We start from the raw sequence: 70,483 nt of genomic DNA, 5'->3' as shown, positions 1-70,483 counted from the left end.
TCATTCCATATGCATTTTAGTTCACAAAAAATTGTTGAAAAACTTACCTGATCTCCTAAAACTTATTCGAAGTTCAATAGAAACACTGCCCAAATGGATACTTTTGGGTAATACTATGAAGAATTCTATGATTCTGACGACCATAAGTCTAGTTCGGTCTTATATTTTGTGTTCTGAATTTTTTTCAAGTGTCATCATAAGATTAGGTCGGTCAATTGAAGTAACTGCATAAATGTAAATGCAATATTTGAAGGCGAAATGGACACGGGGAATGCCCTTTTCTTTCACTTCTGCTTTATCAGAGATGCTTTCCACTATCAACTAGCAACCAACTGTAAGCATGAAATCTAAAAATGAATGATTCTCATTTCTCTAATTCCATTGTACCAAACATGTCATAGTAAAATTATCAGCATAATGATCAAGAATTTCATTTGTTTCTATTATCGCTGATCAAGCGTTTCATGTCTTCTTAAGTCGCACTCATGTTTTAGTTTTCCCATTGTGCAGAATCCGAAATGGAACCCATCCAGATTGGAGGAAGTTGACACTGCTGAAGTGGAATCAGTTTTTGCCCCATTACCTGATGAAAATGAATTAAATGTATGACAAGGAAGAGTTAATGAAGGTGAAGAAAAGGACCTGCTGCAAAACCTTGCTCTGGTATGCCCTCGGAAAACATTAAATGAGACAATTATGTGGTCTCAAATTGTAGGTATTTGTCTTCTCTGATAATGTAATTTTGATATATTCGACTTGAATAACATTTACATAAGGATTGCTGGAAGTGAAGACACATAAGTTTAATTTAAGGTTCCTTGCTGAACTACTCCGTTAAATGGTTTAACAATATCTTATTGATTTTATGATTATTTTCAGCAAGCTTTGTTGAACATGAAAGCTTCAAGGACGTCACGTCGATTTACTACATATTTGAGAATACTGTACCAGGTAAGAACTATTATTCAAATACATAAATGGAGTGGATTGCTGAAGGTCCATACATTAATCAGGACAAATTTAGGGAAAAAGACGAGGGATAAAAATCATTTTGATGTTTGTGTACATGTAAAAATAAATTTAAAAAACTCATTAGAAAATAATTACAAATTTTTTTGTTTAATTTTTATAAAGAGGAAAATTTTAATATTAATCTAAATTAGATTTGAAAAAAATAAAAATGAGGAAAATTTTAATATTAATCTAAATTAGATTTGAAAAAAAAAATAATAATTTTAAAACATTCTAAGTTAGGAATTGAGCTTTATTACACACTACAGTGAGTTTTGTTGTTGAAGTCTGACCGAAATATCATATAGATTTTTTTTTTAAAAAAAATATCTTTTCATTTTCTCAAAAGGGTGTAAGAATGCCATTTACAAAGTCTATCTTCTTTCTCAATCATCTTTTTTTAGTTTGTTTGACCTATTTGCCCCAATCCACTTGGCCACACAACCTGTTCAACTTAGTAACTAAATAGATTTACTTAGCTTCCTTCAATCTACTTGCCAATTCAACCTGTTCAATGTATCTCTAACTCATAAGACACTAATACGAACAAGTATTTCATGGTATGATGCATAAATAGATTTACTTAGCTTCCTTCAGTCTACTTGCCAATTCAACCTGTTCAATGTATCTCTAACTCATAAGACACTAATACGAACAAGTATTTCATGGTATGATGCATAGCAAGATACAAAATCAAAATCTAATCACACATCCAAGCAATTATGAAAGGATTTTGGTAGCTGACCCAACACAATGAACAAAAGACATTTGCATGAATATACTTGAGCCCTGAGTTGCAAGATTCAAACAGGCCAAGTAGTCACCAAGTTGGAACTCCAAGCAAGCTTGTCATCATTTAAATCTGAAATTGTTAGGAAACCACAGTATACTAGACAGAAAAATAAACTAGGCTTTGAGAACAGCTTTATGAACCATGGTCTCCTTGTGGATCTGGTGGCAGCTCTTCTCAACAAGATCAAGTAGCTTCTCCAAATTCGTTGCCCATGCATTGAGTGTGTCATTACTATCCTTGACAGTCTGAAAGCACACAATTCCCATGGGCCTGTCGATCTTCGCAACTAAGGCTCTTGATACTACCATATCTGACAGATGCTTCTCCGCCTCCTGAAACAGTTCGAGAAGATTCTTCGAATCAGGCACCAGATCTAGGACAGAATTATACTTCTCTTGAAGACCACAGAAGCAAATAAACCGCGAGAAAATTTACTGTTTAAAAATACTAAATAATATCTACCTGTGCACATTAACATTAACAAATACTATGTTCATGGGCCAAACCACAGGACTTTATATACTCCAGATGAATCTTATGTATCATTGATGATATGATTTGCAATTGTATTTGAACACCAAGAGCAGGCAATAGAGATTTTGCGAGTTTGCAACTGTGCAGGTGGCAGTCTGATCTGACCATTTGAGATGATTTTACATTAGCATGTTCCTTTCTAGAATTATACTTGTTCAACTTTCCCTGCTAAATCTTTTCTCATACCTCTAGGTCCATAAGCGAGAGTGCTTAGTTTTTTTTTTTTTTTTTACCGTGTTGGCCTAGGGACGGGTTGACGGGGGCGCTGGGGGCGAGCGAATCGCCTTTTGCCACATGAGAGTGCTTAGTTTTTACATCTGACTTGAGATTTGACCAGTGTGTAAGAACCTACTTTGAGGATACATCCTACATCTCAAGGATTTCTAGATAGTTGAGTTTGTTTCCCTTTCATTAATATTTAGATTTACACACTATACAGGTAATTTTGTACTCAGGGCAGTACTAAACTACCTAAAATATTGATCGTCTTTGAATATATTAATGTCTAATTTCTCTCATTTTAACATTTGACTGGAGTCTGGAGTTACAATTGATCGGTCATAAATAATAATATTTTTCAAGAATTTTTTTTCTCATTGTCCTATAAATATATATTTGTTTTCCTAAGTGTCCAAAAATCTGAACCCACGTGTTAAGGGAAAGATATTTCTATTAGTATGAGATCTTTTGAGTAGAGTTCAAAAACAAAACCATGAGGGTTTAGGCTCAAAGTGGACAATATCATGCTATTATAGAAATATATAAATTCCTTTTGGTCCTAACAATTGGTATCAGAACTCGAACTGTCAGAAGGTCTAACTGTCGACTGTGCACAAAAGCTATGGTCTAATTGAGCCATGTGAATAGAATATTAACCTCGAACAAAGGAAGTGGAGACTCTCATGTCTGAATCAAGAGGATCAAACATCAGACAAGAAGTCCTAGTTGCGGCTAAGCAAGAAAGTCTTAGTAGGTCGGGTGTACCGAGGGGTAGGAAGACCTGGTGGATCGAGGCTCGAATGTGAGAAGCTTGTGATCCTTCGTTTGAGGGAGGGATTTTTGGGTTGCAAGGTTGCAAATAAAATCCCACATTGAAAATACATAAAAAGATCATAGATTTATAAGGGAAAGATATCTCCATTGGTAAAAGACCTTTTGGGTAGAGCTCAAAAATAAAAATATGAGGACTTAGACCCAAAGTATACAATATCATGTCATTATGAAGATATTTAAATTCCTTTTAGTCCTACCACCCAAGCGCAAGTGAGATAAAGTAAAAAAATAAATACAAATAAAAAATCTAACAGTGTTGCCTAGTATCGGGATCAGGCATGACCGCGTGATGCATTAGGAAAAAAATAAAAGAGAGATCAGTGTAGAAAATGACTATTACTTTGCTTATCCAGTAGAATTTCCAGCAAACGAAGTTCAAATAAAAAGAAAATAGAGCAACTTTCGAAAAAATTAAAGCAATCAATAATGTTTAGGAAACGACAAAAAACCAAACCTGTAAACTGAGGCACAGTAAATCAGAGAGTCTCTTCAAGGTTATCCTCGAATAATACTTGGACACAACCAATATATTCTGAAAACAAAACAAAGTTGAATTTTTAACGCCAAAAGAATGTTGAAAATGCAATAGAAAAATATAGTTGGCTTTAGGAAGTAGGTACATGTTCAATGATCCTCAGCTTTAGATCATCAGCTGCCTTTGGAACCAAAGATCCACCAAGAAGATTCTTCTCAATTTCAAACTCATTCTTGTACATCTCCCAAAGATTAGCCCAATGAATAACCTCCATAGTCACTAGTTGCTTCAACAAAAAGCTAGCATGGTGGACGGCAAAAGAAATAAGAATATGACATTACACTAGAGAATAATCTAGCTAATAGAAGCCACTAACAGATAAACATCCAAATATATCCCTACCGAAAGTTAGGAAGTTCAGAAAGATTTTTATCTTCTAGTGTAGAGTTGAGAAGACTTGATTGCATAGGATCATGTGGCGACAACACCAAGTACCAACAAATTTTTCTTAGCACCTATAAGGAGATTATCCGTATGAATAAATCTAATACAGTGTCCAAGGAAAACCGAGAAAAAAACAAAATTTACCGGAGTCCATTTTGCTGGGTCCTCTTTTACAGATGGAATGTCATATATTGCCTTGTAACTCCGGCAAATCTCTAAATAATCATTGTTATGAGAATGGTATCTGCACCAGAATCAAGTTAAAAAATCAAATTGTTAGTTATTCATTAAATATGTATAATGTAAACACAAAATGACAAGTAATGCAATAAAAAGGACAGTCCGATGCACAAAGTTCCCGTCATGCGGATCCCGGGGAAGGATCCATACGCAGCCTTATCCTGCTTTTTGCAAGAGGTTGTTTCCAGAATTCGAACCCGTGATCTTTAGGTCACAAAGCAACAACTTTATCGTTGCGCCAAGACTCCCCTTCCATGACAAGTAATGCAATATACAAGCAAATTTGAGGGAGGGCCCACTAGCTTCCCTAGAAGCAATTTAAATAAAATTCAGGAAGCATAATTAGGGCAGAAAGGAGAATTTTAATATATATGCAAGAAAACTATCCTATTTTCCCTAGTACTGAAGGCCACAGAAAATTGAGAGGAATCTCCTTGATAGGTGTACAGAAGGAGAATTCCCTAGAAGCACTTTAAAATACACTTCAGGAAGCATAATTAGAGCAGAAAGGACAATTCCAATATATGTGAAGAAAAATATGCTATTTTCCCTAGTCATGAATGAAAGAGAAAATTTGGAGGAATATCCTTGATAGGCATACTCCTAGAAATAGCCTCTTGCGAAAAAAGCAAGTAGGCATACAGAAACCAATTCTCTAGCTGACCCCAAGTAGTTGGTGGCTGGCAATTGACGTACAAAACAATTCAAATGAAACTACAAGTCCAAGTATGGCATTAAGCTTGATGCAGAATATCAATTAAAATATTTGTGAATAATTTTAAATTGTAAAAAAAAAGCTAAGTTGCAGAGAATTTCTTATAGCTGATAAAAATTTTACTCTAAGGGTGCACCAGGTTTGAAACAAGTGTTGCAGTTCCAAAAAATGGAACAATACACAAACACACAGATATGATTTTCACCTAATAAATGCACGGTTGAACACCTTTAGTTGATGTGTGATGAACTTACAGGTGCCAGACTAAAACAAATTGAATGGTACTATATATAGTATTTTTTTTCTCAAAAAGTTAAACACCTTGAATGATCTTTTTACAGATTAAAACCAAATGAACATGTTTTAGAAGATCTCAAATCTCAATCTGGCATATTTGTTTACATCGGTTAAGTTAGTTGAATATTCACATATGTGAGAATACCATAGCATTCTGTTAAGTTTGAAACAAGATCTAGTGCATAGCAAAATAGTTTCCAACGCTAGGTCAGTGTAAAAAGCTTAAGTAACAAGCTATTAGAAATGCTTTGATGAATTGAAAAACATGGTTTGTTACAATGGATGAAAAAGAACAAAGCTATTGTATCAACTAGTTCTAAAGGCAAGTGGAATTACTGAATCATAAGCTCATAGTAGATGCGCTTCAGCTCCAATAGGGAAGGTATATCTGCAGGTGCCTCTTCGACAACACTGTCCCCTTCCTTTGGCTTCTTTTTTTCCTTTGAAGCATCTGCATCAAACACTCGAGGACTGATTTTTCTTGACAAAATTTGTGCACGCATATAATCTTGACGATCTAAGCACAGCCGAACCTGGAATTGTTTTTTTAATGCACTATAAGCAAGAAAGTTTATGGCAGTAATGGTATTTAGTTATTAACATGAATGCACATTTATAATACCATACTTGTTCAAGAATGAAAGCAATTTTCTCAGTTTTGGCCATTGCTCCAAAAGTCTCCACCTAAGAAAACCACCATGAAAATAAAATTAACCAATTCTGCAAGAAATAATTTACTTGAATAAGAAGAAAAGATAACGTGAAGCAACAAATTCTGGTTTGAGTTATGACTTAGGACTTCATATCATGCCTCAACTTACAGCAATTTCTTGCATCAAATCAGCTGCCTCAGCAATAAGGCCTTGCTCTTCTTTAATCTTTGCAAGTCTTTTAATTAACCGTGCTCTTTCTATCTCAACATATATCTATGAGTTAACGAAAGACATTCTCAGTACCAGTGAAGAACATTGCAAGTCTACCAAATAAGCATAGTGGCCTAGCTCATCAAGAATTGGATCATCTACCTTCCCGGCTGAGACATTGCTCAAAGTTTGGATTAACTCAATGCGAGAATCAATGTCAGGTGTTTCATCAATGTATTGCATAGCTTTTTGCACCATGGCAGTCACAGCCTGTAACAAAAAAGAAGTAAAAATGAATGTCTGACAAGTCGGTAACAGTTGTACACCAATTAGTAGCTATTTCCATTACAAGAATTCAACTACTACAACAACCAAACCTTTATCCCACTAAGTGGGGTTGGCTAATTTCCATTACAAGAATAGATATAAAATATTTATTTAACAAAAGACTCACTCATAATTGGGTTTGACAAATTGATAATCAAAAATAAGTTCAAAGGAAAATTTAGATACAAATACGAATGTGAACTTGAAAGTTGAAACAAATATAATTGCCAACATGAGGAACATAAGTTATTTCCTCAACAAGGTAAGGAGTAAACATAAGGTCAAGAAAAAGAAAGAACCAAAACAAATAGCAGGATGATCCATCACATAGCTTTCACATTTTTTACACCATAATAAAAATGTTGTATGACGTTCGAAGTAAGACTTCATGCTTTGCTATTTCAGAGCAATGAAGAAAATGATAAAAGTTGTTCCTATAGTCAATGTTTGTCTTCCTGATCGGCAGCTTGATTCAAGTGATCTTATGAAACATCATGGGACCTATTGTTGATAGGAGTAAATTATGTACCAAGTTGAATTACAACAACTATATCGAGTATCATGGCCATATAAGATTATTAATATGTTGTGCAGCTGCACAAGTTGAATTGGAATTTACAAAATAGGCATTTGTAATTCTATTGAGCATTTTGAGAACATATGATATTTTGCTACATGCTAGATTCTCTACCATCTACAAGGCTTCTCTCTTATAGGATAGCACATGATGATTTCCTAAGAGACAATTCTAGATAGAATAAAAGATGAAATGCTAATATATTGTTCAATCTTGGTAAACAAACAGATTTGAAAAAAAAAAAAAAGGAAGTATATTCTAGGTTGAACTGCGGTCTCAACTGATGTGGCCTTTGAATCTAGGTTGAACATTGTTTGTCACTCTCGGACATAGGTTCACGATACTTCCTAAGTATCATTTGCTAAAATAACATAAGTAATCTAAGAAACTGAAGAACATACCTGCTTAAGTTGCCCTCTTCTCTTTGACAGAAGAACAATCTGATCATTCAGTGTCTTCCATTGGCGTGCCTTATAGCAAAGCTCCACAATATCAATAACTGCTTTCTTCGTCCCAGCCACATCACCAGCAAGCCTCATTTGCTTCTCCACGTTCAACAAAGAATCTATTGCTGCATCTAGGTTCTCTTCCTGCATCGAGAAAGTATTAGCATAGAATACCTGCAGATACCTTTTTATCTTAGAGACATCGTAGACACGAATACCTCGGTAAATTTTATAAAAAAAAAAGTGTATATAAACCGAGATCCAAGGCGCCACGTTAACAAGATTAGATTTTTAACATATTTGAAGAAGTAAAAAAAAAACACAGATCTAGAACCGACGTCTCTTCAGTTTCTTCACGAGCAAGCAACTCTAGAAAAGATAAAACAACCAGCCGCGAGACAAAAGGCACAATTCATCATCATAGAAGAATCAAAGGGCGCTACAATGGGGGAAAAAACTAAGTAACAATTTGCAATTGAAGCAACCAACGATAACCATGGAGACGATTTGAAAACAACACGGAAACAAAAGATGAAAACCTCAATAAGAAGGATCGGATCTAGCGACCGAAGAGTAGCTCACCATGTTCGCGGCCATTCAAGAGTTGTCGTGCAGCGCAAAGTGAGAGAGGCAGGAAGGGAGCAGTCCGGGCTTTGCTTCTCCCCCACGCTCGCTGCGATGTACGCCCTCCGGCTCGTCGATCGCGTCGCAGTTGGCCTCGGGAGCATTATAGGCTCATGTGCTTCACGCAGAACCGTTGGATCAACTACGTGCGGCGAAAGGTGAGGATTACTGGCCCAGTAATTTGTATAGAATTTGATAATGCGAGAATTAATGTTATAAAATTCGATCCATAAAAAAAAATTGATATCATTATGCAAATCGAGAATTGTTTTCATATTCGATTAAATAATCAGATAATCAAGCACTAAGATTTTTAAATTCGGGAGATGTGTCAGGTAGAATTCAACCGGATCCTCTGGACCATAACCTCTAATTCATTTTTGGACAAGAATTACTAATAGGAGGATAAATCCTCTGGATCATTTTTACGGTCCAGGGGATGATCCTAAATATATATTAGTGGGGATGAATGTTACACATCTATTTTATAAGTGAGGACCATGTATTCCATTAATACATGTTTAGGGATCATCTCTTGGACTGCAAAAATCGATCCAGAGAATCCGGACTCTGCTAATAGGTGTGATCTTATGAACCTTACCTATATAACAGGTGATGTCCATGAGATCTCACCTATGAATGAAGTGATCCATCCTCTAGATTGTACTTTACAATCTAGAAGATCCGAGGTACAATTTAGAGTAGAGGATCCGACCTCGATAGAATTCTACTTACACTCAATTTAAATATTCAATTAAATTATTAATATATGGTTGATATTATTTTTATAGGATAATAATATTTATTATTTCTGTATGATGGATAGTTTGTTAATTTTTATTTTAAATTTTTTCATATTATTTTTTAAGAATTTGATATATATTTATGAAAATAATTCAAATTTAAAAAAAAAAAAACAAAATACAATGATAGATGTTAATAGAACATTCTATCCCCATAGTGACAAATATAAAAAATGGAGACGGAGATAGAAGAATTAGAATCTGATTAAAATCCTACCTATTATCATCAAACAGTAGACTATTAGATTAGGATTCATATGAACATAATAAACATATTGGAATAGAAAGAAAGAAATATATAATCTCAATTAGATTTCAATTGTTCCAATAAAAATGATTTGATGATGATCGTCTCTGAATTCACTGATACATATATATACAAAACTAGACCTGTTCAAAAGAGTTTGACACAGAATCAAGGCATCTGCTGCATTTCCTTCTTTCTGTTTTTTTCTTTTGCTCTACATGGGAAATCAATCCTTTGACATAAAGGAATCAGCGACTCATCATCGGGGATCATTCCGATTGCGATAAAGGCATCTGCTCATTGTTTGTTGTTAAACGCTGCTTCCTGCCATCCACCGGTTGCGGTTGTTGCCACCGCTCGTTGTGGAAGACGCGGTGTCTTCAATCTCCGTTTTGCAAAGGGGACAGAGAGCATTTATCTTGAGCCATTTATCCACACAACCCTTGTGGAAGAAATGGCGGCAGGGCAGTTCACGGAGCTCCTCGTTGTCCAGATATTTAGCCAGGCATATGCAGCAAACCTACAAAATTACATACACTTGAGGAGCCGTGATCACTGTCAATGGTGTTTCAAACTAAAACTCAGAAAGCATATGATCTTGTTTACAACTAATATACAAGTTTCGGTAGATAGAAACTCACAGCATCTTCGGCAGACATGATTCTCTCTTTATCTGTGCCAGGAGCAAATACCCCTCCACCTTGAGTATCTGAGTTGCTTCCGCCCTCTCCTCTGTTATGCCGCCGCTTAGATTTAAATTTGTATGTTGGGAGTGCGTTGATTGATTCAGGAGTGGCACCTCGATCGTGGTTTGTGTCTTCTCGAAAACCCATGACGGATATTATACACGGCAAGCAGCAACAGATGGTTGCACACAAAATGAAGGGCATTGCATACCCAACACAGCTGAATGCAAGGAAGACTATACATAACCTGTGATTTGAGAAAAAGTTGATAAAGAGAATGTTGATTGTTGGAAAATCAAGAATTAAGAAGTTTGTAGGCATACCGGAACAGATTGGGTGCATCCTCAGGGGAGGAACGATCACCAAATATCCGTACATTTCCGACAACAAACCATGCAGCAAAAAAGCAATCCAAGCCCATCTTGAAATGATCAAAAAGTGCATTAATCCTGAACATAGAGCAAAATTCACAATAAGGGGGTGTATTTGAAAGGTAGAAAAGCTACAATCAAGTAACATGTTGTTTAAAAAAAAATCTAATTATCATTCAATAAGGCTCACTAGCAAGGATGTGAAGCGAGCTAATATGTGAAACAACATGTGGGCAAGCAAGAAATGCATGAGGGGGAGCGACAATAACTGAGAACTTTAACAAATTTATTTCCCTGTAAAACCGGAACTTATTTAACATAAAAATAAAGAGGAAATGGAGAGGAAGAGAAGTGATGAGAAAAAAAAATGCCATTACTGCTGTCTTACTATACAAAAATTATTTTCAAACACTACAGTTTCACTTTAAACCAGTGTATGGAAACTTGAAAAGTACAGTGAAGTAGTTGATCACTGGAAAATTGAAATCAAATGTTGATTAATCTCGTTCCTCTCAATGATAAATTTATGATTTTATTTTAATTCTTTAATAATTTATTTAAGAATATTCAGATGGATATCTACTCTGAATATTAACTCCTTGACTCAGACCTTTGTTTGTACAGTTCAGATCTATGATCAGTTATGCCGTCCAACAAGTACAAGAGTTCTTGCTATTAAAATTACCACTTTTAGACCATATTCACAGAATAGGGATGACAATTCCAAGATCTAATATTTGGCATTTATTGTTGCGTAAGTATTAACTTCCATTATCTATTATTACTATGAAGATTTTATATTTGCGTCATCTTAATATCACAAAAAATATATGAACAATGTAATATAAATACTAGTGTTAAACATATATACAGCAAGTAGTAATTTTCATATCGGTAGACAATGAAGAAAATTAGAACAAAAGTGGATTTTCTATTTCAAGATCAAATAAGTTATCAGATCAAATAAGTTATCATACTATTAAAAAAAGTGATATAATGATGGTCTACTAATGAGCATCAAGTTAAAAATTATGTGAATGTAAATTTAACCTGTTATCAAGGTTATCCTGTTGTCAAGGTTATCCTGATCGAGATCCTATGTAGGAAGAATAATGAGAAAACAAAACATCAGACCATAGGAAAGTAAATATCTTTAGCCCATTTCAAATCCTACTTGGGATTGGATGTGAAACCCAACAATGGGTTGTAGGACCTACAATCTAATTGTAAGCTCAGACCACAATTTCAACAAGCATAGTTTATATCCCTAGTGTGACAAATTCTATAGAAATGTCACACACAAGCTATTTCGTTTTCTATTTTCCTGTATGTTTTGGACAATGTAGCTCTTATTATTTTCTATTCTATTAATTTTATCCTCTTCACTTTGACAATAGTTGATATTGCTACTAATAAGAATGGTTATAGTTATTTTCTAAGCAAGTCCACTCTGCTAGTGTGCTATTATTATTGTGTTTTTTTACTTTGACAAAAAAGTTCAAGAATGCACGTCTGATATTTATGCCTATGTTGCATAGGCGAGCCATCAGAAAGGCTGTAGGTATAAACTTCCCAATCTGTATTGTCTATTTGATCCTGTTGATCCATGGGACTAGGTCTTCTTTACCAATTCCAGTTACGTCCTTTGGTTCTATTTGTTATGTGTGATCGAACTCGAGCACATTTAGTTCTCTTACTTTGATGAAATAACTTTTCCGTGCACACTCAGAGACTTCATACTATGGTTGATGTTGCACTTACCAGTTTCAGTCGGTGCCTCTTCAACATCCATCCCGACAGATGAATGATCCACATACATCTTACTCGATCTATCAATTGCTCATCTTAAGACCACAAAACTACCACTTGATGATCTCTGTCTGTGTTGTATGGTTCTTCGACATCTTATATCTTAGTATATACATTCTTATGATAACAGAAGAGGCTTACCTTACCACACATATCTAGCAGCTATGCTGGAAATAACTTTATCAAATAATAATAGAACCTAAAATTTGGTATCAATTCTAGAGAGACGATGGACGTGAACAATCCTACTTCAACACACCATCTCATTCTTCATCATAAATACTTGTGCTATAGCTATTGCCAGCCTAGTAACCACTAAACAGACATTAAGTATAATAAAAAAAAATTAATGAATTTTAACATAATGGTTAACTAAAGAGGGATAGTACATAAGTATCTCATAAGTCCTTGGAACTAAGCAAGCTGCATGCTTGATTGTGCCCTAGTTGCTATCACTATAAACCTTGGGCTTGTTCCCCTTCTCAGTTCCTTACAGAGCAGTATATTGGATAATGAGAGTAGAAGCTGCTAATTGCATCAGACCTTAACTTCTAGTAGACGCTCATATTAGCCTGCCCTAGGCACAATTTTGATTTGGACTAACAGCAGGCCTTTAACATGTGTTGCTTAATTTCTAACTTCCTAAGCAAATGTCACCTAGGTGGATTCTGTCGACTGATATGATTTGAAATCAGTTGATTTTAAAAAGTCTTATTTAATGCAGATAAGCCACTTAAGAACTTCAATCAACTGATTGGTCATGACGGACCAAAAATTGCAAAAGAAATTGATAAATTCAAATAACTATATTGGAATTTGTGTAAATTACAATTACTAAAGCTAGAACTAGGTCTATGACTCACATCACGATGCATTAGAAAGTAAATATGTAAATGTGGTCCATACTTTTGTGGTACATGAAGTTAAAGCATTGTCTTTAGCACCGAAAAAAACCCTGAAAAAATGACAATATAAATAAACAATTTCGACTTCCATATATGCTCATAGAATAGTACCTTGGATTAGAAATTATAATGTTTTGTCCAACTTGTGTGTCAGAAGCAATTGAATGGTTGCTTTCACGCCCTGAGTTTGCAGTAACAGAAGCAGATTCATATTCAGGAGTATTGTTGTGGATGTTTGTCTGGTTTGAATGAGTTGACTCTTGAATAGAACCTTGATTGTTGCGATGAATGTAGCGCCAATAAAGGTGAGGAAGAGTAGCGACACAGCCTACTGTATAACCAATGATCCATTCAAATAATGGAGCATGAGGATGCTCATTTCTAGACAAGCAGAGGACTATAATAGCTGCTACAATCTGGCTGACGTTGACAACAAGTTCAACAGAAATCCACAAACCAGAATTTAAAGGGTTCCTGCTCCTTCGAACATAATTATCTGCTCTTCTATTTACAGAACCATTTTCAGAGTTAGCATTGTCAGGTGACATTGAAGATGTTCGAGAGACAAGAGGAGATGTGCTGATTGAAGATCTGTTGATCTGATGCACCTCTGCTGACAAATTTTCCACATTATTAACCTGTGGTATATCAACCAAGTGTTCGTGGCCAGTTGTGTTACTTCCTCTATCCATCAGGAGAGGATGCCTGTCAGTTTCACCTTCACAATGTATTTCCGCAATGGGAATGACCCTCAACATCCACAGACACTAATGAAAGTGAAACTAACAAGTGAAAGTAACAGGTCACTTCTACACTATTTCATGCAAGTAAGGCAAATTATCCTTGCACGATACAAGTAGCCCTTTGCAGTTAATAGATAGTACACAGCCCAGATTTCATTTCCGCAGGAACCAGAGGCTGGACAAACCCAATTAAGTACGATTTTAGTACTCTTCTCCTGTTGCCGATAGCAATTGTATGATAAGAACCTCTGCTGCAAAAGTGTATGCGTGTAGTGAAATTAATAGATCAATCCGTTGATTGAAACATGGCAGAACTGGACTTCAAGGGAAACATAGAACTGACAATAGTACTTGTACATGCAAAAAACAAGATCCTTTTTTTCCCAATGAAAACGCAGTTCATGAAGAACTGCAGCATAACACTTGTCTTTCAAATTGGTGACAACTTAAATCTAACAGTTCTTTTTGCTGCCTTAAAAGATAAATTTGACATGCATATTGAAATGCAAAATCAGAGTGCATAAGCACTTAGCAGAAAAAAGGCAGCCTAATAGCGTAATTCCTACAGAAAAAATGGCACAAAGACCTAAAAGAAGAAACGATCTAAGGGTTTCGATGGACTGGGTGAAGCAAATGTCTTCACTGGTTCAAAGTCTAGGGAAGCCTCCGTCGAATACAAGTACTTAGAATTCAAGAATATCGTATTTGCAAGCCTATCAAATACCGCATGGCCCAAAAAAAAAAAAAAAAATCCCTTTTCATAAGCACGTAGCGCAGGCACGGAAGATCGTCAGAAACCGGTGTGTAATTCACATCAAAATCACGCAGCGGACATAAAAACCACCGACGTATCCAAGTACGGGAGAGAAAACAAAGCCGGATCATATGTTCCATAGACTTACAAATCAGAAGGCAACCTAGCGATCAAAAGCAAGATGTAGGCACGAAGATACGCTAACAAAGAAGGAAAGAACTCACCTTAGAATGATCACGAAAGCTGCGGACCTCGGCTTTTACTCATGGTAAAAATAAAAAAGGCTAATTTCCTGATGGTAAGAGCTAGAAGACATATCCATCGCTGGAGCTGGAAGTTGGAGGCGGCACCCCGGAGTTGCCCGTCCGTTGTCCGCGGCTCGGCGGCCGAGGAGGCGGAGGGAGGAGGAGGAGGAGAGGTAGGATGAAGGAGCGGGGGGAGGAGGACCAACCAAATGCGACCTGCCCCTCGCGTCGCGGTCATCGAGGGCTCGGCTCGTCCCCATCAAAGGCCGTGGCCACTGGCAAAGTGGGCTTGAATGCACCCTTTTGAGTTGGCCTGCTGTGACCACCCATCGTTTCCACAATATTGTATGATTATGATGTCGTTTCCTCGAGATTGTATAGTGGTTAGCACATGATAATATTATCATAAAATTTAGAGTTTAAATTTTGATAAATCAAAATAAATATTTTTTTTATGTAGTAATTATTATTCTAAAATTAATAGTCATCCATGATTTATCTTCTTCTATTGACCTTAGGATAAGTTATGAGGAGTTGGGTGAACTTATTCATCTTTTCACCACCATGATGATGACATCATAAGGCAAAATCAAAATTTTAAATTTTGAAAAAAAATAATACTATCGGAATATAAATTTAAATTATTTTATGAAAAGTATTTAAAGCTAATACATCTTCTTCAAATGGTTTACTTGCATGCAATTTTTTTTTTTTTTGTATAATCTAAATATTTAACTTTCGAATTAATTAATTTTGAAGCTGATTAATTTGAGCTCATAAAAAAAATCTTATAAGCAACCAGCAAGATCAATCAATGAATTGCTTAACGACGCAAGTAAATATCAAGTTAAAGGAAAAAAAATTACAGGACGACCGTATTCGCCTTCTGCCATAAAAAAGTTAAAGGAAAAAAATATAAAATGTCTCCTCGGGTGGATCTAGTAGTTAACGCATGAGGTATTATCATCATGAGATATGAGATTCGAATCTCGATAAAATCAAGATAAATATCTCCCTTATATGCTAGTCACTATTCCAAAAGTTAATAGCCGGATTGACGGAGATGCTGAGATGAATATTCATCTTTTACCACTATAAGTTAAAAGGAAAAAACATGTGTTAAGTCTATTTTTGATGATTATTTTTTTTTGTTAATTCAAAATATTTTAATTTACCTATAAGTTCTCGTGTAGACGTGTAGTCACGTAAATTTATTGTATCTTCGTCCTTCATCTACCGTATTTTGATATAAAAAAAAAAATTCTTGCCTCTTATCATTTAATTTTTAATTCAATTATATATTTATTTAATTATTTGTTTCTATTTTATTGTAATTATAAATACAGATCAATTTAAACTTGTAATTTGAAACATACTGCCATATTAGTTCCTTCTGTCTCATTCACCCCACTCCTCTCACAGCCGTCCTTTGCCCATCCTCTTTCGATGATATTATCTTCTTCTCCTTCACCTCTCTTACTTATCCTTATGTCCCTTTTCTGATTGTCGCTTGCAGCAACGACCACTCTCTCAATGGCCATACCAAATAAACTCTCAATCGTGTCAAAATGATTACTCTCAATCGTGGCTGTCATGACCAAATAAACTTACCCTCCACATTGGCATACCTTTACGTTAATGCAAAATGGGAGCAACTATGGATTGAGTTTTTGTAAGAAATGCTCGAGCACGGCCTATCGCCGCACTTGTAAACTGACTAACTCTATCTCATTGTCAGTGACATACTCCTTACGTCATAGCCCCTGAATTTTTCAATGTCTACAAATTAGATATCATTATTATCGATAAATTAACTTAATAATTTCATATATAATGAACAAAAATTATTTAATAAAAAATTAAAATTTAGTGAAACATAGGGCAGACGAGATACTAATGTGCTAAAAAATAAACTCAGACCACTTCTACAGCATCCTTAACTGATTGAGACAACTCTTGATCAATATAGCCCAACCCAGCTTTAATTGTTAGATCCGTACTTGGCTATCAAAATAAATTAAAAAGTGTTCATAGATCCATTCAAATAACCAAAGTTTCTAAATGACTTATTTCTGCGCCTCACCTTACGATTTCTTGAATGACTCATTTAATTTCTATCCTTCTTTGTTCTCTGACAAACATTGGACCATCGAACCGATAAACATTATGCATATCCTAATTCGCACAAACAAACCTAACTTAAATTTTTTACTAAATACATTAAAATAAAACAATTGAATTTGACTACTTATGTGGTGGCAAGAAGTAAGAATGAAATTTCACGTTGGATAATTTTTTTTTTTTTTGAGTAATTGGTGATGCTAGGTGTCATGCCAAGATCCATTTGTATTATTCAGATTTACTTAGATCATCAATACGTGGGATCCGATTATTTATCTTGGCCAGTGTTGAGTTGGTTAATACGAGTAAAGTTATTATCCTAGGGCAATAATTCAAATCTCAATAAAATTTAAGAAAAAAAATCCTCCTCATATTAGTTAATTCTAATTTTTAAATTTACCTCCTCAAGAAAAACGTTCGTGTGGAACCGCCAAGTGGCATATTCCACTTTATTTTTTTTCTAATATTATCTATATTGCACTGTTCATATGGAAAAGATAAATTGTCCTAAAATTTCTAATATCAAATTTAACTTTCATCTCAGTATATTCTCATCCCTATGTATAATTTTTCTTTACTTCAACTCCTTAATAATTTTGATTTACTTAATTATCCTTATTTTTTAAGTAAAAAATCTAAAATAAAATATAATTTATCATTAATTTAACTAAAATCACTCAATCAATTCAGCCTAATCTAATCGATTTAACAAAAAAGAGTTGTGTTTAATTAGATAGAAAATATATTCGATTTTAGTTAAATGATGATGAAATTAGGAGGAAGTATATCTCATTTTAGAATTTTTTTTTACCTATAAAAAATAATAAGGGCTTTTTTAAAAAGAATCGAGCTTAATTTGATAGAAAATATATGAGATTTTAGTTTAAATGTAATGAATTTAAGATGAATTATACCTCCTTTTAGATTTTTTTTACCTATAAAAAATAATGAGGGATTTTGTTCCCTTGCAACAAATGGATAAAAGTTGTGTTTATAGAAAATATATTATATTCTAATTTAAATATGTTGAATTTAAAAGAAATCATATCTCCTTTAAGATTTTTTGTACCTATAAAAAATAAGAATAATTAGGTAAATTAGTGTACATTAGGGAGTTGAAATGGATTTTAAGGAAAGGAAAATTTACATGCAGGGAATGAAAATAAATTTTTCAATGAAAATAAATTTTTCCTGACATAAGAACTGAGGAGAAAATTTAATTTAATGTTAGAGAGTTTAGGGCAATTTTACTCTATCTATATTTTACATACATCTGAAGACTATATTTAAGATAAAAACTTCATCACTAGTTAAATCTTCTTCATAAAGCTGTTGGTACAATGTTAATCTGGGAGGTGATTAGTCCCATAAAAATTTCTCATCGGCCACTGAGATAAATTGAGAAGCACAAACTGTTCGTCAATCCGCACAACAAGCGTTCTAGGGTTGTCGTCCGATTAAAAGAAAATAATTTTGCAATGTATCATAGTTGGGAATTGATCTGTAAATGCATGTTTAACTACAAAAACACCTTACCATTGCACTATAATCTCATAGGCTTTTGTTATTTTTTTTTTGGTAATCCGATTATTCAGCTCTTTGAACGGACCAATCTTGGAGGTGGCTAGCCCGGCCCCACGAAAATTTTCCACCGACCATTAAGGTAAATCGAAAAGTACTAACAGAAACCTATCCAAATGGTCAACATTCTTAGGCCTATTTCTCATTAGATGGAAAATCTCATACAATACACCACAGCTGAGATTTAAACCTTAGATCTCTTAGTTATCTATTGAAAGACCTAATAATTGCACCATTATCCAGGACTCTTTGGTAATGTTTTCATTACATATATAAGATGTTAAATACTTATTGATCAAAAATATTAGGTGGCTTTACGATACTCAAATAGGTAATATTTTATCATGAATGTCTTCCACCTTGTTGGGAATTCAATTAAAATCTCATATTACAAAGAAATGGAAAAGATCATGAGTTTAAAAGGATGAAGATTGTTGGTGCAACCTTAGGTCAAGGTTGACCTGGTTGACCCGACTCAAGTTGACTTGACTCGAGTTGTATTTTGATGTTTGACTTGGGAAGATTGTTGATGCAACTTTAGGTCAAGGTTGACCTAGTTGAGTTGCATGTTGATGTTTGACACTCGTGAGGGAGTTCTATTCTTGATATGGGACAAGAATAGATGTTTGGGAGATTATTGGTGTAACCGTAGGTCAAGGTTGACCTGGTTGACCTGAAAAGTCCAAGTATGGAGACTTGGCACTGGAAAGGTCCAAGCAGGGAGCTTGGCATGCGAAAAGTCCAAGTATGGAGACTTGGCACGGGAAAAGTCCAAGTATGGAGACTTGGCACTGGAAAAGTCCAAGTATGGAGACTTGGCACGGAGAAGTCCAAGCAGGGAGCTTGGCACGAGGGAAAGTCCTGGTGAGTGAAGCCAGGCAGTGGGAAAGTCCTAACTGGGATGTTAGGCAGTGTGGAAAGTCCTGGTGAGTGAAGCCAGGCAGTCGGAGAAGTCCTGGTGAGTGAAGCCAGGCAGTCGGGAAATCCTGGTGAGTGAAGCCAGGTGAAAATCCTAGTGAGTGAAGCTAGACGGGGAAAAGTCCTGGTGAGTGAAGCTAGGCAGTCGGAGAAGTCCTGGTGAGTGAAGCCAGGCAGTCGGGAAATCCTGGTGAGTGAAGCCAGGTGAAAATCCTAGTGAGTGAAGCTAGGTGAAAGTGGAAGTCCTGGTGAGTGAAGCCAGGCATTCGGGAAAGTCCTGGTGAGTGAAGCCAGGCAGTTTGGAAGTCCTGGTGAGTGAAGCCAGGCAGATTGGAAATCCTGGTGAGTGAAGCCAGGTAAAAACCCTAGTAAGTGAAGCTAGGTGAAAGTCCTGGTGAGTGAAGCCGGGCAAGGGAAAATCCAGATGGATCAAGGGTGATCGGACATCTGGTGTTGGGAAGTCCAAGTAGATCAAGGGAGTGATCAGATACTTGGCACGAAGAGGAAAGTCCAAGTGGGTCAAAGGGATTGACCGGACACTTGGTGGAGAGTCTTAGCAGGTCAAGGGACTGACCGGATGCTAAGCATGATGTACCAACAGGTCAAGATTGACCGGATGTTGGTTTGAACTTGGTTTGGGCGAAAACCATGAGCTGGATCGATCTGGTGATCGATCCAGTGATACCGCGAATATTCTGATCGGTCTGGTGACCGATCAGTAACACATCAGTAGCATACTGTGTGATAACTGATAGGTCGATCAGGAAGCACTCAGTAGCAGACGGAGGGCGAGCTGATCGGTCGTGGACCGATCAGGTGATAATATCGCGGAACGGACCAGGGAGTTCGATCGGTCTATGGACCGATCAGAGACCTGATCGGTCCATGGACCGATCGGGACGGAACAGAAGCTTCTTCCTGATCGGTCCCGGACCGATCAGAAGTCGACCAGTAACTGCTGTGAGACCGAACAGGCATCTTCCCGATCGGTCCACGACCGATCGAGCTATTGCGACGCAACGCTAGTTTCTTCGCCTTCTTCGCAGTTAGGTTGAGAAGCTACTGTTGATCTTCTTCTTCTTCTCTTTGCCCCTGTCCTGTGCTTGAGCTTTCTTGAGCTCTCTACTCGTGAAGCTTCGTGTGAGCTTCCCTAGGCTGCTCGCTATTCCGTGAAGTTGCTGCTTCGTCAACGGAAACCAGTCGAAGGCAAGATAGTGTGTGTTTTTACATTCTTATTGTTCTTGCTTCTTGTTGTATTTCTTGTACACTTATCTTGCTGTTGCAAGAGACTTTGTGGCGAGGTTTCTCCACCCAGAAGGAGTGTTTGTATTAGCCGGTTTTCCGGGGACTCATCCACCGACGGATTGATAGGCTTCGTCCACCTTACGGACACGCCGAGGAGTAGGAGTTTCATCTCCGAACCTCGTTACATCGACGAGTTGAGGTTTGGTTTGTTTTGCTTTCGTTTCCTTTTGTTATTTCCGCTGCTAACCTAATTTGTAGAAAGAAACGAGCGATTTGGGGCGGCTATTCACACCCCCCCCTCTAGCCGAGTACAAAGGATCCTAACAAGTGGTATCAGAGCGAGGTCGCTCTTCATCGGATCAACACCCGTGGGAGCAAAGCTAGAGATGGATCAATTCGGAGAAGACATCACCATTCCACCCTTCTACAACGACAACTTCGCATATTGGAAGGTAAGGATGATGTATTTTCTTAGGACTAATATGTTGAATTGGTTTTGTGTACAAGAAGGTTTTACTCCTCCAATGGATAAAGAAGGAGAGCCTCTAGAGAAGAACAAGTGGACAAAGGAACAAGTCCATCAATCCACGATCAACAATGAGGTAACTAAAACAATTGAATTTTCATTACCTACTAATATTTTGCGTAAGATAGGTGAATACAACAATGCCAAGGAATTATGGGATAACTTGGCCAAGTACCATGAGGAGAGCTCCACTTCAAGCCATGAAGAGGAGCCTAGTGAGCCAAGTAGCTCACATCATGGAGGGAGCGAATTGGGAGTTGAGGGCTACTCAACATCCAAGGAAGAAGAGGAGGAGAGTTCCTCTTGTTCAAGTTCGGAGCAAGAAGAAGAGACATCTACCTCCGGAAGGGATGAGGAAGAGAGCTCACACCCATCCCCAAACCTAGGTAACTCAAGCATTTCAATTTCAAATAAGTTACATATAATATGCTTTGAGTGTAGGGAATTTGGGCACTACAAGAGTAAGTGTCCAAAGAGGGTAAGGAAGACTCCACCGGCGCCAAAGGTCAAGGTAGCCGGAGTCCCGACACGCAAGGGCAAGGAGCACGTGGTGTGCTTCCAATGCAAGCGAAGGGGACATTATCGGAGTCATTGTCCGAGGGGGAGGCAACCTCACAAGGGCAAGAAACCGAGCACTTCTATAGGGGAGCTAAGGCAAACCCTAAGGTATCATTTAAGTCTCATTCGTGCAATACTAGTAAGATACATGCTAGAAATTTTATTGCACTAGTCAATAATGATAAGCATGATAACATTAGAAATCAATACACATGCTTAGGTGCCAAACATGTGAGCCTAGATAAGGATAACCCTAGGAAAGCCAACCCTAGAATTACCTCATCTAAGGTTAAGGAGAACCTAGGTAGGAATCCCAAATCAACTAGACACATGCCTAGGAATGCCTCAAAGAAAAATGACAAATCAAAAATTGAGGTATTAGAGAAGGAGAATCAAGTCTTGAGGTCAAGACTTGATACTTTGGAAAAGGCTCTTAAGAACTTGGAGAAGTCATCTCTAGGGTTTAAGGGTCAAAAACCAATGTCCAAGGACAAAAAGGGTTTGGGTCACAAACCTAAGTCCCAAGTGGTCAAGCCCACTTATCATAATGTTCCATTCAATTATGGAACAAAACCTAGGGCTAGGAAGACCACCACCAAGGTCACAAGGAGTCACCCTAGAGTTGATCTTGATGAGTCCCAAATGACCAAGGCTTTAAAGCCTAAGAGGGTCATTAGGAGAGTTGCTAGGAAGTCATCCCTAGTGAATATTTAGTGAACCCAATGAGCTCTAATAGGTATTGGGTTCCTAGGAGCATCTTCTCTACCCCATAGATGGGTTAGAGAGTGTCAACTCCAATTAGAAGGGTAGTTAACCCAACTTTGAGGAAATTGACACTCAAGGAGCATTTTCAAGGTCTTGATAACCTTTGGAAATGAAAAAGAATTATTATTTACTCCTTAAAGAGTAAAATGTGCCATTATGGAAAAGAATGATTTTAATTGGCACAATTTGAGGAAAACCTAGAGAAATACCATAATTGGGATTTTGGTTTCTCTTAGGGATATATGGGCAATCTAGGGTTAGATTTTAAGTTAGCTAAGGCTAAGGATACTTAGATACGGATTTAGGTATTTTATTTGAGCTAACTTGCCATGATTGGTTGCCATATGCCATGCCATGACATCATATTTATTTTATTATCATTTGAAATGTCATGATAATACTTAGGCTAGTTTATATGTCATGTGTTAGTTTAGTTTCAAACTTTATGCCATGACATCATGACATTGGCACATGTTCTCATTTATGATACCATTTTATGCCATGTCATCATCTCTTGCATTAATAATCAATTGAATTGATTTAAGGATGAAAAACATATTTTGATATTGAGATCAAATTTGTGTTTAGAAAATGCATGAGACCTTAGCCTAAGATACCTAAACCCATATCTCACATCAAAATTGACATGGATGTGCTTGATACACTTTAGATGTGTGTGAGATATTAGGATCATGAATTAGGATCAAGGTGCATAGTTCTTGTACCTAGATGAGCCTAATTCAAGATATGGAGGATCATAGGGAAAGCTTGTGTACAAGTTATGTGCATATAGCCCTAAGATTATGGTCCTAAATTCAAATGGTTTTAAAAGCATTTTAAAATTGATTTGAAAACCTTGATGAAGCTTTCCTAGTGATAGCATTCATCATTGAACATTGTGATACAAAGTTGAGTTAAACTTGAACTTTTTCAAAGTTTTTGAACTTTGTATCAAGATTGAAAAATGGAAACTACTTTCATAGAAAACTATTTTTCCATGGTAGTATATGTTATGAGGAATGTATCCTCAGAATTTCACATTTTTTCGAATTTTCTGGAATTTTCTAGGAGTTTCTGAATTTCCGGAAGGGGAAATCAGAAATTCTGATTTCAGTGGCTGGATCGGTCCGGGGACCGATCCAGGGAAGCTCTGATCGGTCTGCGGACCGATCCAGAGTATTGTGGATCGGTCTGCAGACCGATCCAGTAGGTTCCAGTAGCACGGGTGCGATCTGGTGAAGGCCTGATCGGTCTGGGGACCGATCCATGGGGTTTCTGATCGGTCTGGGGACCGATCAGAGCGTGCCAGTTTCTGATTTCAGCTGTTGGTCTGAAATTTCAGCTGGAAGTTGGGTTTTTGTAGATTTCTAAAGGTTTGGAACTCCCAAAGACATTGTTGGTGCAATGGTCAAGGGGGAGTTGGCTTTTAGGGGGAGTTTTTACTCCTTAAGATTTTTAAGGATTAGTGATATGGGATTATCACTAAGTTGATTGTTGAGTTTAGTATCAAGGGGGAAATTAAGAGTTTCAATGAAAGGTATGGGACTTTCATTAGGAAGAAACTCTTGACCTTGATACTCTCCTTTTTCTTTTTGATGTGTGTCAAAAAGGGGGAGAGTTATTGGAGAACCCAAGTTAGGTTATCGGTTTAACCTAAGCTAGGGGAAGAATGTCAAGGAATGTTCGAGGAAGAACATTGGAATTCTTTTTGATGTGTGTCAAAAAGGGGGAGAATTATTGGAGAACCCAAGTTAGGTTATCGGGTTAACCTAAGGGGAGAATGTCCAGAGAATGTTCAAGGAAAGAACATTGGACATTGGAAGATGGTTGGAAAACCTAAGTTAGGTTATCGGGTTAACCTAACTTGATTATGATTTTGTCAAACATCAAAAAGGGGGAGATTGTTGGTGCAACCTTAGGTCAAGGTTGACTGGTTGACCCGACTCAAGTTGACTTTACTAGAGTTGTAATTTGATGTTTAACTTGGGAAGATAGTTGATGCAACTATAGGACAAGATTGACCTAGTTGAGTTGCATGTTGATGTTGACACTCGTGAGGGAGTTCTATTCTTGATATGGGACAAGAATAGATGTTTGGGAGATTATTGGTGTAATAGGTCAAGGTTGACTGGTTGACTGAAAAGTCCAAGTATGGAGACTTGGCATGGAAAGGTCCAAGCAGGGAGCTTGGATCTGAAAAGTCCAAGTATGGAGACTTGGCACGGAAAAGTCCAAGTATGGAGACTTGGCTGGAAAAGTCCAAGTATGGAGACTTGGCACGGAGAAGTCCAAGCAGGAGCTTGGCACGAGGAAAGTCCCGTGAGTGAAGCCAGTGGGAAAGTCCTAACTGGATGTTAGGCGGTGTGGAAAGTCCTGGTGAGTGAAGCCAGGCAATGGAGAAGTCCCGTGAGTGAAGCTGGGAAAGTCCTAACTGGAATGTTAGGCGGTGTGGAAAGTCCCGGTGAGTGAAGCCGGGCAATGGGTCCTGGTGAGTGAAGCCAGGCGGTCGGAAAGTCCTGGTGAGTGAAGCAGTGGAGAAGTCCCGGTGAGTGAAGCCGATCAGTATGAGTGAAGCGGCGGTGAAAATCCTAGTGAGTGAAGCTAGGTGAAAGTGGAAGTCCGGTGAGTGAAGCCGGACATTGGGAAAGTCCTGGTGAGTGAAGCGGTGCCGTGATGAGTGAAGCCAGGCAGATTGGAAATCTGGTGAGTGAAGCGGTGAAAACCCTAGTGAGTGAAGCTAGGTGAAAGTCCCGTGAGTGAAGCTGCCAGGAAAATCCAGATGGATCAAGGGTGATCGGACATCCGGTGTTGGGAAGTCCAAGTAGATCAAGGGAGTGATCGGATACTTGGCACGAAGAGGAAAGTCCAAGTGGGTCAAAGGATTGACCGGACACTTGGTGGAGAGTCTTAGCGGGTCAAGGAGGATGCTACTGATGTACCAACAGTCAAGATTGACCGGATGTTGGTTTGAACTTGGTTTGGGCGAAAACCATGAGTTGGATCGATCCGGTGATCGATCCAGTGATGTTCATTCCACCAGTCGGTGACGCACAACACGTGAGATACCGTGGTCTGGCACCGATCGTGAGTCGAAGCCGAACAGAGCGAGGCGCGAGAGGGCTGATCGGTCGGGGACCGATCCATGGGGTTTCGGTCCCGACCGATCAGAGTTCTGATCGGTCTATGGACCGATCAGAGGTTCCTGATCGGTCCATGGACCGATCGGGACGGAACAAAGCTTCTTCCGATCGGTCCCCGATCGATCAGAAGTTCCTCGATCGTGGACCAATCGGGACGGAACAAGGCCTCTTCCCGATCGGTCCACGATCGAGTTCTAGCTGCGACGCAACGGCTAGTTTCTTCGCCTTCTTCGCAGGTTATAAAAGAGGTTGAGAAGCTACTGTTGATCTTCTTCTTCTTCTTCTCTTTGCCCTGCTTCTTGCTTGAGCTTTGCTGAGCTCTCTACTCGTGAAGCTTCGTGTGAGCTTCCCGGCTGGTCAGTTGCTGCTGTTTCGTCAACGGAAACCAGTCGAAGGCAAGATAGTGTGTGTTTTTACATTCTTATTGTTCTTGCTTCTTGTTGTATTTCTTGTACACTTATCTTGCTGTTGCAAGAGACTTTGTGGCGAGGTTTCTCCACCCAGAAGGAGTGTTTGTATTAGCCGGTTTTCCGGGGACTCATCCACCGACGGATTGATAGGCTTCGTCCACCTTACGGACACGCCGAGGAGTAGGAGTTTCATCTCCGAACCTCGTTACATCGACGAGTTGAGGTTTGGTTTGTTTTGCTTTCGTTTCCTTTTGTTATTTCCGCTGCTAACCTAATTTGTAGAAAGAAACGAGCGATTTGGGGCGGCTATTCACACCCCCCCCTCTAGCCGAGTACAAAGGATCCTAACAAAGATATCTCTATTGATATAAGACCTTTTGAGTAGAGTTTAACAATAAAATCATGAGTACTTAGACCCAAAGTAGATAATATCATATTATTGTGAAGATATCTAAATTTCTTCGGTCCCAACAATTGGTATCAGAGTCATAGTCCGTACCAGATGTCATATGGGGTGACCTTGAACGAGGTTGAGGGGATACCCAGAGTGGGTCAGGATGCTCGTGAGGAGACTTAGAGTAGGACAAGAGTGATCAGATGCTTGCAAAGAGACCTTAAGCATGTCTAGGCGATTGGATACTCGTGTGGAGGCTCGGAACAGGTCAAGAGTGATTGGATGCTCGTAGGGAAGCTCAAAATATGTCAGGGTGATCAGATGCTTACAGGGAGGTCCAAAGCAAGTCACAGTGATCAAATGCTTGTGGAGAGACCTAGAACATGTCAGGGTGATCAGATGCTTACGAGAAGGTCCAAAGCAAGTAAAGAGTATCCAAATGCTTAAGGAGAGTGTACGAACCATGAGAATAATAATTATCCTTTGTTTGATGGGAAGATTGTTAGGAATACAATCAAAGTCCCACATTTAAAATACATTGAAAAGATCATGGGTTTTAAAAAAGAAAGAAATCTTCATTGATGTGAGACTTTTTGGGTAGAGCCCCAAAATAAAACCATAAAGGTTTAGGCCCAAAGTGGATAATATTATAACATTGTGAAGAAATGTAAATTTTTTTGGCACTAACAAATTGTATTAGAGTCATGGTCCAGACTAGATATGATGTGGGGTGGTCTTGAAGGAAGTTGAGGAGAGACGTGAAGTAGGTCATGGTGAGGAAATGCTTGTGGGGAGGTCTAGAGCAAGTCAAGAGTGACTGGATGCTTGCGGGGAGACCAGGAGCAAATCAGGGTGACCGAATGTTTGTGGGTTGGTCTGGAACTGGTCAAGAGTGACTTAATGCTTGCGAAGAGACCTAGATCGTAAGAGTAATGGTGGTCCTTCATTTCAGGGGAAGATTTTTGGGAATACAATCAAAGTCCTACATTGGAAAGACATGGAAATGATCACGAGTTTAAAAAGATGAATATATCTCTATTGGTATAAGACATTTTAGATAAAGCTCAAAAATAAAACTATGAGGACTATATGTTGGTGCGGTTAATACTAACGGTTTAACCCGGATTTTGATGAATGAAAAAATAGGTTAAGTTAATTTTGTTGTTGGTCTAACACTCTGACCGAGTGTGCAGGCGAAGTCCAAACAGGTCGACGGGCTGACCGAACGTTTGGCACAAAGTCCAACAGGTCGATGGGCTGACCGGATAGCTGGCAAAAAGTCCAAACGGATCGACGGGCTGATCGGACGTTTGGCACGAAGTCCAGCTAGGTCGACGGGCTGTCCAGATAGTTGGCACGAAGTCCAGACGGGTCGAAGGGCTGATTGGACGTTTGACAGGTAAGTAAAGGTAAGTCACTGGAGGGGAGTGACTGTGAGGACGCGTTCCCCGGAAGGGAACTTAGGCGCCGATCCGACTTAGAACCATCTCGGAACTCTAAGTTGAGATCTTGACTAGATTCTGGTCTCGGAGAGACGGAATCTAATTAATACTCCTTCTGTTTATTATAACCGTGCTAATACTTTGTTTTACAGGGTAATATAAATTGCACTTTGTCTCGGACTAATCATTTCTTGCAGGAGAAGGACTTCCTGGAGAAAAAGTGGTTCGGGCGCCCGGAACGTCTTGGAGAAAAAGTGGTTCGGGCGCCCGGAAGGGATCCGAGCGCCAGGAGGTCTAGGCGCCCGGGAGGTACCCAGGCGCCCGGGAGGTACCTAGGCGCCCGGAGGCAAAATGTTATCACTTCGCAGCCTTGACACGTGGAGTTCGTTAGTTGGCTCGGCTACGTCACTTCAGGGTGCCCCCAAGGGCTGCGGGCGCCCCGAGCCTCCTATATAAGGAGGGTCAAGGGTGGAGCTTCGAAATGCACTCAGAATTCAAGATCCACTTCTCTATGCTCCTGTGATGTTGCGAAAAGATCTCCGACTCAGTGCTATCTTTTATTTTTAATTCTATAGTCGGTATTTTCTTTCTATCAGTTCTTGTACTTTAATCTTGTAATTCTATTTTCGAATTGATAGTGATTGCCCATCGAAAACACCCTCGTGTGCGGACCTTGGAGTAGGAGTCGCCAAAGGCTCCGAACCAAGTAAATCTCTGTGTCGTCATTGGCTTGTCTTTGGTCTTTCCGCTGTGCTTAACTCTTTTCGACGAAATTTTAATTCGATATTCACCCCTCTCCTCTATCAAACGATCACGATCTAATACTATATCATATTATTAAGAAGATATCTAAATTGTTCGATGCTAACCCTCTTATATAAAAAAATTAATTAACATTGTTCATATCATACCGTAATGGCCTTTTGAATGGGATATTTATTCCTTATTGACATTTTTCATGTACTTAGTCCGTGGATACTCCGTTAATAAAAGCGTTTGGTGTAACCATATTGTCCAAATAGTAAAGTATTTATTTCAAACTGTCCAAATAGAAAAGTATTTATTTATCGAAAGACTTTATAGTTGCAATAAAAAGAACATAATTATCACCCGAGGCTCCTCCAAATTTATCTTCTAGGATATTAAAGGAAGATAAATCATAAAGATAATTCCATGGCCTATTATAACAACATATAGATATTAACAGTATTAGTCCGTAGATCTATCGAAAGACTTATAATGCTATATAGATAATGGTTTGCTAGAAATACCTTCCTTGCGGTCTGTGAATTTCACATACATTCTTCATTCATCAATTTCATATCGATCTACTTATCATTAAAAAATTCCTAGTGTAATAAAAAATTGATTTCAAATAAAAAAAAGAATTTTTTAACATGCATAGTTATATATAAGGTATATTTTGGCTTAAGTAGAATGACACTGCGACATGAAAAAACTGTCATTTAAAGATTAAAAAAAATTCAAAAGGCATTTAATTTTTTTTAAAAAATTATTGTACTAGAACTAAATAAAATCAAACTTGCTTTTCAAGTTTCCAAAGTAAGAAGAAGCATTTTTCAAAGCTACTTTTGTTTTTTAAAAGATTTTTTGTTTTTGTTATAGGCTTCTAACTTTGTGTCAACATCATTTTTATTAATTTTTTAGGTAGACTTCGAATTAATTCTGGAGATCGACCGTCTTTCTCTTTCATTCATCTTGTAAATCTCATCTTTCCCTTTCATCCGATCCTTCCCTTTTATCCATCTAAGTAAATTTGAAAGGGCAATGACTCTTTAACATAGGGCTGCAAATAAATCGAGTCGATTCGTGAATTTTTTAAATCGATTCGAAAAATATTCGATTCGTATTTGAATTCATCGAATTCAAGTTGAACTCGAACATGTTCGAAATTTTTTTCGAATCGAACTCGAACCTAAATTATATTGTTCGATAGTTCACGAATCGCTCACAAACTTTATATTTTATTAATATAAGTTAAATATATATTAAATAAATAAACTTCGAACCTTTCGAATATCTATTTTCGAGCAACATTTCAAATAGTATGTTTGAATCTTTCGAGTCGAACTCGAACTCAAACTCGAGCCCTAATTCAAACCGAACTCGAACACAAAATTTTCAAATTTTCAAATTTTGAATCGAACTCGAATTCAAATATACCCATTTCAAATCGAATTCGAACCTTTCATTTATACCCCTACTTCAACCACCTTCTCATATTTTTATTCTATTAAAAAAATACATTATAATTTACCATTCAAATCCTGGTCCTACCGCTGCACCATGCTAGGGGCGCTCATATGTGATTCTTGGTTCTTGAAGTGTGTTACACCATTTAATTAAAGTAGGGTTATATATCTTTTCAAGTTTATCCATGAATGAAGTCATTGTTTAATAATTAATTAAAGTAAAATTAATTTCTTGAGCTCATTAATGAACCATGTCATCTCCACGTTGTGTTTATTGATTAATTAATTAAGTAAAGTATTAATTAATTGAGTAAAGTAGAGTTATGTTTCACATTCATCAATGAACTAGGCCAGCATCCATAATTAGATTAATTAATTAACTTTCTCAAGTTGATTAATATGGTGTAATGGTTAGACCCTAGTAAAAAACGGATCTAAGAATGCTGACCATCTGGATGAGCTTCCATTAATACTTCTGATAACTAATGATCCTGTCTGAAAGTCGAAGAGACGGGAAGCTGGGGATGTGACACTCACGCTGATCTCTGGTGGACTCCACGCGGACCTACAACACAGACTACGTCAGTGCCGAGCTAGGGAAGGGGTCCCCCGACGTTGGCCCTCCGACGCTCAAGTCAGCCACCGACGATGAAGTGGAAAGTGGAGCAACAAGAAGACTGTAGCACAAACAGTGAATATCACATGTATCACCTACCTCCGTCGATGCTTGAACCCCCCTTTATATAGAGTTCCGGTAGCGCGCATGCACACTCTCAAAGTTTTCCCTGAAAATACTTGTCAGTAAAGTGTCCCTGACACAGTACCTTAACAGACCGAACATATCTCTGAAGTGACAATGAAAGCTTCTGCCGCACGATCTTCTGGCTGCCCGTGCCCGGTGTCGGCGGCACCAACTTCTAAAAGGATGTAGATGGATATCAACGTACTGTACTGCTTGGCCAGGCGGGATAGCCGCTCAGCCTGGATCTCACCACTCTGGTGCCCCGTCTCGTCGGCCAGAACCTTGCTGTTCCGTGTGTGTGGTTGCTCAACCGAAGTTCCATTCTACCATTATCGAGGCCCGCTGCCAGGCCGAGCGGGGTAGCCGCTCGGCCGAAGCCTGTCGCTAGGATGAGCGGTGTAGCCGCTCGATTGAAGTTGAACTCTGATCATCAAACTCTGCTGTCTGGCCGAATGGAGTAGCCGCTGGGCTCGGCTTCTGCACCTTGTCTCCCTTGAGCGTTAACTATTTGATCGCTCCCCATGTCGGAGGCGATGGTGGGTCGGATCCTTTTCCCCGGTCGGGGCACACTTTGCTCGACCGACCGATGCCATCTACATGTTGACCGTATTGATTTTGACCTTCTTGACTTCCACCATAGTAGTAGGATGGGATCCCTCATCATCACCATATCAATTAATAAAAAAATTTTATTGGATCAAATAATTCTAAGAACTAGTTAATTTGAATAACTAGATATTCGATGCTAACTAAAAAAAATAGATAGTTGATTATTTACGCATATTGTTAGAATTAATTGATTTGAATAACTAGATATTGGATGTCAACTTAAAAAAAAATATATATATAGTTAATTATTTACGCCTATTGTTTGCATATATAGAGATATATCGCCATATTGATTTCATCGAAGAGGAAATCGATGAATATCTAGTCATGTGTATATTGATTTATTAACAAATAGGGATGTATTTTCAGTGTAGGTTGTCAATTTAAGGACTGTGAATTTCATTCATTTATTAATGAGCTGATTATAAATGGAGTGAAATAATTTTGTGGGTTTGATATAATATTATAAAATAATATCACTGCTCTATTACTTGTAAGTTTTTTATAATATTATAAAATTGTGTTGAGAAGTAAAATATAATAATTAAATATCAATAAAGAAGAATACTATTAATAATTTGTTCACAAATAAGGTAAATTCTGAATATTTCTTCCATTTACTTTATACAACTATTTATTATTAAGAAAATAATATTAATAAAGTATAATTTGTTTTCATAATTGTATCGGTATTTTCGATAAATATATTTGAAAAAAATATTATATAAATTATACGATGGTATAATTTGTAGATTCTATAATTTAATTAATCTATATATATATATAAACATATGAGAGGTCAAGATCTTCTTCTGGGAAATGATCGACGGTGTGTATTGATTTGGAAAGGTCAGTGCGGACAAAGCCAACACTGCGTCACCTATTTATGCACTCCTCGACAAGCCCGAGGCCGCTCCGACAAACCCTAGCAGAAAGAGGAAGAGGAAGAGGAAGAGGTCGCGTGGCGATTTGTTTTGTTGTTCAGCAGTGGAGGCAGGTGGAGTTCTTCTCTTCTTTCTGGTACAGTTTTCTTTTTTCACTTCTCGTCGATTCCCTTTTTCCTGCATTAGGATCACTTGTTGGGTTTGTTCTCTTTTCGATAAATGTTTAGTCTTGCTGCGGTGGTTCTGGGATCTCCAACAGCAGTTAATTTGCCTCACTTTGCATGAGTTTCTGGCGGACCGTTGTGTGGTTATGATTCAAGGGGTTCTGTTGGCAGCTGAATATTGTGTTTTTTTTTCTTTTTTTGATTCTATCGAATTGTTTCGATCGTTAGCGTATAATGCTGATTGATTTTTGCAAGGAAGTAATGAGTTAATTAAGTTAAATTTGTTGATTGGGGTTTTGTTTTTCCTATTTATTAGCTTTTTCTGCATGATCTATTAATCTCATCTTACTACCTTTGGGAGAAGTTGGTGGCGAATTTTTTTCATTGTTATGGGTGCTTTAATCTTTCATGAACTTTTATTTTACTACGCTAGAGAAATTCCTTTCTTGTGAACTCTTCAGATGTTTTATGTTTCTAATTCAAGCTATTCATATAATTGTTAAAAGGTTTAAGAATGGTTGCGTCTGTGGCGTCCTCGGCCTTCTTTCCTGCTTCATCTTCCTCGTCAGTGGTTTCGGCTAAAGCATCACAGCGTGTCGGTGGCGGCCCTCAAAACTTGGGTGTCAGAGGCATTGTAGCAAAGCCTACCTTATCATCTGGTGCAATGAGGGTGGAGGCACAAGCACCTTCTAAGGCCGGTCTGAAATCTGAGACTCTTAAGGTTGAGGAAGATTGTCCATCAACTGCAAGGACATTTTACAACCAATTGCCCGACTGGAGTTTTCTATTTGCTGCCATAACAACAATCTTCTTGGCTGCTGAGAAGCAGTTTACCCTGATTGACTGGAAGCCTAGGCGTCCTGATATGCTTGCTGATGCATTTGGGCTGGGAAAGATAATGCAGGATGGTTTTGTTTTCAGGCAGAACTTCAGCATTAGGTCATATGAAATAGGAGCGGATAGAACTGCTTCTATAGAGACTTTAATGAATCATCTGCAGGTTTAGTGGAATATAATACCTTGGTTCAACTTATTTCTTGCTTTTGCTAGTGTTGTTTACTACTTTATCTATTTATCATATGCAGGAAACTGCCCTCAACCACGTAAGGGGTGTTGGGCTCATGGGTGATGGGTATGGTTCGACGCCAGAAATGTGCAAGAGAAATTTGATTTGGGTGGTGACCAAGATGCAGATTCTTGTTGAGAAATATCCTTCCTGGTAAGTTTTTCGTCTGTAATGACTTATTGACAAAATATTTGGTATTAATCCGTTCCTCACTGCCACTATATTGCAAGCTAAGCAATTGTTTAAATGTATGAAACATTTTTTTTGGCTACCAATATTTTTCTTTGTTTTTTTCCTACATAAGATAATTTATTTATGATATTTGAGGATAAACTGTGGTTGATTATTCCTGTTTTCAAACTTTTGTTTAGGGTGTTTACTCCTATGTACACCTTGTAACTTTTATTGTAAGCTAATTGGTTATTAAATTAGACTCCTGGATTTTTTTTTAAAATTTCTTTATAGTTATGGTGGTTACCTTTGAACTTCTTTGTTGAGTTTTTGCTGTCGTTCAGTCTCTTAAACCATTATTGATTTTTTTTTTTTAATTTCTTTAGTTATGGCCTACCTTTGAACTTCTTTGTGGAAATTTTGCTGTTAGTCTCTTGAACCATTATTGGTAGCCAAATAGGGTATTTGATTTAAAGCTCACCTAACTTTCTGCATGTTAGTTGAGTTAATCTTACATTGAGTCATAGTTTCATCACTTCATTGTGTATTTTTTTTCTATCTTCTTTATCAACTTAACCTTGTTATTTTCAGGGAAGATGTTGTTGAAATAGATACATGGGTGGCTGCGTCAGGGAAAAATGGGATGCGCCGTGATTGGCATGTCCGTGACTATCGAACAGGACAAACTGTTATGCAAGCAACCAGGTTTGGAGATTTCATCACAACAGACTTGAATTTTTTGTGCAAGGTTTGTATAAATCCATTCTTTCTCTATTTTGGATTTTGTTTTGCAGTGTGTGGGTGATGATGAACAAACAGACCAGAAGATTGTCTAAAATCCCAGAGGAAGTTAGAGCAGAAATAGGTTCCTATTTTATGGACCGGGATCCTATTTTAGATGAGGATAGCAGAAAGTTTCCGAAGCTTGAAGCTAACACAGCAGACCATGTTCAAAGAGGCCTGACTGTAAGTCTTGTATAATTTAGTTATCATTTTTCTGTTTTCATGCATGCCATTAGTGAGCTCATAGTCATTCATTTCTTTTAAATTCAGCCTCGGTGGAGTGATTTGGATGTCAATCAGCACGTGAACAATGTTAAGTATATCGGTTGGATCCTTGAGGTAATTTAGCTGATTTTATGAACTTAAAGCTGGCAAAAGTAAACCAAATTTGTACTTTATAATCATTAAGCAAACGTTTCCAAAAATCCATGTTTTTGATGCCCTAGAAAGTTTTTGTTAAGCTGCAACATACATAGTTTCTGATGATTCAACAAGTTGAATATTCAATTCATTCTGTGATATTTCAATATATTACTGTAAGAAATCGTTCAGTCCGTAGTAAACATAGCTAGTAAGAGACCTCCACACAGCAAACTGTTGTCTGAGAATCTTCGTAATTGTTTTAGCCATGCGAGGAATTTAGGTTATCTGTTTCATACTGGTGCAATCACATTGTTTAGGTTAATGCAAGTATCATGACATGACGATGCTATTGGTTTAGTTCTTTTTAAGCATTCCTTGCCATCATCTCTGTAACTAATTTAATGGAACGGTCGAACAGTATTTGTTTTGGCTAAATATGATCTGCTTGCATACCTCTAGTTTTATCTTTGTCGCACGACATGCTGGTTGTTATACCTCTTTTGACGATCTAAAATAATGCAGGGTGCACCGATCACAATTCTAGAGAGTCATGAGCTCGCGAGCATGACTCTGGAGTACAAGAGGGAGTGTGGGAGGGGCAGTGTGCTGCAATCGCTCGCTGCTATCTCCAACAACAACGCAGGTGATTCGGCTAAGCCTGGCATCGAGTGCCAGCATCTTTTACGTCTGGAATCCGGTGCTGAGATCATGAGGGGTCGAACCGAGTGGAGGCCTAAGCGTGCCCAAGGTCTCCAACCCGACTGGCTTCAAGCTAGGATTGCATAAATGCATTGGCTACTGAACTTCGAGGGCCAGTTCGACTAACAAAGCCTCCGTGATATGTTGCTCTGCTCAAATACCATGAGTGTAAAATGATGCAGTCCATATAAAGCCCCATGTATTATTTTTGTAACCTTACGGTCTCTATCTATATGTTCCTTAGCATCTATTCTACACTGATATATATATATATATATATATATATATATATATATATATAACTTTTTCATCGTTATTCTGATAAATAGGAAAGCGTTTATGGAGGCCTAATCAAGCAGTCAGTTTCATAGATTTGTTATTCTATGGGAGGAAAATCTCTCTAAGGTGCGTCGTCTTAGAAGCCTGGGTTAACTTAGTTCTGGGTGTTTATTTTACATCAATATGTTCCTTGAGCTATGATACTCATAAGGAAAATTCTTAAGGATAGACATATAAATGATGGGATTTATCATTTCATTTTTTGTAAGTCCCATCATTTATATGTCTATCCTTAAGAATTTTTCTTAAGAATATCATTTCTCATGTTTCTTAGACGGGAAAAAATGCTATAAAAGTAATCAGCCAATGGGCTTTTTTTAATACCTCCATTGATTATCTTACAATGAGTAAAAACAGATGCTAAAAAAAGTAATCAGCCAATGGATTTTTTAATACCTCCATTGATTATCTTACAGTGAGTAAGCACAGAAAAGTAAACAGGGCAGGGCAAAGTCAAGCTTAATGCCAACAGAGAAGTGGAACTAACACTGGGGAATTGGTCTCAGCCCTCAGGAACTGTGAATTTATCATAATGACCTAGAAATTAGTCCAGGAAACTGATGATATATATAACCTAATTCAACAATGGGACTAAATAAGACCCCAAAGATAGTGATTTGGAGAAAACCTAAGCGAACATATTTGTTTAATTGTTGGAAGTTCAAATTTATCAAAAAATAATAATAATAATAATAATAATAATAATAATAATAATAATAATAATAATAATAATAAAAAGGCCTGAATCTCCAATGGTTTAACTCTATAGTAAATAGAAGCGAGATAAGTGTTTTACCTTAAAGGTTGTAATTAGTCGAGGTTGGTCACTACTAAACATTCCCAGTTCAGAAGACCTAGTATCCACATTGCAAGAGCTGTTACTTCGGTATATTCAAGCATTTATATATCTTGCCCTTGAGCTATTATGCAATTATTTACCTTTCAACAGAATTCTGTTAATAGTTGTCCAATAATATGATTTATATGGTGTTTGGTTCTCTCCTGAGAATCGGAATGAGAATGAATATCATAGTATAGTAAAATGAGAATGCGTATAAGTTTGTGTATCATTCTTAAAACTAATGTTTGGTTAGTTGAATATTTTCAATCGAAATGAACCTAAATTTTCTTTTTTACTCTTAGAAGAAAATAAGAGAAAAAATTAGATGAAAGAGAAAGTTGAATGTGAGAAAAACATATGATGAGAGATAAAGTAGAAAAAATGAAGAGAGAGAAAGTGTGATGAGAGAAAATGAGGAGAGAGAGCGTGATAGGAGAGATTGAGAACAGAAAAAGTATGATGAGAGAGAAAGTGTGATGAGAGAGAAAGAGTGATAGGAAAAAATGAAGAAAGAGAAAGTGTGATGAGAGAAAATGAGAGATTGAGGAGAGAAAGTATGATGAGAAAATGTGATGGAAAAAAAATGAAGAGAGATAAAGTGTGATGAGAGAAAATGAGGAGAGAGAGTGTGATGGAAGAGAATGAAGAGAGAGAAAGTATGATGAGAAAAAATATGGAGAGAGAGTATGATAAGAGAGATTGAGGAGAGAGAAAGTATGATGAGAGAGAAAGTATGATGTAAAAATAAGGAGAGAATGAAGAGAGAGAAAATAACGAGAGAGTGCATGATGAGAGAGAATACAAAGAGAAAATAATAGAGAATATGTGATGAAAGAGAATGAGAAGAGAGAGTGTGATGGAAGAGAATGAAGAGAGAGAAAGTATGATGAGAAGAAATATGGAGAGAGTATTGGCAAAAAAAAGATTGAGGAGAGAGAAAGTACGATGAGAGAGAAAGTATGATGAAAAAATGAGGAGAGAATGAAAAGAGAGAAAATAATGAGAGAGAGAGTGTGTGATAAGAGAGAAAATGATAGAGAATGTGTGATGAGAGAGAATGAGGGGAGAGAAAGTATGTTGAGAGAGAAAATATAATGATAGAATGAGGAGAGAGAAAGTATGATGAGAGAGAACAAGGAGAGAGAGTGAATTAGAAAGAAAAATTGAACAAATATACTAAGAGTATTTTCGTCCAAACTTAATTCTTATTCCCATTCTATCAAAACCCGAGAGGATAGGTTTCATCCATACCTAAATTTTTAGAATTTATTTCAAAATTTTGATTCCATTTTCATCAACCAAATATAAAATTTGGGAATGAAACCAAACGCCACCTTAAATCAGAACGACAGCATCATATATTCACGTAAATTAAATATGCTTAACAAGGTTTACCGACCAAGTAAAAATTCCCATATTCTGTTCATGTAAAGGTTTTCTGATAAAAAAAAAAATTATATCGAGATATATATATATATATATATATATATATATTTTAAATGGCAATTTGATAGAAAATATAAGACTGACTGCCTTTTTATGATAATTTTTTTAAAAAATAGTTTTTTAATATGTAAATGTATAGGTTTTGTTCTATTAATTCTGAAAGTAGACAGTAGACTGCTTTCTGTTTTAGGTAAAAATAAAAATACTTTCATTACCGGTGAAATCGTCACCTTAAGAGCTCAGAATAGTCAAAATCAAACACCTAACGAATCATTTTCATACGTGTTGAAAATTAACTCCAATATCTGAATACCCATCTAGCAAAACCGTGAGACTAAAAAACAATGTGCTACTCTCTTCATTCTATAGAAAAGATGTGATTTTCTACCTTTATCTATTCTTTTTGTTTTTTATAAATATCATCAAACTATAATAGTTTTTTAAGAGCTTTTACACTTGAAAAAAAAAACAAAATTATGTTATTTATATAGCGCCTATTTTCATAAGTAGCTATCACTATGTTATATTAATAGCATCTAATTTTTTTAATATAATTTTAACATGATCATAATAATATTTTGACAAAATATATTAGAAGTGAACCCATTTTAACTCATCATATTGAAATTTCATTATAGTGCTAAAAATTATATTTTATTAAAATATAATCCTATTAATATAAATCAGTAATGATATGCTTTTTTTATTAATATAAATCAGTAATGATTCTTTTTTTAAAAAAAATACACCATGATAGCATAGAACCAATTCCGTTTGTTTTTTAAAGAACATATTCTAAGGGATTATTTTAAAAAACTTTTATATAGAAATTATTTAAAACTATTTGTGTCAAAAAATCACTAAAAACACTTGTAAATATTAAGACTATTACATTATGAGAATGAAAGATGACTAATAAGGCATAACACAGTTCCATCTCAAATACATCGTTCCATAATTTTTAAAAAACACATGAGAAAATGGAAGGTTCTTATTATGTTACTCATCAAGGGTATTATAAAAGAATGCGGACAAAGGTTAACAACATCAAAGTACTTTTGCAAAAAGAAATGATACATGAACGATTGTTTAAGGGCTTTACTTTATTATACCTGATAAAAAAAGTCATGAATCTCTTTTGTTAATGCTCCTCGTAGCATTGGTCGATTCATTCTGGTGCAATAATTCATATTGTTGATACCATGGAGGGCTTTCGGAAACAAAGGAAGCTGATAATCATTATGATGATTGATTATCAATCGACCATTATGATGGACCAAAAGATAATACAAGGCCAACTCAAACAATTTGCGTCAAACTAGATCCTTAGTTGATGTATACAACAGAAAAATTTCAAAACAATGCAGCTGATATAGTAGACGAACCTGATGTTAAAAGCATCAATGATCTGCTAATTTTATCATAGCAGTTCTTCGATATGCACAACCCTAGTCAACCTGAATATTACCCCAAACTAATAGTTTTCTGTGAAAAAAATAAAATACATGGCAAAGGAGATAACTTACCTCAAAGCAGGCAGGTGAACAGCAGGCACTGTCTACAAAATCAAATGCAAAACCCCACAGCCTAACAATCGAATGAATACAAGCCAGCCAGTTATGATGCGCAAAGTCCTTGACAGAATAGGAATAACTACAAATACTTCGAGAATTGTGTTCGATAAACTCCCTCAGTTCTACTATAATCAAATTACCATGAAATAGGAGGTTAACCAAATCTTCTTCCCCTGCCTCTCCCTCTCCCTCTCCCTCTCCCTCTTCCCCGTCCTCTAAACTCCCTTCTTCCATCACTCATGTCTTCGGCACCGCTAAAGCTAAACATGCTCCTCCTAATCTGTTCGGCTTCTGAATCTCCAGTTTTTGCCTGAAGATTCACATATTAGGATTTTGAATAAATCCCCAGTTGCAATGAAATCCAGTAACCATACTCACATAAGAATCTTCAAAATCTAATTGGTCCTGCAACTGTCGAGCAAGCTCCTCATCATGGATTGTATCCTGCATTCCACTATTGTGCATGGGATTCAGCTTCATACCTTTTGTCCTTTCCCATTCATCTAAAGTGAAGACAACAGCTTCCTCCTGCTTTGCTTTGAATTTGTGTTTACGAAATCTTGGATTCTTTTCTTTGTTATCAGGTTGGTTCATTTTTTGAAGAAGCTTCTGTGCAGCAGCTTGGTTTTGAACTGGAACAGCTTCACTCACTGTTGGTTAAGAGGCAAAGATGATCACAACCTAAGTCAGTACAGATCACTGAAGTAAAAGATGCATATGCAATCATTTACCTTCTTTTGGTCTGGTCTCTGAACTACTAGGTTTATTCTCAGTACCACCTGTTTCTGGAATCTTTACCATTTTATCTACCTCTGCATGGCTAAGGTCCCTTCTATCTGTCTGACGGCTTAGATTTCCTTGTCTTTGTCTTTCGTCAGAAACTGCAGAGGATCAGAGGTCATCAGTAGCTACTTAAAGGTATAGCAAACGAGACAGTCAATTAGTGACTTGATCCAACTATAAACAGACTATGATGATGTAGTAGTGAAGTAAGTTACAACCAATCCAGGGACTGCAAAAAAATAAAATAACATAAACTTCCCTGTGCTTACATACCTCTTGATCCACTTAATATATTGTCCTATGAACAAAGAGAACTAGAGATGAGTTATATTATCAAACATTATCCTACAGCATATCAAACTAGTGATAAATGAAAAGAACATATGGATGAGGGTTGTAAACATTTTCTTTAAGTGGATTCTCTGAACATCTTTCTGTTCCATTGGATCCATTATATTCTTAATCTATTCTACTTCACAAGAATCTCAAAATATAAGGCTACATCAATCTTTTGTAGCCTTCGACCATTTGATTGACCAGGTCAATCTTCCACAGTGACTCTAGAAGTACACCATAATTAAATAAGTTTGAACAAAATCACATATAGGATGTAAACTTAACAACAGAAATCTCAATAGATCCAATCATATTATTTTGAAAGTCAATCTAACCGAAGTCAAGAAAAATTCTTGACTCAATCAAGGTGCATGCAGATTAGCTGAAAATGCTTTTGGTCAAGAACTCAATTATCATATCAATGATGGTGTTTTAACTAAGTTGAAATTGCTTTCAATCTGAGTTCTTAGCTCAGATTAACGAATTGCTCATGGCATTTTAACTAAGTTGAAATTGCTTTCATTCTGAATTCTTACAAGTTTCTCATGGCTAGTCAAATTTTCTTTAGTTTGAACATGCATGCAATCAAGCTTGTCTCAAACTGGGAAAGACGAAAAATGAAGAAAATATATTGAAGTGGGTGTTTCATGTCCACATTTACCTTCAGTCCATAACTCACATCAATTATGAAAAATCACCAGCCACTATGTACAAGCTAGTTACCAATTAATCCAAATCAAACACCCCACAGAATTTTCCTTGCCCATTTCACACACTCAGAATCTGCAAAAGAAAGTAAAATCCATATTCAAAGTGAGAATCAGGAACGATCAGTTACTCTCACAAAGGTCACTATTTCCTACAGATTACACCAAACTAGTTGCTGGCTTGTTCTCTCTCTTGTGGAGGGATTAAAAAATGTCCTCATATAATCAGTTTGAATCAGAAGCTACTATAAGTCTAAATAACTTAAAACTTCTAAGGTTGAATTAATTGTCTCTAAAAATAAGGTAAAATATAACAGTGTTATTCTCCCATCTAAATGCCATGCCTCTGATCAATACAACTGTCAACAGGGAATAACTGATGCATCTTTGATGCCAGCATTACATTCCCTCTTCGATACTACTATCTGTTGCTCCATTTCATAGACACCAATAGATAACACCATTGCCACTGTCTGATCTACAAAACCAGTATTGTCATCTATTATCTCAAGAAATGCACGCAATTAAGCCTCTCTTTCCTTGGCCTCTACCTTTCAAGCTTGTTCTTCCTTGTTGAGAGAAGCTTATTAGTACCACACTAATGATCATCTGTCCACCCTTGAAGTTCTAAACATCATCTCCAAAGTGATCAATAGAAGTATAGGAATTAGATGTCAGAAAAACAATAAAGAGGATGTTGGTATTTCTAGCATTAATTTGTTAACTAGATATCTGGTTGAGAACACGGATACCAGAATTGGTTGCAAAGGGACCCAACAATCAAAATCATCTCACTCTACTTGAAGAAATGAAGACCTACTGAGAATAATCAGTTTGAATCTGTCGTCATTACTTTCTCAACATGTGGTTCTGATACTTGAATTGCTTGCATGTACCACAAAAAAACATCAAGCCATGTTGATCTCAACTCCCAACTATTTGAGGTTGGCAATTCTTTAATTATCAGTTAGGATAAATAGGCTGGCTACATATTAACTAAAATAGTGCCTTTAGACTAAGCCAAAAATTGAGTGACTTCTTAGTAATCAGTTAGGATAAAGAGCACTAATATAATTATTACATATTCTCAAATGTAACACTTGAAGATTAAGCCTAAAGCTAATGACTTCTTAGAAATAACCTAATACAAGGGGCTCTAAATCAATGGGATGTAATAAATTGTGATGTTCATTTAAAGGCATTAATACTAGTTAGGATTCTTATCTTTTATCTTTAGGGTGATAGGATGAATATATCCTAACAAGATGAAGTAGTCTACCACCACATAAAACAAATATGCCCATGAAAAAAAAAATGCTATTGATTATAAGCTAGAAACTTCTGATAGAAGATTACCATGAAGTTTACGTGGCTGTGCAGACCTCCCATATTCTGCAATTTGTAACTTTTCAAATGGAGGAGGACCAGTACCATCATCAGTCTGAGACAACTTGAGTGATGATCTGGAGAAACCTGAATATTTCCGACTAATCTGCCATTCGTCATGGAGAGATTGCACTAGACCTCCCATCACAAGTATCGAATCAGGTTCTAAGCATAGTATACCACTGTGAACGGGTATTCTTTTCTCCATACGAATCTAGAGCCCAGTTATGAGAAAACCAATGTCATATAGCTGGAATATAAAAGAATACCATAGCATGTAACAAGGTGAACTGTAGGAATTACAGATGTCTATTATCGAGCATATATCAGTATAATGATACTTGTAAAAGTATTAAAACTTAAACCTAGCTAGAATTTAATATGTGAAAGCATAGACATATGCATATATATAAGATAATCTAGTGCATACCAGCCACAAATGAGATTTATTGAAAAGAATGTAAGCAACCTTGGCCCAAAATAAAATTCATTAAAAATTCAGAAGAAAATCAGTAGTCATTCAAGCACTGAAAATTAATGTTTGTTCATAAACAAAAAGAGAAATAAATTTATGATCAAGTTTTAGACAAGTTAATAAATAAGTTTATTTATAAATTGTTTGTGAGATTTATTCGTGAATGTTAACGAATTGAGCACCCTGGTGTTCAAGTTTGTGTTTTTTAGTTATTTTTTACCATGAAATAAACATAAATAAGCTCCTATTGAAACAAACACCAAGTTTATTCACAAACGCCATGTTCATTTACAAGCCATATGACATGATCTCAAACACCAAGATCCTCCGCATGAGTCCCATATGACATGATCTCACATTAGACTTATTGGGCCCTCCTCTTTGTAACTTCACTAAAGCTATTCTCGTGGGATTTTCTCCATCATGCACGAAATCCATCTATTTGCCCTACGCAATGTTCACCCAAGTCCTCCACAAAGTTGTCCTAGCCCAATTTGGTCTTCTGTAGAGTCTTCCTCTTGTGCAGCCAAGCACATTGGGATGCCTTCCTCCTAGGCATCAAGAGACACAACGGCATCAACTGATACACAATGTTGATCTCCTTTATCAAAGCATCAAACACACAGTGGAACCTCCGGTCAACATCCATTGTCAGCTGAGCCCTGACTCATGTTTCATTTTGTGCATCATCACCGCTAGTTGTGCCTTTGCAAATGTCAAGCTGCATGCCATCATGATCAGTTAGGCCCCTTACTCGTATGACATTCTAGTATCATCATTATTAGTCAACCGCATTGTGTTATCCGTTTCGTGGATCTAAAGGCAGTCTTTCAGCATGTGTTATTCAGGGGGGTCTCAAGTCAGATCAACCTTCACTCCGTGTGCATCATTCCGTGGAGGCATCAAGCCGGATCAATTCTTTCTCTACATGTATTATTCTGCAGGAACCTTAAGCTAGACATATCACTTAAATATATGTAACAAAGCTAATCTCTACAGTATATTCAAACTAGCTTGAGGGGCAGTGTTAGGGACATATGTAACAATGTGTAAGGGATCATTTTTAATGTTCCCTATTCATTAACAATTTATGAAAGTAGAGAGGGCTCCCTAGTGTTTATTGAGAAGAAGTCTAATTTTTTCCTCAACGATATTGAACTAACCCAAACTACAGGTGTGCAACAACTTCCAAAGCCCATACTGTTTGGAGATGCATTGTTCTTGTGCAATATGTTTTTGCACAAGATAAGTATCGGAAACAATGCAACAAATGAAGGCAAAGTCAAATGGATCTGATGAATAATCAATATTCTAGAAGATATACAAAGAACTTCAGATAGAGCATCCATTATCCACCAAAAACACAAAATATACACACGATTGAAACTCGAAACTCTATTAGTACTCATACCTTAGTACCAGGGATTAACTCTTCACTGATAGTTGAAATCGGAGCATACTCTATTGCAATTACTTCTGAGTGCCCATCTGTTAGACAGAACCGGAGGAGACGGCGATCATAATATGTTGGCTTGAATGAAGCATCAATGCTGCTACGGTGTATATCTCTGGTAGAAACTATCTGTTGGTGGGTAGTTCAATTAGAAAAGTTAAAAAATTCACAAGAAAACCTTCTATGCAGAGTAAAGGCAAAAAAAAAATCTCACTTGTGAAGAGAAGCACAAAAAAACTAGAGAATTTCCAGAAAATGTAAGTTATGAAATTAACACAGAGTTTATAACATTGCTAAAGGAGAATGTGAGCGCAATGGTAAAGTTGCTGCCGTGTGACCTGGAGATCATGGGCTCAAGTCGCGGAAATAACCTCTTGCAATGCATAGTAAGACTGCGTATAATAGAACCTTCCCTGAACCCCCACATTGGCAGGAGCTTTATGCGCCGGGCTGCCCTTTTTTATATAACATTGCTATGAAGCTAAGCATAGTCTTATTATGTGAAGATAATGGTGCTCCCTTACCCTACCCCGCCATAGAAGACCCAACAAATAGCAAGTTTAAACTCCAACACGAGGACTCAACAAGCATCATAGGGAAAGAAGATACGGAAGACAGATCCTACTTTGATGATATTGAGTTCATTGCTTGATAAAGCTAGATCAACTAAAACAATGTGGTCCAATCCAATTGTAAGTGAAATGCTCATGTATTTTCCTTGATTAAAGAATTGCGGTCCTAAATTCAACAAGAGTTGAATCCTAAAACATTCCAGTGATGGCTGAAGTAAAGATTGTGGAAGAAGATTGTAGGCTCACAAGAAGGGCAATGTTAAAGCTAATTTAACCATCAATGCCACTAGACTTCTTCCAAGTGTGTCGACAATGAGGAAGGTGGTAAAATAAGAACTAATTTATCATCACAGAGGAGGCAAAGCAACTTGTCTTGACATTTATGAAAACTTTGAATTGGTTAAGGTCATCAGCTTCGAAGCATTAGAGTGTGCTAGAACAATTAAGCATCTTCCCTTCAATGTTGGTGCTTAGGACAGAAAAATCAAGTTTTGAGTGGTTCAATGGAGGATTTCAAGGTTATCCTTGGAAAAGAATTCCTCTCGAAGATGAAATAGATTCTAATTCCCTAACTCAACAGGTTCCACATTGCAAGTGATGATGCACTTTGCACGTTCCCCTCCATTCATGGCTGGTCATAAGGCAAATGTGCCTTATTGACATTGTGATTGAATGAAAAGTCTCATAGGGTCAAACTAAACGTGGAAACAATGATAATAGCATAATTAACCATCCCAACAAGTTTATGGATGCAAGATAATCAACATGGCAACTCCCTATCAGTCTTGTTGAGAATTTAGCATGCAAATACAATATTCCCCAGTGAATAATGCAAAAAGCAGTGTCACTTGAACACCTCAAGGTGCCCAGATGGTTCAAGCTCAATACTGCATTATGAGGATTCTTGGAAGACCGACTAATTAAATTGGCAGGAAGATGAAAACAAGATTCCAACCCAACCAACCTTCATAATCAAATAAATTGACAAAGAACTTAACGAATCACAACCTGATGAGCGAGCAGCAAAAGTCAACAAGGGTATTGAAATGATGAAGTGAGAGATCTGTATGTTAAGAGTATCAACAATCCTTTAAGGTGAAAAGCATGCCTAGTCTATCAGGACCTCTTTAAGTGTATTATATTGTAAACTAGGCATGTATCATGAGACCATTTCAGATGAGGAATAGTTGATTTGCTGCTCAAGTAATCTAGCTAGCTGTGGTACGCCAAAATGTCCTATTTCTGGTTAGCTTACTAGAGTGACTATCAAGATGCACAGAGCAAAACAGTCTATTGAAGACTGCAATCTCTCAAAGAGACATAATATCCACATTTATATTCAATGGGACAATCGAAGGGTTTATGAAGCCCAATCAGAAAAATATATTATTAGCCAATCCATGAGTTCCATGGTCCGAACATGGATACCGCTGCCTGCAAGGAAAAAGTTAATCTTCAAAGATTATACAGTCTCAAACTCAGTTATCCTATTGCTATAGATGATAAAAAGGATCAGAGACAACGCAAGCACTTCAAAACAGGGATTTCACAAGCGTAATAGAAAAAAAAAACGATCTCTCAATCTATTTTAATTTCAGATTGCAGCAACTATTTCAGCAAATCAAAGATATTGCTCTACCTGCAAGACAATGGGGCCTGATAAATTGTTCAGTTTCTTGAGCGAAGAAGGATCGGGAAGCATCTTCCCGCCGAATGACCTCATGTCCATATTCAAGAGCTCCGATTGCACGGACTCGGCGGTCTGGCGACTTCGAATTAGAGCTCTGATTTCCTCGTTCTCCTCCGCAAATCGCCATCCCCTCGAGTTAAGGGCGGCGATTAACGCCGTCTCCACCGATTCGCTACTCGCGCTCGCCTCCATTTCCCCGCTGATTTGCTTTCTCTTGCGGTTCCGACGTGCGTTCCCGATTATGGTAAGTAGGGTTCGCGTACAATCTCGGTCAGCAACGGCCAGGATCGATGGGACGACATATGCAATTTTAAAAACGGTAAATTGAATGGCTAGAATCAGCTAGAAAACGAATCTAAAGTCATCTTGAAAATACTATTAATCATTAATTAGAAAAATAAATTTTGAAAATTTAAAATTAATATAGGAAACTATGGTCGTAGTTTGACCATAGTGTGTAATGTTGTAAATAAGTTGAGCCGTCTAAATTTTTTAAAATTATTGTTCAAATTTGGTTTGATTTATTTTATATAAATTTGAGCTTGTTTGAAATTTAGTTTAAAGTTATCGTTTAGATGTTATCAAGCTCTCAATTTAAGTTTAGCTCGAGCTTAGTTCATTTAGATATTATCGAACTCTCAATTCCTTATTTAATTATTTAAAATTTTTACTTATTTGATTGATTACTGATTTTAATAATTCAAACTTATTTATTTATTTATTTAACATATTGATAAAATTTTATTTTTATTAATGAACATTATTCACAATTGTTGTTCGTGTGTGATCGTGCACACGTGTTGCGTGTGTAATATAATAATATATAAATTATTTGGGCCCAGCAATAAACTACTGTAATGAGCTTCCCTATGAAAAAAATTATTTTAATTTAATATTATACTTATCTTAGTAAAAGAAACTAAGAAAAATATATTTTTTAAATATCGTCGGCTTAAAATCTTTATAGAAATTTCTTTATCATAGTGTTATCAATTATAAGATGTGGGACTAAAAAGAACTTTATTTTTTTTATATAAAACAATCAGAGAAAATTAATGATGAGAAAAATTCATAATAATACGTCGTAGCTGAGTCTCGAACTCTAGATCACTGATTGTTTCGCTTGTGGAATTACTAATAAACCTTGGAATTATTTTTAGTGTGAATAGAAAAAAGGACAGTAACATATATATATATATATATATATATATATATATATATATATATATATATATATATATATATATATTTGTTTAATTCAACGAGTTGTCCAATCTTATTTATTTAATTGATCTTTTGTATATTAAATGAACATAAACAAATTCTTACCAAGGTGAATATTAAATTTGTTCACGAACGTATGATTTATTTACGGTCCTAATAGTTTGTCTAATATAACTCTAGTCACTTCAAATAATTTTAACCAATTGCTCTATATTATAGTAATTTATTAAAATTGCTTTATATTTTAGCTTTTCTAGTCAAAATTATTTAAATCATAATAAGTTTGGATTAAAATTACTTCAATAATATTTGATTAATTTTAATTAAAATAAAATAATTTAATTAATATTTAAATAATTTTAACTAATATTAAATTAGTTTTTGATTTTTAACTATAATTTCTTAATTAAATTTACAAAAACAAAGAAGAATATTTTTAAAATATAGAATACCCATTCAATATTTTTCCAAATGAAATGACTTTTTAATAATAATAAAAATAAAAGATATGTTTTTGATTTTTTTTTATCTATTTGAGTGATCAGTAAATATAAATAATATGAAATTATAATAAATATTTATATTAATTGAGAAAAATATTAAGAAAAAATAGGATTAATTTCAACGGATATAAAATATCTAGTTAGATATTTGATTTTCTCGTATAAATAATCATTCTGTTAGAGTAAAATGTCTCTTATAATTTATCTGCTTCTATCTTATTATGGGGCGATATTAAACCACTTAAATTGAATGATATTACCTTTATCCTAAAACAGACTAACAAAATTTTATATTTTTAAGAATTCATTAATTTTAAGAAATTTTAACATGTCAAATGAATAAAATATAAACCTACAAGTCTATTAACAATTAAATTCTAAAAATGTATTAGGGATTAAAACTGTAAGATCCCTAACTTCCAATTTACTTAAAATCATTACATAATTTTTTTTAAAAAAAAACCTTCAATCCATACTATATATTTATAAAGTAAATACTTAAAAATATTTAAACACATGTACCATTAAAATAATTTCAACTGCAGTTCAAATAACTCGAAATCTTAAATATAAATAACAACAGTAAGACTACTTAAAATCCAATCTAGGTCTAACGATATAAAATAAAATAACATAAATAATAATAATAATATCTTTTTGCTCTCCAGAACTAATCTTAAGCATAAATAGTATCAAGATAATTTAATCTTCAAATCTATAAAAAAACTTGTAAGGTCCTGGAAATGTATATTCTCTGTCCAATCTAATCAAGTGTCTGAGCCTCCAATCTTATTAATGTTATCCTCACCTGCATCATCCAAACTTAATGAGTCTAAACAACTCAGCATGCCTTAACTATTATAGCAAGTAATACATATGCATACAATAGTGAAAGATACTCTTACATAAAATAACATGAGCTTACAAACATAAGCATACGTATATATCATAAAAATCAGGGATATTGTGAATTTTTCGTAAAATTGTAATCATAGCATAATCATAATCATGTCATATATCATAGCATATAACATTTATCGTAAAATTTTTTAAAGGTGAAATTTGAGCATTAAAAGCGATTAGCTAATTGGCGGCGATGGGGAGGGGGGGGGGGGGGGTCGATTGATCAATCTCAACTGTAAAATTATAGTACCAGATGGCGGGGCGTCAACAACTCTCATTACTAGACCGTGGCCTAAAATAACAAAAATTCGATATTGGACTCCCTATGGGGACTTCTCCCGTAAACAGATTCCCTATGGGGCAGTGCCGGACCTGTGATTTTGGGGCCTGAGGCGAGCAAAAAAAAATGGTGCCTTCAAAGTTTGACATTCATATATTTTCCAATCAATGTAAATATAATAATATTTTTAATTCTAGAAATAAAAGATAAAAAAAATATCATCCAAAACAATATGTCATAAGCAAATATTAATATAGTCAAAATGATCCAAACAAAATATAAAATTCATCTTCCGAATCAATATATGTCACTTGAATATTGCTCGCCTCGCAGTTTTAGAAGCAAAAGTATTGATTAAGTTAGCATAATCAACTTTCTCAACCACTTTCTTTCTCGATAGATAACATAGCCAAGCAATTTAGTCTTTCTTGCGACATAGTTGATCGGAGATAAGTTTTGATCAATTTCAACTTGGAAAAACTCCTTTCAGCAGATGCAACTGTAACTGGTATAGTCAGCAAAATTCGATAAACAATATAAGCATTTGGATAACAACTATCCATTTTCTTCAAATAATTCAGCACATCAATCACTCTTTTTGATTCTTTTGGTAATGAGTGTCTTAACAACTTTAGTTCTAAATATAAATATGATCTATCAACATCAGAGTGCCCATCATGTGTTAAAGACTCTTGAAGATTGACACATGAGTGTAAGAGACTATCATCATCAATATACTTCAATTTCTCCAAACTAAATAAAAATCCAAATGTTTCTTCATATTTTTGAAATTGTTCAAACCGAGTTTGAAGTGAAGAAAGAGCTTGATCAATTATAAATAGGAAGTAATTAACTCGAAAAGATTCTTTAGGAGATTGGGTTACCTCTTCACTATTGATCTCATCAAATTGTCTCTTTCTTCGGATGATGCGTTTTTCTCGAAAAATAAGTTCAATTCCCATTTCACTTGCAATATGTTCAGCTTCAATTAATGCTTGATCAAATCCAGATTCTCTAAACTCTTGGAGAGAAGAAATAAGTCCTTTTAATTGTCTAATAGCAATATCAATATCCATATTTTCTGCTTGGAGAAACTTACTAACAATGTTAATCTCATATAACAACTTATACCAAATTACCATTCCAAACACGAACTCAAAATTCTCAAGTTCAAATGATGCCAAACCCTCAGCTTCACTCTTTATTTTTGAGTCATCAGAAATGTTTGTCAAATCAATTAAAGCATCTCGTATTTTCGAAGTTTGATCTTTTATGGGCTTCACACTGTCAACATGGCTTTCCCATCGTGTTTGTGATAGTGGCTTGACTGTAAGACCTTGCACATGATCTTTGAAGATTTGCCACCGCTTGGTAGAAGAAGAAAATAATGAATATATGCGTTGTATTACACCGAAAAAGGACATTGCTTTAGGATAACATTTCACCATATCACATAATGTGAGATTAAGACTGTGACATCCATATGGAGTGTAGAAAGCTCTAGGATTAATTTCAAGTAATCTACTCTGTACACCCTTATGTTTTCCTTTCATATTAGATCCATTATCATATCCTTGACCTCTTATATTATCAATGTCAAGTTCGAGATTGTTCAAAATATTTTTAAGCTTTGTAAAAAGCCCAAGTCCTGAAGTTTTATTAACTTTCAAAATCCAATCCAAAATTCTTCAACCGCTATTGCATTTTCTGAATCATCCACACATCTAATTACAAGGGACATCTGCTCCTCGTGACTTGCATCTAGAGTGCAATCAAGTATGACAATGAAATACTTTGCATGTTTAATTTTTGCAACAATTGAACTTCTTACTTCAGCCGCCAACATCTGTATCAATTCATTTTGGATTTTGGGTCCAAGATAAGTGTAATGAATCTGTCTTTCTTGAACACGCCGAAGGTGCTCCTCCATTATTGGATCAAATTCAACAATCATTTCAATTAGCTGCAAAAAGATTCCATTATTCTCAACATAAAGCTTCTCATTATCTCCCCAAAGTGGCAAGTTATTCTTCGCAATTCTTTGCACAACTGCAATTATTCTCTTCAATACTTGTTTCCAATGTTCTCTCTTCTTGTTAATTACTACTTGTATATTTTCATCAATTGTCTTTTTCTTTCGAAGTCTTCTTTCTAATTCAATCCAACTAGTCATGCAATCAATATGATCTTTACTAGTTTCATGAAGACTGAGATATCGACTGATATTCTTCCAATCTTTGTATCCTTCGTCAGCTAGATGACTAAGTTTCATTGTGGTTCTTTGAGTCTTGAATAACTTGCAACAGAAACAAAAGATCTTGTCCATAGAAATAAAATATACTAGCCATCTTCTATCACTTTTCTCACCATTTGGCAATTGCCTCTTATAATGTGATGGATTGAAGTGCCTGCCGGTGTTATCAAGAGGAAACAAAATATCATCATCTTTTCTAGGACCTCTTTCAACTAGAAAATCCCTAATATTTTGCATTTTGTCCCAATTTCCTGGATCATCAACATTTAAAGGAAACACGATCTCTTGATTTATATCTTCATCACTGTTATTTTCAGGCATATTGACTTCAACTTTATCATTTCCATATTATTTTTGGTTTTCATTTTGAAGTTCATTCAATTCACTATGTTTCTGATCATTCAACTTATTATCAGTGTCATCCTGATTCAGTTGTTCAACTACTTCTGTTTGCTCTACTTTTTGGTTGTTAGTGAAGTACTTATTAAGACTTCATACTTGACCTTGAATTAAAGCTTCTTCCTTTTGTTTTTTCTTCCTTTTTTCTGCTCCAGACAATTGTTTTCTTATAGGAAACATGTTTGCTAAAAGCCTAAATATTAATCTTCAACAACAGTTCATAGATTAAAATAGTTCCAATATTTAAATGCATAAAAAATTCACCAAATCATAATATGTGTAAATATCACCCTGCTAAATCATACTCAAATTTTTTATCTAATATTAAAAACTATGGTGGACTAATCATATTCTTCGAGCACCCCCATTCAACCAGTAAAGAAGCAAAATAAAAAGAAGAATTGATAGTAGATTCAGAGAACTAGAGAAGTAAAATGTCATCTCAAGAGAACATAAATAGAACATACTATTGTATCTTCCTCTTTCCCTTCCATTGTCTTTAAAATCTGCACATACTCTCTAATCTCAAGCCCTAATTTATAAAAGTCATGGTAAAAGAGACATTGAAGATAAAAACTGGATGCACAATGTATCAGAACCACTAGAGTCGAGATGCAAGATTTCACATATATTGTTAAGTTGGAAACGTAGAAAAACAAACAAGATGCCACTGAAAGTTGAAAGTTCAATGCTTATATATTGATTATGAAAATTGTTAATTTAAGTGATGAAGATAGTAATTTTCATCAAATAACTTGCAAATCAAATCATTTATGAATAGTATTTATATTTGCTATTTTTCTTACTTTTTGGCAGCAAACAACCTGTCTTCCTTTTCCAATAGCAGCACCAAAAAGGAAAATTAAAAAGAAACCTTGAAATGAACAAAACAAAAAATTTTAGGGCTCTGAGAAATTTACTTCCAAGCATAGCACAAGATTCAGCAAGGACACAAGTTACACAACTCACCGATCTTAAGAAGCAGGAGAGGAGATGATCAAGAACAGTGAGAGCGATTAAGTAACTGCAACTCAGATCGCACCACTGGAATCTTTAAATTTGATTGGCGCAAACTACAGGGGAGGCCAAGCCGTCAAGGTGAGCGGAAGGTGAATCAGCCGTCGTTGAGTCGCCGATGGGAACAGGAGCAGTGACGTAAGCCGCAGAGGTAGAGCTGATGGCAAAACGGCGGAGGCGGCTTGCAGCACTTCTGCCGTTTGGCCACGGGGCGAACATGATATAGTATGCGGAGAGGAGAAGCAACAACGTTTAGGGCAAGGAAAAAAAATAAAATTAAAACAACAATAGGGGCCACAATGTTTTTTTTTAATTCATATTCGTATATTAGTGTTGATATGTTGTGCCGCAGCATATCAGATTTTTTTTTAAATTATTTTTGTTAAATTTGAATTAAAAAAATTAATACTTCTTTAGATAAATCCATAATACATAAATATATCCCCTAAACATATTACAATACCCCATAAATATTTAAATTTATTTCATTTTCAATTTTTTTTTACTAAATACTATAATCCAACTAGAAAGTCTAAACCCTAGAGGTAAAATCTTTTAAAAAAATAGCTTAAAAATTATAACCCAATTGGGAAACATGAACCCTAAAATAAAATTTTAAAAGAATATTTTAATTAATTTTTTTAATTCAAAATTTTTTTTAAAAATAATAACAGACAAAATCTATTATTTTTTTTAGATTTTGAATTAAAAAAATCAATATTTTCTTTTATATATCCCTAAGCCATGAATACATCCTCTAAACACATTACAATGCTATGTAAATACTTAAATTTATTTTATTTTTTATTTTTCTTTTTACAAAATATTATAACCCAATTGGAAAGCCTAAACCCTAGAGTTAAAATCTTAAAAATAAAAATAACTTACAAATTATAACCCAATAGAAAAACCTCAACCCTAAAATAAAATCTTAAAAAAATATTTTAATTATTTTTTTAATTCAAATTTTTTAAAAATAATTAAAAAGGAAAAAAAATTAAAGCTCATATCCTGCACCTGTGAACGTAGCGCAAGATGTCATATTCCTCGAGATATATATATATATATATATATTTTAAAATTTTGGTGCCCCTAAAATTTGGGGGCCCGAGACACTTGCCTCATAATCTTACTATTTTATTAAAAATCTCTTCCCTTTACTAACTAAATTTGGTGAAGCCTAAAATGAATTTACATTACTGTCCTTTTTTCTATTCACACTAAAAATAATTTCAAGGTTTATTAGTAATTTTCTTTGGTTGTTTTATATAAAAAATATAGTTCTCTTTAGTCCCACATCTTAGAATTGACAACACTATGATCAAAGAAGCTTTTATAAATATTTTAGGCCGACGATGTTAAAAAATATACTTTTCTTAATTTCTTTTATTAAGATAAGTATAATATTAAATTAAAATAATTTTTTGCATAGAGAAGCCCATTACAATAGTTTATTGCTGGGATTCTTTAACGTGACACTAGAAAATCCAAATAATTCAAATTTTCAAAGACCCAAATAATTTATATATTATTATATTACACACGCAACGCGTGTGTACGATCACACTAGTTTATATTAAAGGTCTGGACCTACTATGGGGTATATATATATATATATATCTATATATATATATATATATATATATATATATATATATATATATATATATATCATTTTTCTTAAAACCAAACATACATTGTAATGATATCATATATCATTAAATTCCATAATCATCTAAAATAAATAATTTTATCATACTTATGATTACTCGGGACACTACCGAGATTTTTAAATTTTTTTAGGCATAAAATGACAAATTTGGCCTTGAACACCTAACTTTACAATTTGGCCCTTTAACTCTAACACTTTGACTAGAGCCTATCCAAATCCATCATACAACTTTAAAATAAACTTCTAAATATTATTTTGATATATATAAACCTGAGCCTCTAGACTAAATTTCGTAATTCATTTTAAAACCTGAATCGGAGTCCTGGTTTTAACCCGTATCGACTCAGAACCTTCACCAAATTTTCCCAAACTCGAATTGTGCCTTATTAAAACCTATCTAAACTATATGGGGCATAATTCAGATCCTACCAACTCCATTTAAACTCCGAAATATTCCCTGCCCCAGAAAAATGCCATGGCCACTAATATATCTAGGGCTGTAAATGAATCAAGTGTTCGTGAACAAGTTTGGTGTTCGGCTTGGTAAGAGTTTGTTTATGTTCGTTCAATATACATTAGATTAATTAAACAAACAAGTTTGAACAGCTCGTTAAGCTAAACAAACAAGCTTGAACACATATGTGTTCAGCTCGTTAATGTTCGTGAACAACGTTCGTGAACAATGTTCGTGAACAACGTGTGAACAATGTTCACGAACAATATTATTAATAAAATTCTTTTCAATATGCTAAATAAATAATAAAATAAAATAAATAAATTTAAATTATCAATCTTAATAACCATCAAACAATTAAAAGTTTCAAACAATCAAACAAGCTTGAATTAAGAGCTTGATAACATATAAACGAACCAAGCTCAAACCAAGCTCAAGCCAAGCTCAAACCAAGCTCAAGCCAAGCTTGAATTGAGAGCTTGATAATATCTAAACGAACCAAGCTCAAACCAAGCTCAAGCCAAGCTTGAATTGAGAGCTTGATAACATCTAAACGAACCAAGCTCAAGCCAAGCTTCAAACAAGCTCAAGCTCATAAAAAATAAACCAAGCCAAGCTTGAACACTCATTTCAAAAGCTTGGTTCATTTTAAGCTCAGCTCGGCTCGGCTCGGTTATCTTATCAAACAAGCTTGAACACCCCAAAGCTCGGCTCGACTCGGCTTGTTTACAGCCCTAAATATATCCACTGGCCACCTTCTAAACTTGATCCCTACCAAAACCCAGCCACAGCTAGCCCACACTAGACCATGACGCAACCTCCTAAGACTCCTCTGGACTCACCTGAACCCACGTTGCGAACCAGACACACAACCATGCACAAGGGCGTGCATGGAACATCCAAAACGATGCGCTACATGGTGATCGCACCCTAGCTAGCTGTTGGGGTTCAATCAAAGTCCCACATTGGAAAGATTTAATAAATATCATGGGGTTAAAAGGATGCAAGATATCTTCATTGGCATGAGACCTTTTGGGTAGAGCCCAAGAACAAAGCCATGAGGGCCTAGGCCCAAAGTGGACAATATTATGCCATTATGGAGATATGTGGACATCCTTTGGATACTTGTGCGGAAACAAGTAGGTCAGGGTGACCAGATGCTTGCGGGAGGCCTGGAGCAGGTCAAGGTGGCCGAATACTCGCATGAGGCCTTTTGGGTATAGTCCAAGAGCAAAGCTATGAGGGCTTAGGCACAAAGTGAACAATATCATGTCATTGTGGAGATATGTGGACATCTTTTGGGCACAACACTAGCCTTTCTCTGACCCTCACCCATGAATCAGATTACACAGGACCCTCTTAGGACCCCGACACGAGTCTTTCATACCCTCTGGACGCAACCGACATGGCTGCACAAATATTTGCGCCCAAGAGCCTCTAATCCGAACGCCAAACCATGCAAGATCTTCAATATTTGATCGGCTCTTCTCATATACCAGACCTGCTTGAACACCATCTAGGACTCTTAGATAGCCCTCAAATCATATCCATACCCTTCCTAGACTAGCAACCCCTTGCAACATCAAAACCGTGGGTTACATATAAAAAACAGCAAGTTTTCATGCATAAATCAGTAAAAATGGAAATAAACATCATGCTATTGATTTTCCATGCAATAAATCAGATCACATATATATGGCTTAAATGATGAGAAAAATGAAGGTTTGAACATGCCTTTGTGTGATTCATGCACTAAAATTCGAATCTAGACACGTGAGAACATTGTCGGAGGGATGGAAAATGACTTGGTTTCAATTTATCCTTGAAACTTGATCAAAAATCCTCTGATATGAAGAAGCAACCTCATTGTTGCCACTGGACTCATAACCCTAAGTTTTTGACGTGAAGTTTTGTGGGGAAAAAAAATAATGCTTGGAAGACAGGCTTTTGGTTTTAAATATTTAGGTCAAGATTAGGCCACTAATCCTAGGTAATTAGGCCCCACAAAATCAATTAAAAAAAATTCGTATATGATTTTTTTTTACAAAATCACTATTCACACAAACTCTATTCACATGCAACTATTTACTGCAAAATATTTGAAACATGTTTTAATAAATTATTAATGAAAAGTTAATTTGATGCCACTTGAAAATAAATATTAATTCTATGAGTTTTAGAAGATTCCCTATAAAAATATTCCAGCTGTCCCCGACCTCCTTTCCCCGACCAAGCATTGAATATTCCTAAATAATCCTCATCATGAAATCATATGAAACTACTCAATTAAACATTTAAACGTGCCTAAAAGATGACATAATGCATTGAAAATCATTAAATTAAATTAAATTACCATTTAACTAAATTGCATGCATGTAATTTTTGTTAATAGATTTTGGACCTTACAATTTCTCTCTCCTTAAATAAAATTTCGTCCTTGAAATTAGAACTCACCGAATAACTCCGGATAGCGGCTCCTCATGTCGGCCTCAGTCTCCCAAGTAACTTCTTCCTCCGAGTGATTCAACCACTTGACTTTGCCAATCTTGATGACTTTGTTCTAAAGCCTTCTCTCTTGTCTGCCCAAAATCTGAGTAGGTCTCTTCTCATAGGAAAATCACAGTGGCTCGTAATTCAGTACATGTGAAGGATTCGATATATACTTCTGAAGCATCAAAATGTGGAACATATTGCGCACTCCTACTAGATTAGGTGGCAAAGCTACTCGATATGCCAATGTTCCCACCCTTTCAAGGATCTTGAATGGTTCGATAAGTCTTGGATTGAGTTTTCCTTTCTTGCCAAATCTCATAACACCCTTCGTAGGTGCTATTTTGACAAAAAAATGGTCACCAATAGCAAACTCGAGATCTTGTCTTCTCTTATTAGCATAGCTCTTCTGGTGGCTTTGACCAGTCTTCATCCTGTCTCGGATTTTGACTACTAAATATGTTGCATGCTTGACAATTTTGGGTCCCAGTTATGCTCTTTCTCCAACCTCATCCCAACGAATAGATGATAGACATTTTCTTCCATATAGTGCCTCATAAGGTGTCATTCCTATAGACGACTGATAACTGTTGTTATAGGTAAGCTCCACTAGAGGTAGCTTCGGCTCCCAACTTCCTTGGAAGTTGATCACACAAGCTTTAAGCAAATCTTCCAAAATTTGTATCACCCTCTCAGAGTGATTGTCTGTCTGAGGATGAAATGTTGTACTAAACAATAATTTAGTCCCCATAGCTAAATGCAGACCCTTTCAGAAATATGATGTAAACCTCAGATCTCTGTTCGAAACTATAGATACTGGAATCCCATGTAATCTAATTATCTCTCGGATATATAGCTCTGCATACTGAGTCATGGAAAAAGTCATCTTTACTGGTAGAGAATGCGCTGATTTAGTAAGACGATCCACTATGACCCAAATGACATTGAAGCCCTTCACTGTCTTTGACAATCCTATTACGAAATCCATCTAATGTTTTCCCATTTCCACTTAGGAATAGAAAGTGACTTAAGCATTCCAACTGGCCTTTGATGCTCGACTTTTACTTGCTGGCAGGTTAAGCATTCAATTGCAAAATGTATGATGCCTCGCTTCATACCTGACCACCAATATAAAAACTACAAGTCCTTATACATATTCGTACTCCCCGGATGGATAGAATAAGGAGTACTATGAGTTTCCTTCAAAATGTTGTCCCTAAGTGAATCACCACTAGGAACCCAATGTCGGCCTCAATATTTGACAATATCATCCTCAACCGAATATAGCTTCAAGCTCTTAGATTCATCCCTTAGTCTCCATTTCTGTAACTGCTCATCTGATGACTAACTTGCTCGGATTCTGTCTCTCAGTGTCGACTGAACTGCCAGTGTAGATAGATTAGGAGCATCGCCCCTAGCATAAACCTCTAGATCAAATCTATGAATCTCAGTTTGAAGTGGCTTTTGTACTGACAGTTGAGCAATAACTGCTATTTTTTTGCTCAAGGCATCAGCGACTACATTAGCTTTTCCCGGATGGTAGCTAATATCGCAGTCATAATCTTTGACAAGCTCTAGCCATCTCCGTTGTCTCATATTCAGCTTCTTTTGTGTAAAGAAATACTTGAGACTCTTGTGATCAGTGAAGATTTTGCACTTCTCACCATACAAGTAATGTCTCCATATCTTCAAAGCGAATACTACTACTGCTAACTCAGGGTCATGAGTCAGATAGTTCTTCTCATGCACCTTCAGCTGTTTAGACACATAAGTAATAACTCTGTCATTCTACATAAGAACTGCACCCAACCCCAGCTTCGAAGCATCTGTATGCAACACATACTCTCCTTGCCCCACTAGCATAGCTAAAACTGGTGCTGTAGTGAGTGCTTGCTTTAATTGCTCAAAATTGTCTTGACATTCAGCTCCCTAAGTAAATTTAGCATTCTTTTTCGTCAAGGCTGTCAAGGGCACTACAATAGTAGAGAAACCTTTGATGAACTTTCTATAATAACCAACTAAGCCCAAGAAACTGCGTATCTCGGTCACACTTTTAAGGTGGCCATTCTTTAATTGCCTCAACTTTGGTGGGATCAACTCCAACTCCATCTCCAGAAATGATGTGGCCTAAGAACACCACTCTCTTGAGCCAAAACTCGCACTTGCTAAACTTGGCAAATAGCTTTTTATCGTGCAGTGTCTGCAAAGCCATTCTCAAGTGCTGACTGTGCTCCTCTTTGCTCTTCGAGTAAATCAGAATATCATCTATGACACAATGATGAACTGATCCAAATATGGTTGAAATACGTGATTCATGAGATCCATGAAGACCACTGGGTCATTAATCAATCCGAAAGGCATCATCATAAATTCGTAATGCCCATATCGAGTCCTGAAAGCTATCTTATGAACATCTACTTCCTTGACCCTTAATTAATGGTATCCCGATCGAAGATCTATCTTTGAGAAAAATGATGCTCCTTGTAACTGATCAAATAAATCTTCGATTCTAGGTAAGGAATACTTATTCTTCATGGTGACTCTGTTCAACTCTCTATAGTCGATGCAAAGTCTCATGCTCCCATCCTTTTTCTTCATGAATAGGACTGGTGCACCCCACGGAGAAAAATTCGGGTGAATAAATCCTTTGTCTAGCAGCTCTTGAATCTGATCTTTCAATTCTTTCATTCCTGTAGGTGCTAGACGATACGGTGCCTTAGAGATTAGCACTGTACGCAACATCAACTCAATAGAAAATTCCACCTTTCTCTCGGGCGGAATGCTAGAAACAACCTTGGGGAAAATGCTAGGAAAGTATTTAACAACATCGACATCTTCTATCTTCTGACTGACTGAATCAGGCACTAAAACAATACTGACTAGAAATCTGTGGTAGCCTCATCTCATAAGCGTCCTGACATAGAGGCAAGAAATGATGTGTGGCCTCTGACAATTCCTAGCCGCCTCAAAAATAAACGGCTTCCCACTGGATAGTCGGATAGATACTGACCTCTGTTGAAAATCAATTGTAGCTTCTTTATGAGATAACCAGTCCATTCCTAGAATAATGTCAAATTCAGGCATCGACAAGACGATAAGATCTGCTCGAACCACATTATTCTGCAATCAAAGCTCCAAATTCTTCACTATTTTCATAGAAGTCATCTGATCACCAGAAGGAATAAAAACTCTAAAACCTAAATCTATCTCCTCAGGTATAATCTTTAGTCGCTTGACAAACATTACGGATATAAACGAGTGTGTAGCTCCTAAATCTAACAGTGCATAAGTAGTTGCACTTAAAATAAATATCCTTCCTGCGATAATTATACTAGCATAACCATTCTAGTTTAATAAGTTTAAGAATTTCTATCATTTTACACCTTACATTTCTAAAAAAAAATTATATTATTTGCCTCTAAATTTTTAGAAAATGCGATTTAGGCCCTACAACTTACAAAAATCTATATTTTAATCCTTTAAATTCACAAAACGCATAATTTCCACCCTAAATGAAGCTATTTAGATCATGCAACCAAATCAACTAAGTTCCATATTCCCAAAAATAATTACACTCACCATGCAAGAATGCAATATAAAAATGTTAAAGCAACTAGGTTGCTCGTGATCAATGTCGTGTCTGGCTCTGCCTCCACGACATGCATGACAAAAGCTCATCCTATCGTTGGCTGCTTCTTCTTTGGGCATTCATTAGCTTTATGCCCATCTCCTCCACAGTTGAAGCACTTGAAGGTGCCCTACATGCATTTACCTTGATGGTAGTGACATGCAAGAATGCAATATAAAAATGTTAAAGCAACTAGGTTGCTCGTGATCAATGTCATGTCTGGCTCTGCCTCCACGGCATGCATGACAAAAGCTCATCCTATCGTTGGTTGCTTCTTCTTTGGGCAGTTATTAGCTTTATGCCCATCTCCTCCACAGTTGAAACACTTGAAGGTGCCCTACATGCATTTACCTTGATGGTAGCGATTGCACTCCTTGCACAGTGGATAATTTTCAGTCTTTGAGGCAGTTGCTTTTGGTTGCCCCATAGGCTTCTGTTGTCCTTGCCCCTTCCATGGCCCTAAAAAACGCTTTTTGTTCTGTTGTTATTGTTGTTGTGGATGAACCCTCTTCCTTTGTATCTCCCAAGCTATATCTTTCAAGGATTGTTCAGCTCTATAGGCTCCAGTAATAGCATCCATATAATCAACTAGTTTCCCTAGCAGAATATCCCGGCGCATAGTAGGTCGGAGGGCATTTAAGAAGTGCCTCAGTTTCTCATCAGCATCATTAGCAATAAGGAGCACAATATTAAATTTCTTAACAAATTCAACAATAGATAAGTCCCCCTGGCGGAGACTCATAAATTCTCTTTTCAGTTTCAATCGGACATCAGTAGTAAAATATTTCTCATAAAAGATCCCTTTGAACTGCTCCCAAGTCAATGTATTTAGATTCACTCCTCTTTCAGCTCCTTCCCACTATAAGGAAGCATCATTCTTCAGTAGAAAAATACTGCATTGGATCCTATCAGCATCAGTCATGTTCATGTATCGGAAGATAACTTCTAAAGATTGAATCTACCCTTTAGCAACGAATGGATCGGTGGCGCCCGAAAAGTCCTTCGGGTCCATCCTACAGAATCTCTCATAGACATCCAGCTGAGCTTGGGGAGCATTCTGAGGATACTGAGCAAAAAACTATGTCATCCCCTCTAACATACGAGTGACAGCGTCAGGAGGGGGATTTGGAGCATCCCTCATGTCCTCCTCACATCTCTCCTCCTCATGACTGTTGGTGTAACATCCCTCAGGTCAAGGTTGACCTGGTTGACCAAGCTTGAGTCTTGGTTTGAGTTTCGATGTTTGACAATGTAAGGTTGATTGAAGAAGAGTCAAGTAGGTCAAGGATGACCGGATACTTGACTGGGAAGTCCTAGTGAGTGAAGCTAGGCAGGAGGAAAATCCTGGTGAGTGAAGCCAGGTGAAAGACCTAGTGAGTGAAGCTAGGCAATTGGGAAGTCCTAGTGAGTGAAGCTAGGCAGGAGGAAAATCCTGGTGAGCGAAGCCAGGTGAAAGACCTAGTGAGTGAAGCTAGGCAATTGGGAAGTCCTAGTGAGTGAAGCTAGGCAGGAGGAAAATCCTGGTGAGTGAAGCCAGGTGAAAGACCTAGTGAGTGAAGCTAGGCAATTGGGAAAGTCCTGGTGAGTGAAGCCAGGCAAGAGAAATCCAGATGGGTCAAGGTTGACCAGACATCTGGTGAGAGTCCAAGTAGGTCAAAGGGATTGACCGGATACTTGGCACGAGGAAGAAAAGTCCAAGTAGGTCAGAGGGATTGACTGGATACTTGGCAAGAAGAGAAAAGTCCAAGTGGGTCAAAGGGATTGACCAGACACTTGGTGAGAGAGTCCTAGTTGGTCAAGGGTGACCGGATGCTAGGTCTTATGTACCAACAAGTCATGGTTGACTAGATGTTGGTTTAGGGGGCTTTGGACTTGGTTTTGGGCAAAAACCAAGATCTGGATTGATCAGCCGATTGATCCAGCAGATTTGGATTGATCCGTGGATTGATTCAGCAGATTTGGATTGATCCGTGGATTGATCCAGCTGATCTGGATCGATCAGTGGATCGATCCAGAAGATCTGGATCGATCGGCCGATCGATCCGGTGAGTCCCAGCGAATAGAACCCCTCTGGATCGATCCGTGGATCGATCCAGAGGTCCCAATCGATCAGTGGATCGATTGGGACGCCGTCGCGATGGCCGGATCGATCCGTGGATCGATCCGCATTTCGATCCAGGCGCTCTGGATCGATCCGTGGATCGATCCAAAGCCTCCCCGATCGATTGGGAGCAATCCAATCGATTGGGATTCGACCGTTGGCGTCATTTATAGCTGTTGGCGTGCGATTTCTTCAGCATCTCTTCACCGATTCATTTCAGATCTTCACCAGCTCCTCCACAACTCTTCTCAAGCTCGAGATCGCCAGTTCTTGAAGGTTCTTGGAGGCTCTTCCAAGTCAAGAGGCGGATCAAAGCAAGAAGAAGAAACTAGGGTTAGGGTTTGTGCACTCATTGTAAGCTTGTAAGCTTGTATTTCTTTACTACCCTTTCTTCTTCTTGTATTGAGTCTTGTAGGGCTTCTCCGCCCTTGGTAGTTACCATAAAGGAGAGTTTCATTAGTGGAGGGTGCGTGCGTTGTGTGGATTCTTGGATTAGTCACCTCCCTTGGAGGTGGATACCAAGTAAAATCCAAGTGTTAGCGTGTTTGTATTTGTTTCTTTGTATTTCTGCTGCACATCCTTGAAGAAACAAGCAACGCCGAGCAACGAGCACGCAAAGAGCTATTCACCCCCCCTCTAGCTACCTTTTGGTCCTAACAAGTGGTATCAGAGCGAGGCCGCTCTTCACCGGAATCATCGCCGGAAGGGTCAAGCATAACAAGAAGAGCTAGAGGGTGAAGAAGTTGAAGCAAAATTGTCAAAGTTAAAGAAATTCAAAAGCTCAACTTCTACAATGGAATTCCGAGATGGGCTCGGATTCGACACGAGAGTGGCTCCACCATACACTTCCACGAGCTTCGATTCTTGGAAATCAAGAATCGAAAATTTTCTTATGATGGAGATTGAGCAATGGTTTGCTCTTATGGAAGGTTTCAAGACTCCAACAAACTCAAAGGGCAAAGTTCTCAAGAGGAGCAAGTGGAGCCAAGAGCAACTCCAAAGATGTGAGGCCAATGACAAAGTGACCAAGCTTTTGGTCAATTTATTGCCAAGCAACATCTTGGAGCAAATTGGAGAGTTTGAAGATGCCAAGGAGCTTTGGAGCGAATTGGCAAGGATTCATGAGATCCCCTCCACTGTACCAAATCAAGGAGAATCCAAAGAGGGTGACTCAATGGATCAAAATCAAGAAGAGGAGGATTCTGAGGTTGAGAGATGCTCAACCTCCGAAGAGGAGGTCCAAGAAGCTTCATCCTCAAAGGAGAGCAATCAAAAGAGCAAGGAAGAAGTATATTCCTTGTTTCATGTACAAGAGGATGAAGATGAAGAAGAAGGTGAAGTCTCCACCTCTAGGATTGAGGGGGAGCAATCTTCATTGACACCGGAACAAGAGCAAGAAGAATCCTCCACATCCGGGTCAAGAGAAGAAGAGGATGAAGAAGCTTCCACCTCCACAAGTCAAGCAAAATCAAATGGAGGAGAATCAAGGTCCGATCAAGAGGAAGCCTCTACCTCCGGATCCAAAGGAAAAGATGTCACCCCTACAAGCAAAGGTATAAATGTTTCAATTAATAATAAAAATCATATTATATGCTTTGAATGTAGGGAGCATGGGCACTACAAGAGCAAGTGTCCTAAATTGGCCAAGAAGAAGGGCCAAGTGGCACAAAAGGGCAAGGTAAAGCCCAAGGAGACCATCCCCAATACAAAGAAGAGCAAGGAGCATATTATATGCTTCTCTTGCAATCAAAAGGGACATTACCAAAGTCAATGCCCCAAGGGGAAGAAGATGGTCAAGGCTCAAGGAGGAAGCTCAATTCAAGGGGGAGCCCCTAAGGTAAAAAGAAAGGTAACTTTCATTGAGCCTATTCCCTTGCATAATGGTAAAAAGCATGCTAATTCAAGTTTATATCATTTTAATGCTATTTACCATGAAAATAGGAGGCATGATAAAATTAAAGAAAAACATGTAGCTTATCATGCTAAGACTACCACACCTAGGATTAGGAAGATAGATAAAAATCTAGGCAATCACACTAAGGACCATAGTTATAAGTCTAGAAACAAAAATGCTCATGGGTGTAATGAAAAATCTATGGTTGAGGGATTATGGAAGGAAAATCAAGTCTTGAGGTCAAGACTTGATAAATTAGAAAATTCCCTTAGAAAAATCACAAATATGACACAAGGGTCTAAGGGTAAAAATCTAGGTCTAAGAGTATCAAAGTCATCCAATGGCCATAGAGGTTTGGGATACAAACCTAAGGCTAAGAAGGATGAAATTTCGTACCATAGGGTTCCGTATAGTTATGAAACTAACCCTACGTATAGTGGTCAAGTCAAGAATACTAGGGAAGTCATCCCTAAGAGTATTTTTGCAATAAATGTGACTAAGGCTTTTAAGAAGTCTAAGAAAGTCACAAACAAGGTCACAAGGGAGGTTATCCCTAGAGTTGACCTAGAAAAAATGACCAAGGCTTCCAAGAAACCAAACAAGGTCACTGGGAAGGTATCTAGGGAAGTTATCCCTAGTGAATACCTAGAGCATCCAAGGAGCACCAATAGGTGTTGGGTTCCTAGGAGCATCTTCTCTACCCCATAGATGGGTTAGAGAGTGTCAACTCGAAGAAGAAGGGTAGTTAACCCAACTTTGAAGAAATTGACACTCAAGGAGCATTTTCAAGTTGATTATTAACTTTGAAAATGAAGTGGATTTATGTTTACTCTTGGGAAGAGTAAAATGTGTCACAATTTGATAAATTGGATGATATTTTAAGTGACATAAATTGGGAAAACCTAGAGAAATACCAAGTTGGGATTTTGGTATTCTCTTAGAAATTTTAAGGCAATCCGGGCCTTGATTTATATGATTACTCTTGTGGAAGAACGAAATATGCCAACATTTGAGGAATAAACTAAATTTCAATTGGCATAAGTTAATCAAGAGAAATAGAAATGTCAATTTAGGTTTTGGCATTTCTTTGAAGCATTTAGGGCAATCTAGGTTTAACGTTTTAAGTTAAAACAAGTGGGGTTAGCTAAGTGGGTAAGGATACTTAGAAAGGTAATTTAGGTATATTTTATTTATGCTGAATCTTGCCATGATTGTTTGCCCATTATATGTCATGACATCATGTTTATTTTTGCACTCATACCTTATTATGAAAATACAAAAATACCATGTCATGTCATACATACATCATGTAATTATAGGAATCTTTCTTTTGAAAGTTATTTCATTTTGATGTATGCCATAGCATAATCATGCATTAAGTTTAATTCCTTGTAATTAAGGACAAATGTCATTTAACAACACTTATTAACAAGTGACATCCTGGGTGGATGTCTAATATCTCTAAAATGCCTAGATAGATATGCATGATCCCTAGAATAGGGCAAAACCAAATTTTACATCTCACAAAGACCTATAAGATGACTTGTATGTGTTTTGTCCACAATAGATACAAGTGAGATGTTAGGATGATGAACAAAACTCAACATGTTGATTTAGTGCATTCTTTTGAGTTTTAGGTTCATCAAAACACATAGTTATGTGTTTTCCCATCATTGGGAAAGCTAATGTACAAGTCATGTGCATTAAGCCCAAGGAATGTGATGGGATATTGGTTTTGAAAATTATTTTAAAAGACTTTTGGAAAACCTTGGTGAAGGCTATCTTTTGATAGTAATCACCATTGAATAGTTAGACACAAACTTGAAGAAAACGCTAAAGTTTTAGCAAGTTTTCAAGCTTGTGTTAATCTTTGAAGATATGATATATTTTCATAGAAAACTATTTTTCCATGATAAAGTATGCCCTAAATAATGTCTACACGAAATTTCATGATTTTTGAATTTTTGTAGAATTTTCTAGGGGTTTCTGAAGTTGGCTGAATTTGAAATTCAGCAACTATCAGAGCTCCGATCGATCCATGGATCGATTGGAGTGTCTGAATCGATCAGTGGATCGATTCAGAAGGTAATTCTAGCGAGCAGAAGCTCGCTGGATTGATCAGCCGATCGATCCAAGAAGACTGAATCGATCGGTGGATCGATTCAGCAGGGTTCAATCGATTGGAACCCAACTCCAATCGATCGAAGATGCTGATTTTGGCTGGGAAAGCTTATTTTCAGCATTTTGAACCTATTTTAGTCTAGGTAACCATTCCAAACCCCTGAAAATACATTTGTATACATAAAAAGGGTGTTTTCGTGTGGAAAACAAGGATGGATTGGTTAAGGAAGGCTAAGTTGAAGTTTATGTTGAGGTTTGTTTCAAATTTTGAATATTTGAACCTCAAAACTTCTAAAATTGGGTTTCCTAAAGTTTTGGGGATTCCAAGTCATTGTTGGTGCAATGACAGAAGTTACCACCATGTCTTTAGGGGGAGGGACTCTTTAAAGACATGAAAACTATTTTTCATGAACCTTGGAAGGTGGTCAACCTTCCGTTAAGAACATGCTCAAGGTTGAGCGTTTGAACTTTAATGGGGAGTGGATATCCTCATTGTTCAAGTGGCTTCAAGTGGATAATGCTCAAGGATGGGCATTTGCCTACATTGGGGGAGAATGTAGGGTTACGGTTAATGAAGGGTATGAGACCTTCATTATCGTGTTGATCACAACGAGTGAAGTTGTGAACAACGATGAGCAACTCTTCAGGGGGAGAGTTTTCAACAAGTGAATTTGTTGATATGTGCCCAAAAATGGGGCATGGTTTGATGTGTGCCAATAGGGGGAGAATGAAAGGGAGTAAGTTAGACTTTCATTACCTAGAGGGAGTTTGCCGTCTTAGGGGGAGAATGAAGGGCTTAACTTATGTATTCATTACCTAGTGGCATGAAGAAGGTTTAGACTATGGGATTAGCCTAACTTACATGTGGTATTGTAAGTGATAGTGTTGGTATTGTCAAATATCAAAAAGGGGGAGATTGTTGGTGCAACATCCCTCAGGTCAAGGTTGACCTGGTTGACCAAGCTTGAGTCTTGGTTTGGGTTTCGATGTTTGACAATGCAAGGTTGATTGAAGAAGAGTCAAGTAGGTCAAGGATGACCGGATACTTGACTGGGAAGTCCTAGTGAGTGAAGCTAGGCAGGAGGAAAATCCTGGTGAGTGAAGCCAGGTGAAAGACCTAGTGAGTGAAGCTAGGCAATTGGGAAGTCCTAGTGAGTGAAGCTAGGCAGGAGGAAAATCCTGGTGAGTGAAGCCAGGTGAAAGACCTAGTGAGTGAAGCTAGGCAATTGGGAAGTCCTAGTGAGTGAAGCTAAGCAGAAGGAAAATCCTGGTGAGTGAAGCCGGGTGAAAGACCTAGTGAGTGAAGTTAGGCAATTGGGAAAGTTCTGGTTAGTGAAGCCAGGCAGGAGAAATCCAGAGGGGTCAAGGTTGACCGGACATCTGGTGAGAGTCCAAGTAGGTCAAAGGGATTGACCGGATACTTGGCACGAGGAAGAAAAGTCCAAGTAGGTCAGAGGGATTGACCGGATATTTGGCAAGAAGAGAAAAGTCCAAGTGGGTCAAAGGGATTGACCAGACACTTGGTGAGAGAGTCCTAGCTGGTCAAGGGTGACCGGATGCTAGGTCTTATGTACCAACAAGTCATGGTTGACTAGATGTTGGTTTAGGGGGCTTTAGACTTGGTTTTGGGCAAAAACCAAGATCTGGATTGATCAGCCGATTGATCCAGCAGGTTTGGATTGATCCGTGGATTGATCCAGCAGGTTTGGATTGATCCGTGGATCGATCCAGCAGATCTGGATCGATCAGTGGATCGATCCAGAAGATCTGGATCGATCCGCCGATCGATCCGGTGAGTCCCCGCGAACAGAACCCCTCTGGATCGATCCGTGGATCGATCCAGAGGTCCCAATCGATCAGTGGATCGATTGGGACGCTGCTGCTTCGCGCGATAAGCGCTGGATCGATCCGTGGATCGATCCAGGTATTTTTCCAGAGCATAGAAGCGCTCTGGATCAATCCGTGGATCGATCCAAAGCCTCCCCGATCGATTGGGAGCAATCCAATCGATTGGGATTCGACCGTTGGCGTCGTTTATAGCTATTGGCTTGCGATTTCTTCAGCATCTCTTCACCGATTCATTTCAGATCTTCACCAGCTCCTCCACAACTCTTCTCAAGCTCGAGATCGCCAGTTCTTGAAGGTTCTTGGAGGCTCTTCCAAGTCAAGAGGCGGATCAAAGCAA

The 70,483-nt window shown here is 36.9% G+C and overlaps 7 protein-coding genes across 14 annotated transcripts in view; 2 read left to right on the top strand and 5 right to left on the bottom strand.

Annotated features, from left to right (window-relative positions):
- Positions 1-826, top strand: part of LOC121995616 (3-hydroxyisobutyryl-CoA hydrolase-like protein 3, mitochondrial) — a 28,944-nt gene extending 28,118 nt beyond the window's left edge. For both annotated transcript variants that reach the window (XM_042549349.1, XM_042549348.1), the window contains exon 10: positions 511-826. In XM_042549349.1, coding sequence (XP_042405283.1) covers positions 511-609 — 99 coding nt within the window. In that variant the 3' untranslated portion in view covers positions 610-826. The remainder of the gene's footprint in view (positions 1-510) is intronic.
- Positions 827-1,657: 831 nt separating this feature from the next.
- On the bottom strand, positions 1,658-8,512 carry LOC121995615 (26S proteasome non-ATPase regulatory subunit 12 homolog A-like). Its single transcript, XM_042549347.1, has 11 exons — positions 8,358-8,512; positions 7,731-7,919; positions 6,588-6,695; positions 6,384-6,488; positions 6,190-6,246; positions 5,899-6,095; positions 4,455-4,554; positions 4,269-4,381; positions 4,012-4,165; positions 3,846-3,923; positions 1,658-2,136 (listed from the first exon to the last, which is right to left on the bottom strand). The coding sequence occupies exons 1-11, from the start codon at positions 8,370-8,372 to the stop codon at positions 1,918-1,920; spliced, it is 1,335 nt and encodes a 444-aa protein (XP_042405281.1). The 5' UTR covers positions 8,373-8,512; the 3' UTR covers positions 1,658-1,917.
- Positions 8,513-9,483: 971 nt separating this feature from the next.
- LOC121995613 (E3 ubiquitin-protein ligase At1g63170-like) lies at positions 9,484-15,227 on the bottom strand. 2 transcript variants are annotated; one of them, XM_042549343.1, is made up of 5 exons: positions 14,942-15,227; positions 13,332-14,214; positions 10,459-10,584; positions 10,091-10,382; positions 9,484-9,969 (listed from the first exon to the last, which is right to left on the bottom strand). In XM_042549343.1, the coding sequence occupies exons 2-5, from the start codon at positions 13,976-13,978 to the stop codon at positions 9,760-9,762; spliced, it is 1,275 nt and encodes a 424-aa protein (XP_042405277.1). In that variant the 5' UTR covers positions 13,979-14,214; positions 14,942-15,227; the 3' UTR covers positions 9,484-9,759. The 2 variants fall into 2 exon arrangements, with proteins under 2 accessions (XP_042405277.1, XP_042405278.1); XM_042549344.1 differs by having other exon boundaries at positions 13,332-14,211.
- A 17,302-nt stretch (positions 15,228-32,529) lies between these two features.
- On the top strand, positions 32,530-36,006 carry LOC121995611 (palmitoyl-acyl carrier protein thioesterase, chloroplastic-like). 2 transcript variants are annotated; one of them, XM_042549342.1, is made up of 7 exons: positions 32,530-32,623; positions 33,181-33,674; positions 33,760-33,893; positions 34,503-34,616; positions 34,706-34,877; positions 34,965-35,033; positions 35,580-36,006. In XM_042549342.1, exons 2-7 carry the CDS (start codon positions 33,189-33,191, stop codon positions 35,841-35,843), a joined length of 1,239 nt encoding a protein of 412 aa, XP_042405276.1. In that variant the 5' UTR covers positions 32,530-32,623; positions 33,181-33,188; the 3' UTR covers positions 35,844-36,006. The 2 variants fall into 2 exon arrangements, with proteins under 2 accessions (XP_042405276.1, XP_042405275.1); XM_042549341.1 differs by having other exon boundaries at positions 32,530-32,646.
- A 3,382-nt stretch (positions 36,007-39,388) lies between these two features.
- LOC121995610 (tudor domain-containing protein 3-like) lies at positions 39,389-47,615 on the bottom strand. Of its 5 annotated transcripts, none has more exons than XR_006115876.1 (8): positions 47,308-47,615; positions 45,055-45,225; positions 43,139-43,382; positions 40,688-40,837; positions 40,335-40,606; positions 39,909-40,266; positions 39,768-39,839; positions 39,389-39,611 (listed from the first exon to the last, which is right to left on the bottom strand). XR_006115876.1 is itself a non-coding variant. In XM_042549340.1 (6 exons), exons 1-6 carry the CDS (start codon positions 47,548-47,550, stop codon positions 40,111-40,113), a joined length of 1,236 nt encoding a protein of 411 aa, XP_042405274.1. In that variant the 5' UTR covers positions 47,551-47,615; the 3' UTR covers positions 39,682-40,110. The 5 variants fall into 5 exon arrangements, 1 of the variants encoding a protein (XP_042405274.1); XR_006115879.1 differs by having other exon boundaries at positions 39,768-39,830; XR_006115877.1 differs by lacking the exon at positions 39,389-39,611 and having other exon boundaries at positions 39,682-39,839.
- Positions 47,616-50,645: 3,030 nt separating this feature from the next.
- LOC121993787 (52 kDa repressor of the inhibitor of the protein kinase-like) lies at positions 50,646-51,692 on the bottom strand. The gene has a single exon (XM_042548098.1). The coding sequence runs from the start codon at positions 51,690-51,692 to the stop codon at positions 50,646-50,648; it is 1,047 nt and encodes a 348-aa protein (XP_042404032.1).
- Positions 51,693-60,607: 8,915 nt separating this feature from the next.
- Positions 60,608-62,924, bottom strand: LOC121993786. The gene is made up of 5 exons (XM_042548097.1): positions 62,688-62,924; positions 62,534-62,641; positions 61,565-61,674; positions 61,079-61,441; positions 60,608-60,887 (listed from the first exon to the last, which is right to left on the bottom strand). Exons 1-5 carry the CDS (start codon positions 62,922-62,924, stop codon positions 60,608-60,610), a joined length of 1,098 nt encoding a protein of 365 aa, XP_042404031.1.
- Between the last annotated feature and the right edge of the window lie 7,559 nt (positions 62,925-70,483).

Source organism: Zingiber officinale, chromosome 6A, assembly GCF_018446385.1.
Source record: "Zingiber officinale cultivar Zhangliang chromosome 6A, Zo_v1.1, whole genome shotgun sequence".
Classification (NCBI taxonomy): Eukaryota; Viridiplantae; Streptophyta; class Magnoliopsida; order Zingiberales; family Zingiberaceae; genus Zingiber; species Zingiber officinale.
Note: the sequence above shows the minus strand (reverse complement) of the source record. Positions and strands in the feature narration are given on the sequence as shown.

What these genes read in the sequence shown, in the direction of transcription:
- LOC121995615 (XM_042549347.1), bottom strand. An exon ending in GCAATGTCTCAGCCGGGAAG is followed by an intron (nt 6,489 to 6,587) that starts GTAGATGATCCA and finishes GTTAACTCATAG; the next exon opens with ATATATGTTGAGATAGAAAG. An exon ending in TACTGTGCCTCAGTTTACAG is followed by an intron (nt 2,137 to 3,845) that starts GTTTGGTTTTTT and finishes GAACTGTTTCAG; the next exon opens with GAGGCGGAGAAGCATCTGTC.
- LOC121995613 (XM_042549343.1), bottom strand. Translation starts at nt 13,978, where the DNA reads ATGTTGAGGGTCATTCCCATTGCGGAAATACATTGTGAAGGTGAAACT. An exon ending in ATTATAATTTCTAATCCAAG is followed by an intron (nt 10,585 to 13,331) that starts GTACTATTCTAT and finishes CTCTATGTTCAG; the next exon opens with GATTAATGCACTTTTTGATC. An exon ending in TCATGTCTGCCGAAGATGCT is followed by an intron (nt 9,970 to 10,090) that starts GTGAGTTTCTAT and finishes GTAATTTTGTAG; the next exon opens with GTTTGCTGCATATGCCTGGC.
- LOC121995611 (XM_042549342.1), top strand. Translation starts at nt 33,189, where the DNA reads ATGGTTGCGTCTGTGGCGTCCTCGGCCTTCTTTCCTGCTTCATCTTCC. An exon ending in GTTGAGAAATATCCTTCCTG is followed by an intron (nt 33,894 to 34,502) that starts GTAAGTTTTTCG and finishes TGTTATTTTCAG; the next exon opens with GGAAGATGTTGTTGAAATAG. An exon ending in ATGTTCAAAGAGGCCTGACT is followed by an intron (nt 34,878 to 34,964) that starts GTAAGTCTTGTA and finishes TTTTAAATTCAG; the next exon opens with CCTCGGTGGAGTGATTTGGA.
- LOC121995610 (XM_042549340.1), bottom strand. Translation starts at nt 47,550, where the DNA reads ATGGAGGCGAGCGCGAGTAGCGAATCGGTGGAGACGGCGTTAATCGCC. An exon ending in AGTTAATCCCTGGTACTAAG is followed by an intron (nt 43,383 to 45,054) that starts GTATGAGTACTA and finishes ACTGGGCTCTAG; the next exon opens with ATTCGTATGGAGAAAAGAAT. An exon ending in TAGATTTTGAAGATTCTTAT is followed by an intron (nt 40,267 to 40,334) that starts GTGAGTATGGTT and finishes GTGAATCTTCAG; the next exon opens with GCAAAAACTGGAGATTCAGA.
- LOC121993787 (XM_042548098.1), bottom strand. Translation starts at nt 51,692, where the DNA reads ATGTCCTTTTTCGGTGTAATACAACGCATATATTCATTATTTTCTTCT.
- LOC121993786 (XM_042548097.1), bottom strand. Translation starts at nt 62,924, where the DNA reads ATGAGTCTCCGCCAGGGGGACTTATCTATTGTTGAATTTGTTAAGAAA. An exon ending in ACAATTGATTTTCAACAGAG is followed by an intron (nt 61,442 to 61,564) that starts GTCAGTATCTAT and finishes AGGCTACCACAG; the next exon opens with ATTTCTAGTCAGTATTGTTT. An exon ending in AGAGTCACCATGAAGAATAA is followed by an intron (nt 60,888 to 61,078) that starts GTATTCCTTACC and finishes TTAATGACCCAG; the next exon opens with TGGTCTTCATGGATCTCATG.